At 52.0% G+C, this 57,801-nt stretch overlaps 1 protein-coding gene across 5 annotated transcripts; it reads right to left on the bottom strand.

The window, feature by feature from the left end:
• Positions 1-474: 474 nt before the first annotated feature.
• On the bottom strand, positions 475-57,205 carry LOC119929906 (maestro heat-like repeat family member 5). 5 transcript variants are annotated; one of them, XM_038748255.1, is made up of 30 exons: positions 57,164-57,205; positions 49,765-50,132; positions 49,008-49,153; positions 45,404-45,532; positions 45,138-45,297; positions 36,583-36,635; positions 31,564-31,671; positions 28,530-28,646; positions 27,218-27,340; positions 26,792-26,938; positions 26,195-26,317; positions 15,552-15,631; positions 15,287-15,422; positions 13,630-13,725; positions 12,383-12,487; positions 11,490-11,625; positions 10,885-11,009; positions 8,475-8,624; positions 7,689-7,843; positions 7,117-7,264; positions 6,275-6,549; positions 5,814-5,951; positions 5,269-5,383; positions 3,793-3,936; positions 3,530-3,706; positions 3,079-3,234; positions 2,693-2,815; positions 2,013-2,115; positions 1,691-1,765; positions 475-637 (listed from the first exon to the last, which is right to left on the bottom strand). In XM_038748255.1, the coding sequence occupies exons 1-30, from the start codon at positions 57,178-57,180 to the stop codon at positions 543-545; spliced, it is 4,023 nt and encodes a 1,340-aa protein (XP_038604183.1). In that variant the 5' UTR covers positions 57,181-57,205; the 3' UTR covers positions 475-542. The 5 variants fall into 5 exon arrangements, with proteins under 5 accessions (XP_038604183.1, XP_038604184.1, XP_038604185.1 ...); XM_038748256.1 differs by having other exon boundaries at positions 2,013-2,073; XM_038748257.1 differs by lacking the exon at positions 3,530-3,706.
• Between the last annotated feature and the right edge of the window lie 596 nt (positions 57,206-57,801).

The raw sequence follows: 57,801 nt of genomic DNA, 5'->3' as shown, positions 1-57,801 counted from the left end.
TCCTGAACGCCAGACAAATGTCACACACGTGACATCTGGAATGGAGTGGAACAAAACGAGGGCTCCATTTTGCGCACATATGCTGATTCCATGGGATCCTAGGGACTATCTAAGTCCCAGTACCCCCATCTCCATCAGATCCTCTGGATTTCCCTCCCAGGCCAGTGTGACATAAATGGGGATGTCCACACTATGAGACTCAGCAGAAGGAAGCTTGCTCCCCCCCCAACAGAAAAACAAAACTGGACATCAAAGTGCCCACTTCTGTACTGGAACCAGACAGGGGACAGGTCATCCGAAAGCCAGGCCTCAGTTCTGCCCCAGCTCTGCCCCAGCCCCAGTCTACTCTGTCCCAGAGGCTCCAGCCCCGTGCCCTCCAAGGCCCAAGTGAAATCAGGCAGCTGGCCTAGTCAAAAGCCAGGCTGCCGGCCCAAAGCTTGGAGTCCTGTCCAAGGGGAGAGACGGCGGCTCTGGGGAAGGCACACACTTTTAATCACCTCTGGGTGATGGGGGCGGGCAGAGGGCGGGGGTCTCGGCTGGCCCTACACCAGCCGAACCACCTTCTGCAGGCTGATGATGTGAGTCTTCGCCACCTGACGGATAAACTCCTCCTTGTCGTGCTGCAGCTTGTAGAACGCTGCAAGGTTTTGGGGGGCAGGGGGAGAGTCACACCCCCTTGAAGGACGAGCCAAACATTCACCGCCCTGAGTCCAGCCCCTCGGGTCTTCTCTCCCCACCCCACAGCCTCCTTCCAGTTGCCTCAGCCCCCTGCCTTGATCCCCCGACCTGGGCAGGCCTCCCTGGGTCACTCCAAGGGGAAGGGGATCTGGCCACAGCCCAGCTGACCCTGGCATCCAGGGCTTCCGGGGATGGGGGAGACTGTTGGTGTGGAGATTCAGGGAGCGAGACAGGGCAGGGGCTCTGGGGGAGATTCAGGGAGGGAGATAGACTGGTCTGGGCCAGGGGCACTGGGGGAGATTCAGGAAAAGAGACAGGCTCAGCCTGGCCAGGGGTATTGCGGGGAAGACAGGGGAAGAGTAGAGACGGGCCCACCCGTCCCTGGGATGTTGGAGGGAAACAGGGGTTGGGGAGAGACAAACCTACTCAGGTCAGGGGAGACTGAGGAAAGGGGAGAGGCAGAACAGCTCGGATGAGGGGCGTCACAGTGGGGGAGACGGATATGATAAGTGGGGGAGATGGCCGGATATAATAATAATAATGATTATTATTATCATTATGGTATTTGTTAAGTGCTTTCTTTGTGCCAAGCACTGCTGTAAGTGCTGGGGTAGATACAAGTTAATCAGGTCGGACATAGTCCCTGTCCCAAATGGGACTCCACTCATCCCCATTCTACCGATGGTGGAACTGAGGCACAGAGAAGTGAAGTGACTTGCTCAAGGCCAAACAGCAGATACGCGGTGGAGCTGGGATTAGATCCCAGGTCCTTCTGACTCCCAAGCCCATGTTCTATTCACTGAGCCACGCTGTTTCTCCTGGCACGGGAAGGGACAGACCTGCCCGGGGTGGGGAAAGATGGCTGGGTGGGGGCCTGGGACAGACCGGAGGCAACACTGATCGCTGCTGTCGCTTTGGGGTGAACCTCCTCATATCTCCCTTGCCCGGGACCCCCACCCGGCCCAATATCAACCCACCCCACCCGTGGTTTTGGGCCCAGGGGCCACCTTACCGCGCAAGAGAGCCTGTGCCCCTTTTTGGTCCAGAATCTTAGATATGGCCATGGGCAGCAAGTGGATGGTGTGTCCTGCGGAGAGGCAGGGAGGCAAGATGATGAGGGGTGCTGGGAACAGTCATTCATGCCAGCCAAGCTGATGGGGGAGTTGGGGAGGGGATGTGGGGTAGGGGAAGGCTCATTTGGCCGCAAGGCCCAGGGTTTCCCCATCGTGGTCGGCTGGGCCCAGGTCCAGACCGGGATGCATGTCTGGCTACTGAGGCCCTGGGCAAGGGGGCGAGGGAGAAAGAGGTCAGGGCATGGATGTGGGCTGGGATACCAATGTAGAGGGCAGCTGCCATGCGCAGTGTCCACTGGTTGCTCCTGACGTAGCCGAGGGCCTGGGACAGGAAGAGGTTGGTGTTGTCAAACATATTCTCCATCTGGTGAGGAGGGAGAGGGGACAACTCAGGATCCGCCCCATCCAGGGCAGCCAGCTGAAGCTCCTGCCCTCCTCAGACCACCCAGGGGCATGGACCGGCCTCCAGGGTCCTCGCCACCGACGCAGGAGGATTGGGAGTGCCAGCGGTGGGAGTCTGTAAGCTCGTTGTTCTATCGTCCTCTCCCAACCACTTAGTACAGTGCCCTGCGTCCAGTCAGCGCTCAGTAAGTACGATTGATTGAATGAATGAATGTGGCTGGGGCCAGTCCTGTGCAGAGGCAGAGGGATGGCTCTGATGAGCACCCCGCACCACTGAGGCAGATCCTCACCCATTTTGCAGATGGGGAAACGGAGGCAGTAGGCAAAGGTTAAGGTAGATTTCTGCAGGGATGCTATGGGGGAGGAGCTCCACTCCAGGTCCCAGCCTAGCTTCCAACTTCCAGCCCACCCCCACCCCCCTTCCTCACTTCAGTCCCATCTTCCAGCTCCCAGCCCTGCCCCTGCCCCTGCCCCAGACTCCAGCCCCAGGCTCAGTCCCCACCCCAGCCCCCGCCCTTGCCCCCCGACGGGCGCCTCACAAAGCACTTCCAGACGCTGTGCAGACCCCGGAGCCCGTCCTCCCAGGCAAGCCGCCGGAACAACTTCCCCAGCTCATCCCACTGCAGGAAGCTGGCGCAGCGGAAGAACGTCAGTTTGGCCTTCTGTGGAGCAACGGTGAAGCGGATGGGCTCGAGATCCCTGGACCCAGTCCCCCGCCCTGCCTCACCCAGCCCCCACTGGGGTCCAGGGGCTGGGGCAGGCCCCGGGTGACTCCGGCCTCCATCAGATCCCATCCGCCTGCACCGCTGAGGCCGAAAGGGAAGGCCAGGGATGCCAGGGATGGGCACGGGAGGACTGGACACACCGAGAGGAGGGGCCCCGGGACTGCAGACTGCAAGAGCCCCAGGTAGATGGAGGGGCTAACCTTCATCACGGTCTTGTCTTCATCCAGGAAGTGGAAGAACAAGGGAATGAGGGTTCGGCAGACCTGATCTTTCAGCACTCCGGGCTCCTTGCCCTCCAGGCAGCCCACCAGGTTGCCGAAGGCTGAGATGGCAGCTCCCCGGACTGCGTACCTCTCCTGGGAGCAGAGGGCAGAGGTCAGGCCAGAGATGCCTGCCTGAGAAGGAGGTGGGCGTGAGGGGTCTGGGTCCCATGGATGTCCAACAGAAGGAGGGCCAACTTTCTGACGCTGGCCTGTGGACACACATTTCCTAGCCAGTCACACCCCCCACCACCACACACGCGGACGTACGAACACACGTGCCCTCACTTCCCAAACTCCACCCAATAGTGTGCCAACATGGGCCCACCTCCCTCCCTCCCCACCCCGCCAGACCCACGTCCCCGGCCGCGAGCTCCCAGGGGGGCCTCACATCATCGAAGAAGGCCTGGAGGCTGAGGGCAATGTCCAGGCCGAGGGCGCCGGGCCCCTGCTTGCCCAGCTTGTACAGCACGTCCGACAAGGCGCATATGGCGCTCACCAACACCTTCTCGTTAGCATCATACAGGGCATCCAGGAATGCGGGAACCTGGGCCCGCAGGAGGTCTCCCTGAGGGAGTCAGGGTCGGCCATGCCTGGGGGGACGGGGGGCAGGGACCCCACAGCCCCCTTCCCCCACCCAGGGCCGGCCCTCACCTTCTCAGGGTTGAGGAAGACGGTGCTGAGGCCGTGGAGACTGACCACCCTCACGACCAAGTTGGGGTCCTGGATGCCCTTGGTCAGGTGTCTGAGGATGATGTGGCGGGACAGATGGTTGGCCGTGGCAGGGCTTCTCAGAAACTGGAAGCGGTTTGGATCACTGGTCAGCCTAGCCCCACCACCCCAACTCAGCAGCCAGCCTCGCGGGCCACCTCGGGATCAGGGTCCAACTCACAGGACACCTCACGGACCGACCTCCCAGTCCACCTCAGGGAATTGCCCTCAGGAAAGACTCCAGGGGCCACCCCAAAGACCGGCCTCATGGACACGTCTCCTGTCAGCTTTCTTTTAGATTGCAAGCTACTTGCTCTATTGTAGTCTCCCACGAGGCGAGTACAGCGCTCTGCAGAGTGAGTACTTAATAAATACTATTCATTAATTGGACCAAGGCTGTACGTCTGGGTTATGGGCACCTACTGTCTGTACCTCAGCCATCATTCAGTCTCCTTCACTACATTGTCCCTGCCTTTCTCCCTGAGTCCCTCCTCGGTACATATATATTCATTCATTTGTTCAATCGTATTTATTGAGCGCTTACTGTGTGCAGAGCACTGTACTAAGCGCTTGGAAAGTCCAAGCTGGCAACTTATAGAGATGGTCCCTACCCAACAGTGGGCTCACAGTCTAGAAGGGGGAGACAGACAACAAGACAGAACATATTAACAAAATAAAATAAATAGAATAAATACGTACACATAAAATGAACAAATAAATAGAGTAATAAATACGTACAAACATATGTACATATATACAGGCGCTGTGGGGAGGGGAAGGAGATAAGGCAGGGGGGATGGGGAAGGGGAGGAGGGGGAGAGGAAGGAGGAGGAAAGGATGGAGGGGATCCCATCTGAGACCGCGATTGTTGGGGATGGGGCCTGCTGGGGAAGGAGAGAGAGTGAGTGTGTGTGTGTGTGTGTGTGTGTGTGTGTGTGTGTGTGTGTGTGTGTGTGTGTGTGTGTGTGTGTGTGTGTGTGTTTGGTTTTGGGTGGCCTCCTCCCCTCATCACTAGCTTCCCCACTAGCTTCCCCACTGGTCTTCCTCACTAGCTTAGAAAAGCAGTGTGGCTCAGTGGAAAGAGCCCGGGCTTTGGACTCAGAGGTCACGGGTTCAAATCCCAGCTCTGTCAATCGTCAGCTGTGTGACCTTGGGCATGTCACTTCACTTCTCTGGGCCTCAGGGACCTCATCTGTAAAATGGGGATGAAGATTGTGAGCCCCCCGTGGGACAACCTGATCACCCTGTAACCTTCCCAGTGCTTAGAACAGTGCTTTGCACATAGTAAGCTCTTAATAAATGTTATTATTATTATTCTTATTATTCCCCTTGTCCTGAATAAAGGCAGACGGCCCTCCCCGATATATGTGGCGGGGCCAGGGAAGGGGGAGAGAGAGAGAGAGGAGTGTGAGTGTGCACCTCAGTGAAGAAAATCATGGCCACCATTCTCTGTCTGTCCTCCTCCTTCTGGATCATGGTGAGTGCCTGGAGCAGGATGCCGGGAATGCGGGGGGAGTGGTACTCCACCATAGCCCTGAGCGGAGACCCGCCCCCAGGCATCCTGAGTCTGGCACCTTGACCCCAGCACCCTGAAACCCGGGAGCGAGAGTCCCAGGGGCGTGAGCTGAGACGCGCCCCCAGCCACCCTGAACCCCAGGAGCCTGTTCCCTGGGACGGGTCGGCAGGCGGGCCAGGCCCTCTCTCTGAGCATGGGGGGCCCAGCTAGTCCACTGAGGCCTCAGACTAGTGGCTTTCTCCTCCTGCCCCTGGGCGGTGGGGTCCCCGAGGACAGAGGGGGCTCTTGTCCTGCAAACTGGCCTCTGCCCTTCCACTCTCCTTCACAGAACTGAGCCCTGACCTCTTAGCAATGGCACCCCCAGATCTCTCCCTCTCTGTGCCAGGCATAGCCCACCCCACCATCCCCCAGTCCCCGGGCCAGCTCTGGGCCAAGGCCCTGGAAGTACCTGGCCAGCAGGCAGACTCCGTTGCAGTAGGTCAACGGTCCAGCTAGCTGGTCCCAGGCCTCCTGCAGCTCCAGGAAGGCAAACTCCTGCCAGAAGCCGTTCTTGGAGAACAGACTCTTGACAGCTTCCACGGACGTGCTGGGGCCGAGCCGAACCAGGGGCAGGGGCAGAGAGAGGGCAGGAATGCCGTCGGCCCACCGGCTCCCGACACACACAGCTCCCGGCCCCTATGATTCCCACCCCCTGCTCCCCCAACTCCTGTTCCTCCCAGCTGCCAGTCCTCCCCAGCTTCCTGTCCTCCCTGGCTCCCAGTACCCCACTGCTCCCAGGCCACCTGACCCCCAAGTCCCTGGCTCCCAAGCCCCCAGGCTCCCGGTTGCCCCCCAGCTCCGTACCACCCCACCTCCCAGCCCGCCCCGAGTCCCACCCTCCCCAGCTCCGGGCCCTCCTGGCACCCATACCTCCGGCTCCTGCTCCTCCCGGCCCCCAGATCCTGGCTCCAAGCACTCTGGCTCCCGGCTCCCGACTCCTGGCCCCAAGGGCACCCACAGGCGGTGGCCACCAGGGTCTTCTGACTGGAGTAGCTCCTCCAGTGCACCTCGTCCTCATCCAGCAAGTCCAGGTCAAAGATGTAATGGATTTGGGTGACCAGCGCAAAGAAGAGGCGGGGGTAAGCGGCGTGGAGGGCCTCCTGATACTCAGGCACAAAGAGCATCTCATACAATGTGTTCATGGCCTGGGGAGAGGGCAGGGTGGAGGTTGGGTGGGGGCCACTGAGGCCTGGGGAGAGGGTGGGATGGAGGCTGGGAGGGTGCTAGCGGGGCCTGGGAGAGAGGGTGGGATGGAGGCAGGGCGAAGGCAGGTGGGGGCTGGGGGAGAGGGGGCATGGAGCCCAGGCAGAGACTGGAGGGATTGGAGGAGAGAGCAGGGTGGAGGCTGGCGGAGGCAAGCGGGGGCTGGGAGAGAGGGCGGGGTGGAGGCTGGGTGGGGGCTAACAGGGGCTGGGGGAAGAGGGAGGGATGGAGGCTGGGAAAGAGGGCAGACTGGAGGCAGGGCAGGGCCTAGCAGGGGCCGGGGTGGGAGGGAGGAAGACCAGAGACTGGCGCTCTCAGGGTTGGCGGGGATGGGACTCTCTGAGACTCTGAGACTCTCCTCCAGTCTCAGACAGAGGGTGACACGGCCATCTTCCTGCCTCCTGGCAGAAGCGTCCCCTCCCCACCCCCGACCGGCCGGTGCCCTGGGCTCTCAAGTTCCCAGAGAGGAAGCCTCCCAGCCACATTCCCGGGGATTCCCCAGGGCTCACAGCCAGAGACTCAGGGTACGTCTCTTCCTCGATCTGGCAGATCTGCTCCAGAGAGGGCCGCTCCTCCAGTTTCTCGAGCAACAGCAGAAGGATCCGCGGGGAGATGTGGGGCTCCGAGCCCACGGCCCGCCACAGTTCGATCACGTGCCTGATGGGGATGCGGGGAGCCACTCAGCCGGGAGTGGCTCCTGGAGACAGGATGCCCTTGCAGGCTACTATGGAAGTGCTGGGGAGAGACGGCTCGGAGCACAGACTGGAAGGAGCAACAGGGCCGGGGGCAATGAAGAATGTTGGGAAGAGTCCGGAGCACTGAGGGGAGATGGACAGGGCCCGGAGCACTGAGGAGAGAGGGGCAGGGGTCTCTGTAGTCCCCATCAATAAATGGGTGCTGGGTGAAACCCACAGCCCCCGTGCGGGCAGGGACTGTGTCCGATTTGTTCTGGGCCGGATCCACCCTAGCGCCCATCCCAGTGATTGGCGCATAGTAAGCACTTGCCCAATTCCACAGTGCGTGTGTTAGAGCTAATCTGAGGAGGGGGCCGGGGGCCGGGGACTGGGGAGGGGGCCAGTACCTGTCCATGGACACAGAGTACTCCAGGAAAGCGCCCACCAACTCCCGGGTGTGTTCCCGCACAAGCACGGAGATGGCTTTCAGGGCCTCCTTCTTCACTGACAACGTGCGGATGAAACACAGCTGCAGGTAAACTCTCTTCCCGATGTTGGACACCTGGGACAAGGGAGGCCTGGAAGTGGGCCCGGGGGTCGGGATCGGGGGTGGGGGGCTGTGGGACTTTATGACGCCAACCGGTCCACCGGTCTCCCGCCGTGGGGGACCCACGGATAGGGGGGACGGGTAGGGCTCCATTGGGAGAGGTCAGGTTGGAGACCCTACAGAGGAGGGTGGGGCAGATGTGGTCCACCCCCCAAATTCTGGCTGACAGGACTCTCGGGTCTCTGACTGCTCCATGCTGGGCTGGGCAAAGCGCTCGGCACAGAGCAAAGTCTCAGCACACGGTCTCCGCTGATGGACGGATTGATGGATTGACGGACTGGGCTAGGAGAGCCCTGGAGATCCACAGCAAAGCCAGATGGGTCCCTGTTCTGGAAGGGCCCCAATGCTCAGCCCCCAGGCCATCTCCCCTCTGGACCACAGGATCGCTCTCTTCTCCACTTGGAGCCCCCTCCTCTTTCAGGAAGCCTTCCGGGCTCCTGGGGATGAGTGAGCTCCCCTCTGGTTTGGCCCAGCCCCCACAGAAAGTTCCCTGATGGTCCCAGCAAGATGGGGTGGAAGCCCCCCTGCCCCAGATCCCCCAGTCCTCCCTCTCCCCTGGCCCCACCGCCGTCCCCTGGCCTCCTGCCTCCTCCAGCTGGTTTCCGAAGATCTCGAAGGTGACATAGAGCATCTGGGCCGCGGTCTGGGCCCGGAAGTGGATGGGGCCACACAGCCCGTCCAACAGGGTGCCCAGCAGGTCCCTCAGCTGCCATGGTTCAAATTTCTCCCCAAAGGCCTGCAGGGAGCAAAGTGCACAGCCACAGCAGGAGTCACCTTGGGTCTCCCCGGGCTCTCCCCGGGGACCCCCACCCCGCTGGGGCCCGGACGCTCTCCCCGAGGAGCTGGCGAGGGACATGGTCAGAGGCTTGGACGACCCCAGAGTCGGACCCACGGTCAGACACCAGAGAAGCAGCGTGGCTCAGTGGAAAGAGCCCGGGCTTTGGGTTCAAATCCCGGCTCCGCCAATTGTCAGCTGGGTGACTTTGGGCAAGCCACTTAACTTCTCTGGGCCTCAGTTACCTCATCTGTAAAATGGGGATTAAGATTGTGAGCCCCCTGTGGGACAACCTGATCACCTTGTAACCTCCCCAGCGCTTAGAGCAGTGCTTTGCACATAGTAGGCGCTTAACAAATACTATCATTAATTAATTAATTAGTGGATAGAGCATGGGCCTGGGTTCTAATCGACCACATTTCTGCTGTGTGACCTTGGGCAAGTCACTTAATTTCTCTGGGCCTCAGTTACCTCATCAGTACAACGGAGATTAAGAGTGTGAGCCCCATGTGGGACAGGGACTGTGTCCAACCAGATTAATTTGTATCTACTCCAGCGCTTAGAACAGTGCTTGGCACATAGTGAGCGCTTACAGTACCATAATTATTATCATTATTATTATGAAGCAGGGCCTAGCCTCATGGGCCCAACCAATCACCATGGATCCTTGGGGGAGCAAACAGAAATGTTTCCTCCGGGGAAGAAAGTGGACAAACTTCTGGTTTGGGGCTTGGAGCTCTCTCGGCTAAGGGACAATGTGTTCCTGGAATTTATTCTGACGGTTTTGACACCTGTCTACGTGTTTTGTTTTGTTGTCTGTCTCCCGCTTCTAGACTGTGAGCCTGTTGTTGGGTAGAGACCATCTCTATATGTTGCTGACTTGTACTTCCCAAGCGCTCAGTATAGTGCTCTGCACACAGTAAGTACTCAATAAATACGACTGAATGAATGAATGCTCAATAAATACGAGTGATCGATTGACTGATTGATTGAATTCCAGCTGCTTCCTCCAGGAAGCTTTCACAGCCACTTCCTCCCACTCTCCATCTGCTCAAACCACATTCCTCCCCTTTGACTACCATTTCTATATGGATGATTCCCAAATCTCTCTTTCCAGCCCTGACCTCTCTCCTTCTCTGCAGTCTCACGTTTCCTCCTGCCTTCAGAACATCTCTACTGGGACGACCCACTAACACCGCAATCTTAATGCATCCGAGACAGAACTCCTCATCTTAGTGCTTGGCACAGAGTGAGCACTTAACCAATACCCTGATGACTATAATCAACATTGGTAGTACATGTCACTGTTCCATCTCCCCAACTGAGCTGGGGGTTTCCTGTGGGAACCCCACCACCACCACCACCTCCTTCCCACCTCCCGTGGCCTGGGAGCTCTCTGAGAGGCCATCCTGCAGCGTGGCTCAGTGGAAAGAGCCCAGGCTTTGGAGTCAGAGGTCACGGGTTCGAATCCCAGCTCCACCACATGTCTGCTGTGTGACGTTGGGCAAGTCACTTAACTTCTCTGAGCCTCAGTTTCCTCATCTGTAAAATGGGGATGAAGACTGTGAGCCCCCCGTGGGACAACCTGATCACCTGGTATCCCCCAGCGCTTAGAACACTGCTTTGCACATAGTAAGCACTTAACAAATGCTGTCATTATCTTCTAGACTGTGAGCCCACTGTTGGGTAGGGACCGTCTCTATATGTTGCCAACTTGTATTTCCCAAGCACTTAGTACAGTGCTCTGCACACAGTAAGTGCTCAATAAATATGATTGATTCCACTGACCCACCCTAAGGGATCCCTGGAAGCCAGGGGGCCTGGATGACCCATCTCCCCCACTGGATAATGGCCGCCTTAAATAATAATAATGATGATGATGATGATGGCATTTATTAAGTGCTTACTATGTGCAAAGCACTGTTCTAAGTGCTGGGGAAGTTATAAGGTGATCAGGTTGCCCCATGGGGGGCTCACGGTCTTAATCCCCATTTTCCAGATGAGGTAACTGAAGCGCAGAGAAGTTAAGTGACTTGCCCAAAGTCACACAGCTGACAAGTGGCAGAGTCGGGATTTGAACCCATGACCTCTGACTCCAAAGCCCGGGCTCTTTCCATTGAGCCATGCTGCTTCTCTAAGACTCCCTCCTGGTCCGCGCCTATCCATTTATTACGGGCCCCCGGGGGCCGGACGAGCGCCCGGCAGCTAGCTGGGCGGTCACCTTCACGATCTGGAAGCTGCTGAGGGAGGAGAAGGACCACAATCCCAATTCCTGGTCCGGAGAACAGCCCAAGATGGAACAGTGCTTCTTCATTTTCAGATGGGCTTCCGCCTCATCCCTCAGCCCTGTGGGCACATCCAAGCAGCCAAATGGGCCGGAGGGGAGAGAGAGGGCGGGGAAGGCCCTGTGCCCCAGTCTGTATTGCGGTCCCTACGCCTCCATCCCCGCTCCTGACCCCAGTTAGGGACTCATGGATCTGTGTTCTCAAGGGGCTTAGGTGTTCCAACCCACAGAAAATTTCCACAACTCCAGGTGTGGGTTTGGCCCATCATTGCCCCGGAGGAGTACGGACTGGATGCCAGAGGAGGTAGGGGGAGAGAGGGAGGGAAGCGGAAAGGAGGGAGGGAGGGAGGGCAGGCGGGGCTACGTTCACCAAGAAAAGCTTCCTGGAGGAGCGGGATTTTGGCTGAGTCCTGCAGGCTGGGAGGGAGGTGGAAGAGCCTCATGGAGGGACCAGAAAGCCCCGTTATGAAGCAGCTTGCCCTCTTGGCCTCCTGGTGTGGCCCCCTCGGCCTCCCCCAGCCCCTGGCCTGCCCAGGCCTTACCCTTCTGGCGCAGCATGACGTTGTAGAGGTAGAACACCGCCTCTTTGGCCTGGGACCTCGTGCCCTCTTCAGGGTCCCCACACAGCATGCCCAGCATGCCCACTAGATGCCCCATTCTGCTGAACTGGATGGCCGGCTGTGGAGGGAGAAGGGGGAGACCCCAGCCCCAGCTCGGGGGCACTTCTCTGGGGAGGCAGGGGCCCAATTCCCATCATCATCCAAGAGCGTGGGTGAACAAGGCGGGAGAGGAGTAGGTGGGGGATGAGGCTTCCTGGAGATGTGATTTTAGGCGGGCTTTGAAGGTGGGGAGAGTGATGGTCTGTCGAACATGAAGGGGGAGAGGGTTCCAGGACGGAAGGAGGATGTGGGTGAGGGGTCGGCGGTGAGAAAGAAGAGGTCAAGGGATGGGAGAAGGTTGTTTTTAGAGGAGCAGAATGTGACCGATCGTAGTACTTCCACTGCTACAAGTGCCGTGGCTAATAATAATACTAATAATTATGGTACTTGTTAAGCACTTACTATGTGCCAAGCAGTGTTCTAAGCGCTGGGGTGGAAACAAGGTAATCAAGTTGTCCCATGGGGGGGCTCACAGACTTAAACCCCATTTTACAGATGAGGTAACTGAGGCCCGGAGAAGCAAAGTGACTTGCCCAAGGTCACACAGCAGACGAGCGGCCAAGCCGGGATTAGAACCCGGGTCCTTCTGATTCCTAGGCCCGGGCTCTATCCACTAAGCCACTACTACTACTAGAACGAAGTCTGGTTTTCCCATTCCTCCTCCCGCTTCCACTCCGGCGCCTTCAGGGTGAGGAACGGGGACTAGCGGGGCAAGGGGAGAGGCGATTAGATAGATGAGCCAGGGGGATGGACACGCGTAGGGCCGGTGGACTCACTGCGAGGCTGAACCGCTCCACAACGAACTTGAGGAGGATGGTGCTGGTTCTCACTGCTCGCTGGCGCTCATGCGATTTCCTTGAATTCATCCAGTGGCAGATTTGCTGAGGGCGGGGGTGAGCCCGGCCAAGAGACAGAGAGACACAGAGAGAAATGCTTACAGGGGAAGACGGAGAGAGATGTGAAGCAGAGACGGAGAAAGAGAGAGCGGTGCAGAGAGGGAGATGCAGAGAGATGTGAAGCCGAGACGGGGGGAGAGACGGACAGAGAGACGGAGCGACGCAGAGAGAAGCAGCGTGGCTCAGTGGAAAGAGCCCGGTTTCTGGAGTCAGGGGTCACGGGTTCAAATCCCAGCCCCACCAGCTGTCAGCCGTGTGACTTCGGGCAAGTCACTTCACTTCTCTGGGCCTCAGTTCCCTCATCTGGAAAATGGGGATTAAGACTCTGAGCCCCCCGTGGGACCACCTGATCTCCTTGTAACCTCCCCAGCGCTTAGAACAGTGCTTTGCACATAGTAAGCGCTTAATAAATGCCATAAAAAGGAAAAACAGGAAAAGAGGGGTACGAGAGAGAGGGAGATGCAGAGACTTGTGAAGCTGAGACAGAGGGAGAAACAGATGGAGAAGTGGAGAGATGCAAGGAATAGACAGAGACATAGAGAGGGAGATAATAATAATAATAATAATAATAATAATAATAATAATAATAATAATAATAATAATAATGGCATTTCAATGAGAGAGATAGAGAGAGCGTGGGGACACAGAAGACCTCAACCTAACCCTCTCTCACCGGGCCTGGGTATATAATAATAATAATAGCATTTATTAAGTGCTTACTATGTACAAAGCACTGTTCTAAGCACTGGGGGGGTTACAAAATGATCAGGTTGCCCCATGGGGGGGCTCACAATCTTAATCCCCATTTTCCAGATGAGGTAACTGAGGCCCAGAGAAGTGAAGTGACTTGCCCAAAGTCACACAGCTGACAAGTGGGGAGTTGGGATTTGAACCCACAACCTCTGACTCCAAAGCCCGGGCTCTTTCCACTGAGCCACGCTGCTTCAAGTGTCCACGTGCCCCCGACTCCTCCCCTCCGGGCCCCTCCAGGGGCAGCAGGGGAAGGGGGCCTGCCCAGGGCGAGAGGATTCCCTGAACCCTGAACGTAAGGAAAGCTGAGCCCCCAAGCGTCCCCCGAGTCTTCCCGCCGCTCCCACCCCAGCCCTTCCGGGCCCGATCTTTCTTACCTCCAGGATGTGTTGAGCCTCATTCGGGCTGGGACTCTCCCACAGGAGACCCTGCAACATCTGATCCAAAGCCGACATAGTGTCCCTGTACAAATCCTAGACCAGCAGAATCATCACCCGTCAATCAACTGTAGTTATTGATCAGTGACTGAGTGCTGGAACTAATCACTAATCAGGGAGATGATCCCTGCCCTCAAGGAACTTAAGGTCTGGCTGGGGAGACAGATATTAAAAGGGGAAGCGGGAGAGGATAAGGATGTTGACCTGAGGGCTGTGGGTGTGGGGTGAGTCTCTAAAGTGCTTACTGGGTCAAGGCTTAGGTACATAGGCGTGGAGCAGAAGGAAGGAAGTGCTTAGTACAGTGCTCTGCACACAGTAAGCGCTCAATAAATACGATTGAATGAATGAAAGGAAGAGGCAGTATTGCATAATGGATAGAGCAAGGGCCTGGGTGTCAGAAGGTCACGGATTCTAATCCCGGCTCCGCTTCTTGTCTGCTGTGTGACCTTGGGCAAGTCACTTTGCTCCTCTATGCCTCAGTTACCTCATCTGTAAAATGGGGATTGAAACTGTGACCCCCACATGGGACAGGGACTGTGTCCAACCTGATTTGCTCGTATCCACCCCAGCGCTTAGTACGGTGCCTGGCACATAGTGAGCATTTAACAAATACCATAATTATTATGGTTATTATTAGACCGGGGCGGGGAGATGAGAGGTTATTCAGGGAAGCCTTCCTGGAGGATTATGATTTAAGTAGAATTTGAGAATGGGGGGAGCAGTGGTCTGTCAGATATAGGGTGGGAAGTTCCAGCCAGAAGGGAGGGTGTGATCCAGAGGTGGATGGAGAGGTCAAGGTACAGTGAGTAGGTTGGTATTTAGAGGTGTGAAGTGTTCAGGCTGGGTTGGTGTGAGCCTAATAGAGGCGGTAGTTGAAACGCAAAGGTGGGAGCAGATGAGTTCTTCAAGAAAGTGGGTGTAGATGGAGAATAGAAGGGGACACCCTTGAGGGACCCCACAGTTAGGGGGTGGGAAACAGAGGAGGAGCTTGTGAAAGAGAATGAAAAGGAGTGATAGAAGGTGAACCAGGAGAGGACAGTGTCAGTGAAGCCAAAGTTAGATAACGTTTCCAGGAGAAGGGTATGGTCCACAACATCAAAGGCAGCTGAGAGGTCGAGAAAGCTCAGAGTGGAGTTGAGGCTGATGGATTTGGCAAAGAGGCCTTGGGGAGGGCAGTCTCAGTGCAAGGCGGAGAACAAGGAAAGGAAGGAACGACCAGCTGGACTCCAGTCAAGGACCAGAGCTGCAGGAGATGAGGCCTCCCACCCAGCCCGGCCTCCCCCAGCCCAATCCCCTGGGCAGGCTGAAGGTCTCTGGGTGGCCCCATCCAGCTAGGCTGGGGGTTGCATGGGGTTGCTTGGAGTAAGTGCCTAAGAATACGTTTCTTCCTCACACAAGCAATGCTCCAGTGGCTTTTTCTGGGCGGTCAGTCAGTCATCAGTTGGGGGTCAGGGCCAGAGAAATCCATTGGAGACAGTTGGGGCCCGGGTCGGAGGGGGTCCGAGGCAGTCAGTCAGTCAGTCAGATCAGACCGGGACAGGCAGAGTAGGGCAGGCCAGGGCAGGGCAGACGGGGTAGGGCCGCGGGGAGGGCCCACCTTGATGCTGGGCGGGTTGACCATGAGGCAGCTGTGCCTCTCCAGGGTCTCTAGCAGGGGCAGAGTGAAGAGGCTCTGGAAGCAGGTGTACAGCAGGTCGGACCTCTCCTTGGGCTGCAGCGGGGGCTTCAGTTTGCTGCCACAGAGACAAGCCGCTGGGGAGGGGGCTCCTGAGTGGGAAACTCCCCTCCCAGAGGGGAAGCACCACCCCACCCCGGGGATAGGGGAATGGGGGAGCGGGGTCGGAGGTTGCCGGAGAGGATACCTGAGACCTGCCACAGCGACCAGAGCTTTCTGACGGTCCAGGGTACAGAGAGTGTCCCGTGGCTCCTTCTCGATCAGCTTCTGCGGGAGCCAAGCCAGAGTGAACAGGGGAGCTGGTCTGCCGACCAGCTAGTGAGAGAGTGAGTCGGCCTGGTCCGGCTGGAGGCCGGGGACTGGACTAGATGACCCCTCAAAAGTCTCGTCCCGTGTGAGTCCCGGCTGTGGGAAACGATCATTCCAAGCCTTCTCCTCTTCTCCCACTGTGGAGGGCTGAGGTGATTGAGCGCGGGGAAGAAGGAGGACAGGTTTGCTCCATCCACCTCAGAGCCTGTTTTTGGGTAGGGACCATCTCTATATGTTGCTGATTTGTACTGCCCAAGCGCTTAGTACAGTGCTCTGCACACAGTAAGCGCTCAATAAATACGATTGAATGAATGAATGAAATCCAGGAGTCCTGAGTAAGGAGATGGAGCGGGAAGCTGGGAGGGAAGCCGAGAGGGAATGCAGGGGAATAGAAAAGAACAGCAAGGAGGGGAAAGAGGGAGGAGTTAGAATGGAAGGGATTTCTGGAAGACTTTTCTGCATCATCCTTGTACGTGGATCTGGTCCCTTTAAGTACTTGATATTCATAATAACAATAATAATGATTTGATTGTGGTATTTTTTAAGCGCCTACTAAGTACCAAGCACTGTTCTAAGTGCCGGGGGAGATACAAGGTAATCAGGTTGTCCCACATGGGGCTCAGTCTTAATCCCCATTTTCCAGATGAGGTAACTGAGGCCAAGAGAAGTTACGTGACTTGCCCAAAGTCACACAGCTGATAAGTGGCAGAGCTAGGATTAGAACCCATGACCATGCTCTTTCCACTGAGCCACGCCACCTCTCTTTCCCACGCTCATTCATCCCACCCTCAGCCCCACAGCACTTATGTGCACATCGCTAATTTATTCTACTGCCTGTCTCCCCCTCTAGACTGTAAGCTTCTTGTGAATGGGAAACGTGACTACCGGCTCTGTTAGATTGTGCACTTAGTACAGTGCTCTGTACACAATTAAATGCTCAGTAAGTGCTTAAAGGAGAAGCAGCAAGGCCTGGTGGATAGAACACAGGACTGGGAGTCGGAAGACCTGGTTTCTATCCTGGCCCTGTCATTTGTCTGCTGTGTGACCTTGAGCCAGTCACTTCACTTCTCTGTGTCTCAGTTACCTCAACTGTGGGAGTCCCTCGGGGCTCAGTTCTGAGTCCCCTTCTGTTCTCCATCTACACCCACTCACTTGGAGAATTTGTTCACTCCCTTGGCTTCAGCTACCACCTCTATGAGGATGATTCATTCATTCATTTCATTCAATTGTATTTATTGAGCGCTTACTGTATGCAGAGCACTGAACTAAGCACTTGGGAAGTAAAAGTTGGCAACATATAGAGACAGTCCCTACCCAGCAGCGGGCTCACAGTCTAGAAATTCCCAAATTTACAGCTCCAGCTCTGATTCCGCTCCCTCTCTACAGTCTCACAGGGGGAGAATACAAATCCATGTGGATCTCTAGCCCCTTCAATGATGATGATGGCATTTGTTAAGTGCTTACAATGTGCCAAGCACTGTTCTAAGCACTGGGGTAGATACAAGGTAATCAGGTTGTCCCATGTGGGGCTCACAATCATAATCCCCATTTTCCAGATGAGGTAACTGAGGCACAGAGAAGTTAAGTAACTTGCCCAAAGTCACACAGCTGATTGGTGGCGGAGCCAGGATTAGAACCCATGACCTCTGACTCCCAAGCCCGGGCTCTTTCCACTGAGCCACGCTGCTTCTGTATGACCTTGCCACAATGACTTCATTGGCGAAATTGAAACTATCAGTTGAATTCGCCCCCCAAATCTCCCCTTCACCTTCCCAGTCCTCTTAATCCCCCTCTTCAATCTCTCGTCCTTCCCACCCATCTCTCGAGAGATCTCCTGACTCCTTTCAAAATCATTTCCCTCCACCTGCACCTCCAACCCCATCCTTTCGCCCCTTATTAAAGCACATACCTCCCACTTTCTTCCCTCCCTGACCACCATCTTTAACTTCTCCTTCTCCAATGACTTCCCCCCTCAGCTTTCGAACAGAAGCAGCGTGGCTCAGTGGAAAGAGCCCGGGCTTTGGAGTCAGAGGTCATGGTTTCAATTTCCGGCTCCACCAACTGTCAGCTGTGTGACTTTGGGCAAATCGCTTCACTTCTCTGTGCCTCAGTGACCTCATCTGTAAAATGGGGATTAAGACTGTGAGCCCCCCGTGGGACAACCTGATCACCTTGTAACCTCCCCAGCGCTTAGAACAGTGCTTTGCACATAGTATGCGCTTAACAAATGTCATCATAACAGACCCCACTGCCTCTTCTCGACAATCTCTCCATCTCCCTGCTGTCGTTCCCATCCAAACTCCTTGAGCAAGTCTCCTATATTTTCCATCCTCACTTCTTCTCCTTCGACTCCCTTTCCAGCTGGCTCCCACCTCCTCCACCCCATGGAGACTCCCTCTCTTAGACTGTGAGCTTGATGAGTTTGTTGCCAACTTGTACTTCCCAAGTGCTTAGTACAGTGCTCTGCACACAGTAAGTGCTCAATAAATACGATTGAATGAATGAATGAGAGACAGGGCCAGTGCCCAACCTACTTAATTTGTATCTCCCCAGCCAGAGCTTTGAACAGTGCTTGACACAAGTGCTTGACCTCTTAACAAATACCATAATTATTATGAATTATTAAGTTCCCCAATGACCTCCTACCTGCCAGATCCAATGGTCTCTATTTCATTCTAATCCTCAACCTCTCAGATGCCTTCGATACTACGGCCCACCACTTTCTCATGGAAACATTTTCTAATCTTGGCTTCCCTGACAGTGTCCCATCCTGGTTCTCCTATCTCTCCGGCCACTTAGTCTTTCACGGGCTCCTTCCACCTCTCCAACTGTGGGATTCTCTCAAAGTTCAGTTCTATTCTCCAGTTATACCTTCTAGACTGTGACCCCACTGTTGGGTAGGGACCGTCTGTATATGTTGCCAACTTGTACTTCCCAAGCGCCTAGTACAATGCTCTGCACACAGTAAGAGCTCAATAAATACAATTGATTGATTGATACCTACTTTGTCAGAGAACTCACGCGCCCCAATGGCTTCAACTGTGTCTCACTCTCCTAACTCCAACCTTCTCACTGTATCTCAGTCTCATCTCTTCGGACTTCGACCCCCTTGCTCCTTCCTGCCATTCATTCATTCATTCAATGGTATTTATTGAGCGCTTACTGTGTGCAGAGCACTGTCTTAAGCACTTGGGAAGTACAAGTTGGCAACAACTTGACCTCTGACTCCCAAGCCCGGGCTCTTTCCACTAAGCCACGCTGCTTCTCTATGACCTTGCCACAGTGACTTCATTGGCAACATTGAAACTATCAGTTGAATCCCAGTTCCTCTCCTTAATCCCCCTCTCCAATCTCTCGTCCTTCCCACCCATTTTATTTGTACGTATTTATTCTATTTATTTTATTTTGTTAATATGTTTTGTTTTGTTCTCTGTTTCCCCCTTCTAGACTGTGAGCCCGTAGTTGGGTAGGGACCGTCTCTATGTGTTGCCAACTTGTACTTCCCAAGCGCTTAGTACAGTGCTCTGCACACAGTAAGTGCTCAATAAATACGATTGAATGAATGAATGAATGAATCTCTTGAGAGATTTCCTGACTCCAATCTCCAATCTCCTTCCTTCCTGCCTGGAATTCCCTCCCCTTTCATAGCCGACAGACCACCACACCCTCCACCTTCAAAGCCCTCCAAAAAACAATAGGTCCTCCAGGACGCCTTCGGTGACTAACTTTTCATCTCCCCTTATTAATAGTAATAATACTAATGATAGTAAGTGCTATTTGTTAAATTCATTCATTCAATCGTATTTATTGAGCACTGTGTGCAGAGCACTGTACTAAGCGCTTGGGAAGTACAAGTCAGCAAAATATAGAGACAGTCCCTACCCAACAATGGGCTCACAGGCTAGAAGGGGGAGAAGGACAACAAAACAAAACATGTAGACAGGGGTCAAAATGGCCAGAACAAATAGAATTAAAGCTATATGCACATCATTAACAAAACAAAAAGAATAGCAAATATGTACTAAACGTTTTCCAATAGATGTTAACACTGTCCAAATATTTCCTAACATAGTGTTGTGATGACCCAGCCAAGAGGAAAGAGTCTCAATTATATTTTCAACACAGTCTTATAGATGTCTTTTAAGTATCTGATGCTTTACCCTGTGCCAAGCACTGTACTAAGAGCTAGGAAAAATACATGATAAACAGGTCAGATCATCAGGTCCCTGTCCCTATTATAATAATGATAATAATGATGGCATTTATCAAGCGCTTATTATGCGCAAAGAACTGTTCTGAGCACTGGGGAGGTTACAAGGTGATCAGGTCGTCCCACGGGGGGCTCACAGTCTTCATCCCCATTTTACAGATGCGGTAACTGAGGCCCAGAGGAGTGAAGTGACTTACCCAAAGTTACACAGCTGACAAGTGGCGGAGCCGGGAATTTGAACCCATGACCTCTGACTCTGTGCTCTTTCCACTGAGCCACGCTGCTTGCCTATTCTCCCTCCTTTTTCTGTCACCTATACATTTGGCCTGTCCCGGGGTTCACAATCTAAGAAGCAGTGTGGCCTAGTGCGTCAGGACTGGGGGGTCAGAGGTCCTGGGTTCTAATCCCGGCCCTGTCATTTCTCTACCGTGTGACCGAGGGCAAGTCACTTAACGTATCTGGGCCTCAGTTCCCTCATCTGCAAAATGGGGATTAAGACTGTGAGTGTCACATGGGACGAGGGACTGCGTCCAACACAGTTAGCTTGTATCTGCCCCAGTGCCTGGCACATAGTAAACACTTAAATAACACAACTATTATTAAGTAGGAGGGAGAACAGGTGTTTAAGCCCCATTTTACTAATGAGGAAACAGGCACAGAGAAGTGAAGTGACTTGTCCAAGGTCACAAGGTTTGAAAAGAGATTGGGCCAGGATTGAAATCCAGGTTTCCTGACTCCCAGTCTTTACACTGGGTCGCGCTGCTCCTCTCTTGAGGAGGCCGGAGGCGGTGGCGGATGTGACCTGATGACCTCTCCGGGGAAGGCAGAAGAAAGAGGGTTATAGGTCAGGTGGTTCAGTGGAAAGAGCACGGGCTTGGGAGTCAGAGGTCATGGGTTCAAATCCCGGTCCTGCTGTGTGACTTTGGGCTAGTGACTTAACTTCTCTGGGCCCCAGACTGAGACCCCTCTTTTCTCTCCTCCTCCTCCCCCTCTCTATCCCCGCCTTACCTCCTTCACTTCCCCACAGCACCTGTATATATGTATATATGTTTGTATGGATTTATTACTCTATTTATTTATTTTACTTGTACATATCTATTCTATTTATTTTATTTTGTTAATATGTTTTGTTTTGTTCTCTGTCTCCCCCTCCTAGACTGTGAGCCCACTGTTGGGTAGGGACCATCTCTATATGTTGCCAACTTGTACTTCCCAAGCACTTAGAACGTACTAAGTGCTCTGCACACAGTAAGCGCTCAATAAATATGAATGATTGAATGATTGATTGGTCCTCAGTTACCTCATCTGTAAAATGGGGATTAAGACTGTGAGCCCCCTGCGGGACAACCCGATCACCTTGTAACCTCTCCAGTGCTTAGAGCAGTGCTTTGCACATAGTAAGCACTTAATAAATCTCATCTGTAAAATGGGGATTAAGACTGTGAACCCCTTGCGGGACAACCTGATCACCTTGTAACCTCCCCAGTGCTAAGAGCAGCGCTTTGCACATAGTAAGCGCTTCATAAATGCCGTCATTATTATTATTATTATTGTTATAAGAGAGATCTTGGCCCACTCTGAGGAAGGACTGGGAGTTGGGAGACCTGTGTTCTCCTTCTGTGGGACCCTGGGCAAGGCACTTTACTGTTCTATGCTCAGTTTCCTCGTCTGTAAAATGGGGATGAGATATGATAATAAAGATGGTGATAGTGACATTTGTTGAGCTCTTACTATGTGCCAAGCACTGTATTCATTCATTCAATTGTATTTATTGAGTGCTTACTGTGTGCAGAACACTGCACTAAGTGTTTGAGAGAGTACAATATAGCAATACACAAACACATTCCCTGCCCACAAGAAGTTTACTATCTAGAGGGGGAGACTGTACTGAGCGTTGGGGAGCCCTAATGTGAAACTGAGACCGTGTCTGATCTGAATATATTGTATCCACCCAGGAGCAGTGCTTAGCACATACTAAGAATTGAACAAATACCACCCTTATTATCATTAATTACTAGGGGCAGCATGGAGTAGTGGAAAGAGCATGGGCCTGGGAATCAGAAGGTCATGGGTTCTAATCCTGCTCCGCCACTTGTCTGCTTTGGCAAGTCACACCTTGGGCCTTGGGCCTCCGTTACCTCATCTGTAAAATGGGGATTGTAACTGTGAGCCTCACGTGGGATAGGGACTGAGTCTAACCTAATTTGCTTGTATCCACTCCAGCGCTTAGGACAGTACCTGGCACATAGTAAGTGCTTAACAAATACCAAAATTAGAGAAGCAGCGTGGCTCAGTGGAAAGAGCACGGGCTTGGGAGCCAGAGGTCATGGATTCTAATCCCACCTCCGCCACTTAGCTGTGTGACTTTGGGCAAGTCACTTCACTTCTCTGGGCCTCGGTTACCTCATCCGGAAAATGGAGATTAAGATGGTGAGCCGCTTGCGGGACAACCTGATCACCTTGTATCCCCCTCCAGTGCTTAGAACAGTGCTTCATATATAGTAAGCGCTTAACAAATGTCATTATTATTATTATTATTATTGTTATTAGGGGGAGTGGATACTACATTGGCCCGGACCAAGAGTGGGTTTAGATTAGGTGAGCTGTGGGGTTTTGCTTAGGGTAGTGGAGGACCAGGTGAAGGATCCACTGGTGACCCCAATTAACCAGGACACATCAATGTTGGGCAGGGGGGTCCCTGGGGCCCCCCGCCACATGCCCTGAATGCTTGTCTACCTCTTCATGGGCCCAGGGCCAGAAGAGCCCAGTCCTGTGGAGAAAGGAGGATGACTGAATGCCCACTGGACCTGATCCCAGGTGCCACATTGCCCACGGAGGAGCTGGAAGAGAAGCATTCCTGTTTCTGGGACTAGGACGACTCTGTGAATGTTTCAGGAGCAAACAAGACTGTGAGCCCACTGTTGGGTAGGGACTGTCTCTATATGTTGCCAACTTGTACTTCCCAAGCTCTTAGTACAGTGCTCTGCACACAGTAAGCGCTCAATAAATACGATTGATTGATTGATGTCAGAACGCTCAGTTGGGGAAAGAGAGCAAAGGGCTCAGAACCGGAGGAGGGGCCGGCTCAGATTTTAGGGCTGGCTTTCGGCAGGGATGAGCAGATGGGGGGCTGGAAGAGGCCCCGGCCCCTGGGCTGGGGGGGCTATGTAGTAGGGCCCCAGAGTGAGGTTATGGAAGCAGTCTTTCATACACATGTTTTACTCCAGAGTCAGATCTGGGGGACTTCCAGAAACCTCTGAATGCAACCGTGTCTTCGAGCTCTCTGCGGACAAACCCTATAAATGATCATTTTTTTAGACACTGTGTGTCAAGCACAAAGTGCTGGGGTAATAATAATAGAGAAGCAGTGTGGCTCAGTGGAAACAGCACAGGCTTTGGAATCCGAGATCAGGAGTTCAAATCCCAGCTCTGCCAATTGCCAGGTGTGTGACTTTGGGCAAGTCACTTCACTTCTCTGAGCCTCAGTTCCCTCATCTGGAAAATGGGGATGAAGACTGGGAGCCCCCCGTGGGACAACCTGATCACCTTGTAACCTCTCCAGAGCTTAGAACAGTGCTTGGCACACAATGAGCACTTAATAAATGCTATCATTATTATTATTATTATTATTAATAATAATTATGGCATTTGTTAAGCGCTTGCTATGTGCCAGGTATTGTACTAAGTGCTGGGGTGAACACAAGATAATCAGGCCAGACATAGTCACGACCTACATGGGACTCACAGTTTAAATAGGGGGGAGAACAGGTAGTGATTCCCCATTTTACAAATGAGAAACTGAGACCCAGAGAAGTGAAGTGACTAGTCCAAGGTCATGCAGCAGGCAAGCAGCAGAGCTGGGATTAGAACTCAAATCCTCTGACTCCTGAGCCCAGGCTCTTTCCCCTAGGCTGAGAGCTCAACTCCTCCAGGAGGCCTTCCCAGACTGAGCCCCCCTTTTCCTCTCCCCCTTCCCCACCCCACAACGCTTGTATATATTTGTACAGATTTATTACTCTATTTATTTTACTTGTACATGTTTGCTACTCTATTTTGTTAATCACGTGCATATAGCTGTAATTCTATTTATTCTGCCAGTTTTAACACCTGTCTACATGTTTTGTTTTGTTGTCTGTCTCCCCCTTCTAGACTGCGAGCCCGTTGTTGGGTAGGGACCGTCTCTTATGTTGCCGACTTGTACTTCCCAAGCGCTTAGTACAGTGCTCTGCACACAGTAAGCGCTCAATAAATACAACTGAATGAATGAATGCTGCTTCAACTAGGCATCACATTTCTGGAGGTCAGGATGTTTTTTATGGATTCATTTTTGTGCATTTTAATGTGCAGAAGGGGTGGGGAGAGAGGTGAATGGGGTGAGGTCTGAAAAGGCCTCTCCCTTCGCTGGAGAGACTGAGGCGCAGAGTGGAGAAGAGAGCTTGGAGGGAGATTCCTGATTCATAACTGGGAAATGGCGGCTCTCCGGGGCTGACTTGGCATGAAAAGAAAGGATTTAATAATTATGGTATCTGTTAAGCGCTTACTATGTGCGAGGCCCTGTACTACGAATTGGGATGGATAATAATAATAATAATAATGATGATGGCATTTATTAAGCACTTACTATGTGCAAAGCACTGTTCTAAGCACTGGGGAGGTTACAAGGTGATCAGGTTGTCCCACGGGGGCTCACAGTCTTCATCCCCATTTTACAGATGAGGTAACTGAGGCACAGAGAAGTTAAGGGACTTGCCCAAAGTCACACAGCTGAGAATTGATGGAGCCAGGATTTGAACCCATGATCTTTGACTCCAAAGTCCGGGCTCTTTCCATTGAGCCACATGGATGCAAGTAAATCGGGTTGGACCCAGTCTCTGTCCCCCATGGGGCTCATGGCCTCAGTCCCTATTTTACAGATGAGGTAACTGAGGCACAGAGAAGTTAAGTGACTTGCCCAAGGTCACACAGCAGACTCCCAAGCCCAAGTTCTATCCACTATACCATGCGGCTTCTGCCTCCTGGGAGATCTTAAATAAATGGCAGATGTGGAAATGGTTAAGGGAGACAGGGGAAGCACTGGGGATTAAGATTGTGAGCCCCACGTGGGACAACCTGATTACCTTGTATCTCCCCCAGTGCTTAGAACAGTGCTTGGCACATAGTAAATGCTTAACAAATACCACCGCCATCATCACTGGAAAAGCGATGAGAGAATCCTTCCACAAACTGAACAAGTCGAGCCGAGGCAGGAGGCGAAAGGTCAGCATTCAAAAAAATAAGAAGGCGGGGGAGAGGAGCGAGATCTCTCCAAAGAACTTGCCGGCTGTGTGACCTTGGACAAGTCACTTAACTTCTCTGAGTTTCAGTTTCCTCAACTGCCAAGTGGGGATTCAATATCTGTTCTCCCCTCTACTTAGATTGTGAACCTGGGTGGGACAGGAACTGTATCAGGCCTGATTAACGGGTTCTAATAGTGTTTGACTCTTAGTAAGCGCCTAACAAATACTATAGGAAAAATTGTGTGGGGTTTGAGGCTTAAGAGATCCGCTTACCCAGATGCCACCTGTTCGGAGAGTTTGGGAGGCTGTGGGATGGTGAAGGGTGGTTCTGGACCAGAGAACTGGAGGACCAAACTCTATCGCGAGAAGCAGTGTGGCTAAGTGGTTAGAGCCCGGGCCTGGAATCCCGAAGGTCCCGGCTCCACCGCTTGTCTGCTATGTGACCTTGGGCAAGTCACTTCACCTCTCTGGGCCTCAGTTCCCTCATCTGGAAAATGGGGATTGAGACTGTGAGCCACACGTGGGACAGGGACTGTGTCCAGCCTGATTTACTTGCATTAGCACATAGTAAGCGCTTAATAAATACCGTAATTATTATTGTACTGCACAGTCCTCTCCCAAGAGCTCTGCACACAATAAGCGTTCAAAAATTACCACTGATTGATTGATTGATTGGCCAGAGTTGGGGTCATTAACTAAAAGGACTCTGCATAGGGCAGGGGCCAGTTGAGATGAGGGAGTGATCAATGCCTGGGGGAGCTGGACTCAGGAAGTTTACGGGGGCAAACCCGAGCCGGCCGCCGAGGTAGTGAAGAAAGCACTGGCAAACTGGATTTGGGGGGCGGTGGGAGTGGAGAAATGGTGAATTAATCGTTGGGAAATGGTGCAACTGGGCCGTGATGTGATTATGTGTGAATTAATCATTTTTAATGGAGGGATTTTGTAGTCTCCTCCATCTGGGTGATCCCACCCACTGCAGCCCGGGCTTGAGGTTGGTAGCCCCCTGGCCCGGACGCCAGGTAAGCGCCGGCTCACCATTAGACAGAGGATCAGCTGCGACTTCTGGAAGAACATGTAGCTGTTGGCCTCCTTGTTGCTTGCTATGGCCCGCACAAGCATCAGGATGGAGGTCAGGAAGCTCTTCTTTAAGGGACCGTCCTGAGGCCGCCCGGGTGGGAGGAGCAGAAAGTGCCCATCTGTGGGCGTGCTGAGGGCGACGGGGGGCTCTCTCTCCCACAGCCCCACTGCGACATGCCCGCCCAGGCTGAGAGATGGGCCCCCACCCTTAGCCGCCCACAAGCCCTTGTGTCTCTTGCCCGGAGGATTCAGGGGGTGAGCAAGCGGCCAGGCATGGTGGTGGGGAACTGGGAATTGACCCTGGGACAGGATGGTCTCTTGAAAAGTGCCCGGAACCCGCCCCCAGGGAGGGAGGTGGGGGCAGAACCCAACAACCCCTGCGCCCCCTGACCTGGGGCCGACCTAAAGTCTCCATGCCTCCCCCAGCCCCCATGATAGAAGAGAGGAAACCGGAACCTTGGAATCCATTCTGAACCGGTCAGACCGGGATGGGAAAGGGGATGAGGGGCAGGGTCGGGAGGGGGATGGATGGAGGGCGGCATGGGGTCTTCGTACCCAGTGGCTGCACTGGAAGTAGCCCACCATGCGGGAGGCGAAGCCGTCGGCCAGGGCCAGGATGATGTCCTTACTGCGGCACGCCATGTGACCGTAGCAGAGCAGGACGGTGCTGCTGGCCCATTTCCAGTGGATGTCCTCTAGGCACTGTGGGAGGGGCGACCAGCACTCTCCCCTGGGGGATGAGACCCCCACCCTCATCCTTCTCCTGGGGGACGGCTCCCGGCCCCCCCAGGTGCCCTGGACCCCCCACCCCCCCGGTGGGATTTCGAGGCCGTTCCCACTCCCCTCTATGGGCCGGTACCCAGAGGCTGGGAGCTATGGAGGATCTCGGGGGGCCTCAGGCGCCCTGGGGCCGGAGGGGGGATGGGGCTGGGCCGGATGAATAATCAGGACCGGTTGACCCACGTGATGGGGCTGTCTCACCTGGTCCATCCTGGAGACGGGCGTCTTCTCTCCGGTGACCACAGCCTTGCCGAAGTCCTCCAGCACGGCGCAGGTGATGGTGAGGTGGCGGGTGGCCGTTAGCCCGATGGTCAGGGCTATGCCCTAGGTAGGGAGGACCAGCCCCTGACCTCTGCCCTGCCCTCTCTCCCCGGAGGGGTGAGGGTTGGGGGGAAAACCGAGGCGGGGAGTCAGCAGGGGACAAGGGACACAGCCCAGGGAATTGGTGATGGAATCCTGGAGCGGTACCCAGCTTGGCTACTGTCTATATCCCCAGCACCGGTCCTGATTCACCCAGTAGCACCACCAGGCTGCCCGAAATGGGTGGGCAGGGTCTCTGTGGCAGCAGGGCAGAGTAGGGGAACACCAGGCTGGAAGGCAGACAACTCGAATTGGAGCCCAAGCTCTGCCTCTGGTCTGCTGTGGGACTGAAGGCAAGTCGCTTAGCCTTTCCGTGCCTCAGTTTCCTCATCAGCAAAAGGGGATGATAATATCTGCCTTTCTACCGCTCTCTCGGGATGGTTGGGTGGGCAAATATAAGTAATCTGAGAGAGCTATACGAAAACCAAGGTCCCGTTATCACCCAGTCTGAAGAAGAAACATGGTATAATAATAATAATAATGGCAATTATTAAGCACTTACTATGTGCAAAGCACTGTTCTAAGCGCTGGGGAGGTTGAAAGGTGATCAGGTTGTCCCACAGGGGGCTCACAGTCTTAACCCCCATTTTACAGATGAGGTAACTGAGGCCCAGAGAAATTAAGTGACTTGTCCCAAGTCACACAGCTGACAATCAGAGGAGCAGGGATTTGAACCCATGGACTCTGACTCCAAAACCCGTGCTCTTTCCACTGAGCCAGTCCTGAGAGTCAGAAGGACCTGGGTTCTAATCCCAGCTCCACCACGTGTCTGCTGTGTGACCTTGGTCAAGTCAATTAATTTCTCTGGGCCTCCGTTACCTCATCTATAAAATGGGGAATAAGAGTGTGAGTCCCATGTGGGATGGGGATTATGTCCAACCTGAATAAATTGTGTCTACCCCAGGGCTTAGAACAGGGCTTTGCACACAGTAAGCACTTAACATGTACCATAATTATTATTATTATTCTGGAGGCGGTTCAGAGCACTTGGGTTGGGACGTGACTGGCCCTCAGGCCCGTGACGGCCCCTCAGAACTGGTGCAACTGAGCTGGGGCTAGGCTGGCCAGGGTGGTCCCTCTGGCTAGAGGGGTCTCGGGCTGGCTGGGGTCCCGGGAACTGCGGCAGGGCAGTGGGATGAAGGGCACCACTCACCTCCCTCTGGAACAGACGTTGGTGGGAAGTGCCCAGCAGGGCACTGAGTCTTTCCCTCACCACGTGCCCGTTGTTGGAGGCTCTGAGCACGACCCCATAGTATGCGTAGAGGGAGGCCTGCACGGACAGAGGACGAACCATGGGGTGGGAAGAGCAGGCAGCTGGGGTCAGTGGTGTGCCCGGCCAGTGGGCCCGGAGGAGGAAGAGCAGGAGGGGTATGGGCTCCCGCTCCAGAGGGACATCCAATAGTGTGGCAGTCGCTCTAAGTTTCCCAAACATTCTCACTACAGGAAGTCCTTCCTTGGGTCTGACCTAAATCTCCGCCTGCGGTTCCCACCCTGTTTTCAGTGAACACAGAGACCAAAAGCCTAGAGGCCTGCTGGTGGTGATTAAATTGCCCCTTCTGCCCACTGGACTCTCTCAGGTCCTTTGGCCTCCAGGACTCCTCCAGAGGGGTGAATCAGGGAAGGCTTCCTGGAGAAGGAGGAAGAGGAGGAAGGGAAGGAGAAGGAAGATGAGGAGAATGGGGAAGAGGAGGAAGGGGAGGAGAAGGAAGATGAGGAGGATGGGGAAGAGGAGGAAGGGAAGGAGAAGGAAGATGAGGAGGATGGGGAAGAGGAGGGGGAAGAAGAAAGAGGGGGTTGGGAAGGAGAAGAGGGAGGAAGAGGAGGAAGCAGCATGGCCTAGTGAGATAAAGTACTGGCCTGAGAGCCAGAGGACATGGGTTCTAATCCCAGTTCTCCCACTTAATAATAATAACAGTAATAATAATGATGGTATTTGTTAGGTGCTTACTGTGTGCTGAGCACTGTTCTAAGTGCTGGGGTAGATACAAGGTTATCAGGTTGTCCCACGTGAGGCTCACAGTCTTCATCCCCATTTTACAGATGAGGTAACTGAGGCACAGAGGAGTGACTTGCCCAAAGTCACACAGCTGACAAGTGGTGGAGCCGCGATTAGAACCCACGACCTCTGACTCCCAAGCCCGGGCTCTTTACACTAAGCCACACTACTTCCCTGCTTATCTGCTGTGTGACCTTGGGGCAAGTAATTTAACTTCTCTGTGGCCCAGCTTCCTCAACTGCAAAATGGGGATTCATTCATTCGTTCAATCATATTCACTGAGCGCTTATGGTGTGCAGAGCACTGTACTAAGCGCCTGGAAAGTACAATTTGGCAACAGATAGAGACAATCCCTACCCAACAATGGGCTCACAGTCTAGAAGGGGGGAGACAGACAACAAAACAAAGCAAAACAAGTAGACAGTCATCAATAGTTTCAATATAAATAGAATTATAGATATATACACATATTAATAAAATAAATAGAATAATAAAATAATAAATATGTACATACATACACAAGAGCTGTGGGGCAGGAAGAGGTGTAGAGCAGATGGGGAGGGGAGGATGAACAGAGGAAAAGGGGAGCTCAGTCTGGGAAGGCCTCCTGGAGGAGGTGAGCCTTCAGTAGGGCTTTGAAGGGGGGAAGTGTGCTAGTTTGGCGGATGTGAGGAGAGAGGGAATTCCAGGCCAGAGGAAGGACGTGGGCCGGGAGTCGACGGTGGGACAGGCAAGAATGAGGCATAGTGAGAAAGTTAGTGCCAGAAGGGCAGAGTGTGCAGGCTGGGCAGGAGGAGAGAAGGGAGGTGAGGTAAGAAGGGGCAAGGTGATGGAGAGGAAGCCAATAGTGAGGAGTTTTTGCTTGGTATGGCGAATGATAGGCAACCACTGGAGATTATTGAGGAAGGGGGTGACACACCCAGAGCGTTTCTGTAGAAAGATAATCCGGACAGCACAGGGAAGTATAGATTGAAGTGGGGAGAGACAAGAGGTTGGGAGGTCAGAAAGAAGGCTGATACAGTAATCCAGTTGGAACATGAAGAGTGATTGTACTAACAAGGTAGCATTTTAGATGGAGAGGAAAGGGTGGATCTTGGCGATGCTGTGAAAGTGAGACCAGCGGGTTTTGGTGACGGATTGAATGTGTGGGGTGAATAAGAGAACAGAGTCAAGGTTGCGGGCTTGTGAGACGGAAAGGATGGTAGTGCCGTCCACAATGATGGGAAAGTCAGGGAGAGGACAGGGCTTGGGAGGGAAGATAAGGAGCCCAGTCTTGGAAATGTTGAGTTTCACATGGTGGGAGGACATCCAGGTGGAGATGTCCTGAGGGCAGGAGGAGATACGAGCCTGGAGGGAGGGAGAGAGAACAGGGGAGGGGACGTAGATTTGGGTGTCATCCGCGTAGAGATGATAGTTGAAGCCGTGGGAGCGAATGAGTTCACCAAAGGAGTGAGCATAAGTGGAGAACAGAAGGGGACCAAGAACTGACCCTTGAGGAACTCCTACAGTTAGCGGATGGGAGGGGGAGGAGGAGCCCACAAAGGAGACTAAGAATGAACAGTCAGAGAGACAAGAGGAAAACCAGGAGGGGATGGAGTCTGTGAAGCCGAGGTCGGATAACGCGTTGAGGAGAAGGGGATGGTTGACAGTATCAAAGGCAGCTGAGAGGTCGGGGGGATTAGGATAGAGTAAGAGCATTGGATTTGACAAGAAGAAGGTCACTGGTGATCTTTGAGAGGGCAGTTTCGGTGGAGTGGAGGGGACGGAAGCCAGATGGGAGGGGGTCCAGGAGAGTGTTGGAGGAGAGGAATTCGAGGCAGCGAGTGTAGACGACTTGCTCTAGGAGTGAGGGATTCAATATCTGTTCTCCCTCCTACTTAGACTGTGATCCCCATATGGGACAGGGACTGTATTTGGCCTCATTATCTATTCCACCACTTTCAACGGTGCCTGACACATAGCAGGCACTTTAACAGTTATCAAGGAGGTGGTGAGGAGGAGGAAAAGGAGCAGGAGGAGTAGAGGGAGAGGAGGAGGAGGAGAAGTGGCGGAGGCTTCTCCTGCTGCGATTTCCCAGGAAAAGGAGAAAAGGCAAGCAGGGGCTGGAAGGTTCAGACGGCACTGATGGGAGGCCGGCGGGGCCACGGCTCGGGGGCAGAAACGGGGGGCGTGGAGAGGCATGCGGACTCACCTTCTCCAGGGACTGCCCGAGGATGCTCCAGTCACACTTAGTGATGGCTCGGTCCAATTCGGCCATCCAAGCCTTCTCCGTCAGCAAGTGGACAGACATCTCTCCCACCTGGGAATCGTCCCCCAAACCAGATGTCAGTCCAGGACCCCACAGCTCTGCCACCCCAGGAAAGCAGTGCGGCCTAGCGGAAAAAGCCCGGGCCCAGGAGACGGGGGGCCTGGGTTCTAATTCCAGCTTCACACTGTGTCTGCTGGGCCAAGTTACTTCGTTTTTTCTGGGCCTCAGTTTTCTCGCCTTTAAAATGGGGACCTATTTCCTTACCTCTTGCGAGCCCCCTGAGGGAAAGGGATTGGGCCTGATTCGATTGGCTCAGTGGAAAGAACATGGGCTTGGGAGTTAGAGGTCACGGGTTCTAATCCCGGCTCCGCCACTTGTCAGCTGTGTGACCTTGGGCAAGTTACTTAACTTCCCCGGGCCTCAGTTACCTCATCTGTCAAATGGGGATTAATCAATCAATCAATCAATCAATCGTATTTATTGAGCGCTTACTATGTGCAGAGCACTGTACTAAGCGCTTGGGAAGTACAAATTGGCAACACATAGAGACAGTCCCTACCCAACAGTGGGCTCACAGTCTAAAAGGGGGAGACAGAGAACAGAACCAAACATACCAACAAAATAAAATAAATAGGATAGATATGTACAAGTAAAATAAATAAATAAATAGAGTAATAAATATGTACAACCATATATACATATATACAGGTGCTGTGGGGAAGGGAAGGAGGTAAGATGGGGGGATGGAGAGGGGGACGAGGGGGGGAGAAGGGAAGGGGCTCAGTCTGGGAAGGCCTCCTGGAGGAGGTGAGCTCTCAGCAGGGCCTTGAAGGGAGGAAGAGAGCTAGTTTGGCGGAGGGGCAGAGGGAGGGCATTCCAGGCCCGGGGGATGACGTGGGCCGGGGGTCGACGGCGGGACAGGCGAGAACGAGGTACGGTGAGGAGATTAGCGGTGGAGGAACGGAGGGAGCGGGCTGGGCAGTAGAAGGAGAGAAGGGAGGTGAGGTAGGAGGGGGCGAGGTGATGGAGAGCCTTGAAGCCCAGGGTGAGGAGTTTCTGCCTGATGCGCAGATTGATTGGTAGCCACTGGAGATTTTTGAGGAGGGGAGTAATATGCCCAGAGCGTTTCTGGACAAAGATAATCCGGGCAGCAGCATGAAGTATGGATTGAAGTGGAGAGAGACACGAGGATGGGAGATCAGAGAGAAGGCTGGTGCAGTAGTCCAGACGGGATAGGATGAGAGCTTGAATGAGCAGGGTAGCAGTTTGGATGGAGAGAAAAGGGCGGATCTTGGCAATGTTGCGGAGCTGAGACCGGCAGGTTTTGGTGACGGCTTGGATGTGAGGGGTGAATGAGAGAGCGGAGTCGAGGATGACACCAAGGTTGCGGGCTTGTGAGACGGGAAGGATGGTAGTGCCGTCAACAGAGATGGGAAAGTCAGGGAGAGGACAAGGTTTGGGAGGGAAGACAAGGAGCTCCGCCACTTCCGCAAATTCCGGCTCCGCCACTTGTCAGCTGTGTGACTTTGGGCAAGTCACTTCACTTCTCTGGGCCTCAGTTCCCTCATCTGTAAAATGGGGATTAAGACTGTGAGCCCCACGTGGGACAACCTGATTACCTTGTATCTACCCTTGCGCTTATCACAGTTCTTGGCTTAACAAATACCAACATTATTAACATTATTATTAATCGGATTCATTGAGTGCTTATTGTGTGCAGAGCACTGTACTAAGCGCTAGGAAAGTACAGTTCAGCAATAATAATAATAATGATGACATTTGTTAAGTGCTTAATATGTTCAAAGCACTGTTCTAAGCGCTGGGGAGGATACAAGGTGATCAGGTTGTCCCATGTGGGGCTCACAATCTTAATCCCCATTTTACAGATGAGGGAACTGAGGCCCAGAGAAGTGAAGTGACTTGCCCAAAGTCACACAGCTGACAAGTGGCGGAGCCGGAATTTGAACCCACGACCTCTGACTCCACTGAGCCACGCTGCTTCTTGGCAATAAAGAGAGACGATCCCCACCCACACTGGGCTTACAGTCTAGAAGGGGGAAGGCAGACATCAAAACAAGTAAACGGGCATCAAAATAAATAAATAGAATTATAGATATATGCACAACAAAAACAAGTAAACAGGCATTAATACGAAGATATAGAATTATAGCTATATACATATATTCATAAGTGCTGTGAGGCAAGGAGAGGGGGAAGAGAAAAGGGAGTGAGTTGAGGTGACGTGGAAGGGAGCGGAAGCTGAGGAAAAGGGGGCTTAGTCTGGGAGGGCCTCTTGGAGGAGGTGTGCGTTCAGTAGGCAGCTTTGAAGGGGGGAAGAGTGATTGCTTGGCCGATTTAAGGAGGGAGGTGTTTCCAAGCTGGAGGTAGGACGTGGGCCAGCGGTCGACGGCGGGACAGGAGAGGTGGAGGCCCAGTGAGAAGGTTAGCCCGAGAGGAGTGCAGGCGGGAATGTAAAAGTAGAGAAGGGAGGTGAGGTGGGAGGGGGCGAGGTGATGGAGAGCTTTGAAGCCAACAGTGAGGAGTTTTTCTTCGATATGGAGGTTGATAGGCCACCACTGGAGATTTCTGAGGAAGGGGGTAGCAATCAATCAATCAATCAATCAATCGTATTTATTGAGTGCTTACTATGTGCAGAGCACTGTACTAAGCGCTTGGGAAGTACAAATTGGCATCACAAAGAGACAGTCCCTACCCAACAGTGGGCTCACAGTCTAAAAGGGGGAGACAGAGAACAGAACCAAACATACCAACAAAATAAAATAAGTAGGATAGAAATGTACAAGTAAAATAAATAAATAAATAAATAAATAAATAAATAAATAAATAAATAGAGTAATAAATATGTGCAACCGTATATACATATATACAGGTGCTGTGGGGAAGGGAAGGAGGTAAGACGGGGGGATGGAGAGGGGGACAAGGGGGAGAGGAAAGAAGGGGCTCAGTCTGGGAAGGCCTCCTGGAGGAGGTGAGCTCTCAGCAGGGCCTTGAAGGGAGGAAGAGAGCTAGCTTGGCGGATGGGCAGAGGGAGGGCATTCCAGGCCCGGGGGATGACGTGGGCCGGGGGTCGATGGCGGGACAGGCGAGAGCGAGGTACAGTGAGGAGATTAGTGGTGGAGGAGCGGAGGGTGCGGGCTGGGCAGTAGAAGGAGAGAAGGGAGGTGAGGTAGGAGGGGGCGAGGTGATGGACAGCCTTGAAGCCCAGGGTGAGGAGTTTCTGCCTGATGCGCAGATTGATCGGTAGCCATTGGAGGTTTTTGAGGAGGGGAGTAATATATCCAGAGCGTTTCTGGACAAAGATAATCCGGGCAGCAGCATGAAGTATGGATTGAAGTGGAGAGACACACGAGGATGGGAGATCAGAGAGAAGGCTAGTGTAGTAGTCCAGACGGGATAGGATGAGAGCTTGAATTAGCAGGGTAGCGGTTTGGATGGAGAGGAAAGGGCAGATCTTGGCAATGTTGCGGAGCTGAGACCGGCAGGTTTTGGTGACGGCTTGGATGTGAGGGGTGAATGAGAGAGCGGAGTCGAGGATGACACCAAGGTTGCGGGCTTGTGAGATGGGAAGGATGGTAGTGCCGTCAACAGAGATGGGAAAGTCAGGGAGAGGACAAGGTTTGGGAGGGAAGACAAGGAGCTCAGTCTTCGACATGTTGAGCTTTAGGTGGCGGGCGGACATCCAGATGGAGATGTCCTGAAGGCAGGAGGAGATGCGAGCCTGGAGGGAGGGGGAGAGAGCAGGGGCAGAGATGTAGATCTGGGTGTCATCAGCGTAGAGATGATAGTTGAAGCTGTGGGAGCGAATGAGGTCACCAAGGGAGTGAGTGTATATTGAGAACAGAAGGGGACCAAGCACTGAACCTTGGGGAACCCCCACAGTAAGAGGATGGGAGGGGGAGGAGGAGCCTGCAAAAGAGACTGAGAAAGAACGACCGGAGAGATAAGAGGAGAACCAGGAGAGGACGGAGTCTGTGAAGCCAAGGTCAGATAACGTGTTGAGGAGAAGGGGGTGGTCCACAGTGTCAAAGGCAGCTGAGAGGTCGAGGAGGATTAAGACAGAGTATGAGCCGTTGGATTTGGCAAGCAGGAGGTCATTGGTGACCTTTGAGAGCGCAGTTTCCGTGGAATGAAGGGGACGGAAGCCAGACTGGAGGGGGTCGAGGAGAGAGTTGGTGTTGAGGAATTCTAGGCAGCGCGTGTAGACAACTCGTTCAACTCGTAGCAAGACTGTGAGCCCACTGTTGGGTAGGGACCGTCTCTATATGTTGCCAGCTTGGACTTCCCAAGCGCTTAGTACAGTGCTCTGCACACAGTAAGCGCTCAATAAATACGATTGAATGAATGAATGCCCTGAATGTTTCTGTAGAAAGGATGAGACAAATAGGTGCAGTTTGATGTAGTCATTTGCTGGGGGGAAGGGGAGGTGAATTGTAATAATAATAATAATAATGGCATTTATTAAGCGCTTACTATGTGCAAAGCACTGTTCTAAGCACTGGGGAGTTTACAAGGTGATCCAGTTGTCCCACGTGGGGCTGACAGTCTTAATCCCCATTTTCCAGATGAGGGAACTGAGGCCCAGAGAAGTGAAGTGACTTGCCCAAAGTCACCCAGCTGACAAGTGGCGGAGCCGGGATTTGAACCGATGACCTCTGACTCCTAAGCCCGGGCTGTTTCCACTTAGCCACACAAGTGCTCACTACAGTGCTCTGCACACAGTAAGCACTCAGTAAATGCGATTGAATGAATGAGGTGGAGCGCGGGAGAATGGGTGAAGTGAGTAGGGGTTGGCTCCCTGGAGGAGGTGGCCTTTCAGGAGTTAACGTGTGGGAGGGGAGGTGGGTATGAGGAGGTCGTCCCTGGCCAGGGGACTTGGCGGTGGAAGACGCTGGGAGGGAGGCACGGCCGAAAGAGACTCCCCAGAGACATTTTGGCTCTCACCTGGAAGAGTTGGCGCTCCCACTCCTTGCGTTCTGGAGAATCGGGCGCCCAATCTGGGAAGAAAAGCATATGGCGGCTCTCTCTGAGGCTGGCTATTGTGCCTCCACCCCTCCCCGAAGAACCCGGCCAGCTGATGCCTGGGGGCAGTGCGGGCAGTCCCGGAGGACCATGGGTGGCTAAGGTGGGGTCTCCTTCCTGCCCCTTCCTCCCACCCCAGAACAAAGGACAGTGAAGGGGTCAGAAGCAGACCCCACAGCCTCGCTCCCTTTCAACCCCCACATTCAGTTTCTCACCACATCCTGGTGTGGCTCTTCTTCCACCACATTTCCAGAATGCTCCCCTCTCCTCTCTCCAAACAGCCACTCTGCTGGTCCAGAACCTATCCCATCGCATCTCAACTACTACATATCATTTCCATCTCTCTCTCGCTCTCTTTCTCTCTCTCTTATGGCATTTGTTACTTCTTATCTTCCCACCCAAACCCTTTCCTCCCCCTCACTTTTCCATCAATGTAGATGACACCACTAGCCTTCCTGCCTCACAAGCTCCGTACCTTTGGTGTTATCCTTGACTTCTCACATATTCAATCCATCACTAAATCCTGTCCATCCCACCTTCACAACATCACTAAAATCCATCCCTTCCTCTCCATCCAAACTGCTACCATGTTAATAAAATCACTTATCTTACCCCAGCTTGATTACTGCATCAGGTTCCTGGCCTACCTTCCTACTTTCTGTGTCTCCCAACTCCAGTCCATACTTCACTGTGCTTTCCAGGTCATTTTCCTACAAAAACTTTCAGACCATGTTTCCCCACTCCTCGAAAACCTCCGGTGGTTACCCATCCACTTCCACACCAAACAGAAACTCCTCACCATGCACACTTCGTTCCTCCAACAATAAACGCACTGTACTTCAATCTCATCTATTTCACCACCAACCACTCACCTATGTCCTGCCTCTGGCCTGGAATGCCCTCCCACCTCACATGTTACCAACTTGTACTTCCCAAACACTTAGTAAAGTGCTCTGCACACAGGAAGCGCTCAATAAATACGATTGAATGAATCTGACAATTATTCCCCCCCACATCAAAGCCTTATTGAAAACACATCTCCTGCAAAAGGCCTTGTCTGACTAAGCCCTCCTTTCCTCTTCTCCCACTCCTTTCTGTGTCGCCCTGACTTGTCCCAAAGCACTTATTCATCCCCCACTCCCAGCCCCAAGCACTTATGTACATATCTGTAACTTATTTATTCATTTGGTTTACATTAATGTCTGTCTCCTCCTCTAGACTGTATGATCTCTGTGGGCTGGGAATGTGTCAGTTTATTCATTCATTCATTCCATCGTATTTATTGAGCACTTACTGTGTGCAGAGCACTGTACTAAGCGTTTGGGAAGTACAAGTTGGATATTGTTATACTGTACTCTCCCAAGCGCTCAATACAGTGCTTTGCACGTAGTAAGTGCTCAATAAATATGATTGAATAAATGAATGAATGGGTAAGGGGTGAATATCAAAAGTCGAAAGGTCACGGATCCAAATGCAGATGTCACAGAAGGTAGAGTGAGCCAGGTCAAGAGAGAGGCCTCTTGGAGAAGATATATTTTATTTATTTTTTATTTGAATTTAATGGCATCTGTTAAGTGCTTACTATGTGCCAGGCACTGTTCTAAGCACAGGGGGAGATACAAGGTCATCAGGTTGGACATAGTCTCCGTCCCACATGGGTCCCACAGACTTAATCCCCATTTTACAGATGAGGTAACTGTGGCCCAGAGAGGCGAAGTGCCTTGTCCAAGGTCACCCAGCAGACAAGTGGCAGAGCTGGGATTAGAACCCAGGTCCTTCTGACTCCGAGGGCCACGCTCTATCTTCAAGGCCATGCTGCTTCTTACTGCCCGGCTGGGGGACGGGTATACCGAGAGCGATAGAGCGGGGGCCTCCCAGGGGGCTTTGGAGAGAAGGAGACAGGAAGAGAAGCAGCATGGCTCAGTGGAAAGAGCCCGGGCTTTGAAATCCCAGAGTGAAAGAATTATTGTTCTGACGGTAAAGCTAAGTGCATAGAGGCACAATTCGGAAGTACCCGAAACACGATTCCTGTCACACAACTGTGGATAAACGGTGGGGATGTAGATGCTTTGTAACCTGATGCAGTGGGATTTTCTCTGACTGAAACAGTAAGTTTTCCTTCTGGGGAAGGGTTACTGTGGGGACCGCGTCGGGTGTGGGCTGTGGAGGGGAAGGTGGGGAGGAAGGTCCTGCCTCATTCTGGGGGCTCCCGCTCCGCTTCCTACTGCCATCGCAGAGGCACCGGGGAAACAACTGGATCCAGCAGCTTCCAAAGATAGCTGCTGAATCTTTAATTAAAAAAAAAATTAAAACACGGCCCATGGAGATAAGTCTTCCCTCTTCAACCTCACGGTTTGTGAGTCTCGTCTCCCAGAGAGCAGTGCAGTCAATTTATGGTAGTGATAATAATGTATTTGTTAAGTGCTTTCTATGGGCCAGGCACTGTTCTAAGAAGTGGGGTGGTTACAAGCAAATCCAGTTGGACACAGACCCTGTCCCATGTGGGGCTCACAATCTTAATCTTCATTTTACAGATGAAGCAACTGAGGCACAGGGAACTGAAGTGACTTGTCCAACGTCAAACAGAAGACAAGAGGCAGAGCTGGGGTTAGAACCTAGGTCCTTCAGATTCTTAAGCCTGTGCTCTATAAACTAGACCATGCCGAGTGCTTACTGTATACAGAGCACTGTACTAAGCACTTGGGAGAATACATTGCAACAGAGTTGATAAATGTGTTCCCTGCTTACAACTCCTAATATGAGCCAAAGAGCACTTGCTATTACAATCCCATCATCCTGCTGGGGGAAGTGGTGGGTCAGTATACATTTTCTAGCTGTCATCATCATCATCATCATCACTCGTATTTATTGAGCGCTTACTGTGTGCAGAGCACTGTACTAAGCGCTTGGGAAGTACAAGTTGGCAACATATAGAGACAGTCCCTACCCAACAGTGGGCTCACAGTCTAAAAGGGGGAGACAGAGAACAAAACCATATTAACAAAATAAAATAAATAGAATAGATATGTACAAGTAAAATAAATAAATAGAGTAACAAATATGTACAAACATATATACAGGTGCTGTGGGGAAGGGAAGGAGGTAAGATGGGGGGATGGAGAGGGGGACGAGGGGGAGAGGAAGGAATGGGCTCAGTCTGGGAAGGCCTCCTGGAGGAGGTGAGCTCTCAGTAGGGCCTTGAAGGGAGGAAGAGAGTTAGCTTGGCGGATGGGCAGAGGGAGGGCATTCCAGGCCCGGGGGATGACGTGGGCTGGGGGTCGATGGCGGGACAGGCGAGAACGAGGCCTAACGGTGAGGAGATTAGTGGCAGAGGAGCGGAGGGTGCGGGCTGGGCTGGAGAAGGAAAGAAGGGAGGTGAGGTAGGAGGGGGCGAGGTGATGGACAGCCTTGAAGCCCAGGGTGAGGAGTTTCTGCCTGATGCGCCGATTGATTGGTAGCCACTGGAGATTTTTGAGGAGGGGAGTAACATGCCCAGAGCGTTTCTGGACAAAGACAATCCGGGCAGCAGCATGAAGTATGGATTGAAGTGGGGAGAGACATGAGGATGGGAGATGAGAGAGAAGGCTGATGCAGTAGTCCAGACGGAATAGGATGAGAGCTTGAACGAGCAGGGTAGCGGTTTGGATGGAGAGGAAAGGGCGGATCTTGGCGATGTTGCAGAGCTGAGACCGGCAGGTTTTGGTGACGGCTTGGATGTGAGGGGTGACGAGAGAGCGGAGTCGAGGATGACACCAAGGTTGTTGGCTTGTGAGACCGGAAGGATGGTAGTGCCGTCAACAGTGATGGGAAAGTCAGGGAGAGGGCAGGGTTTGGGAGGGAAGACAAGGAGTTCAGTCTTGGACATCCTGCTCCCACCCTCAGCCCCTCCAGACCCACTAGAAGTGGATGGGTGCCTTGATGTTCACAGCCTGGTTTGGAGGTGCAGACCAGGAGGCCCAGTTTAAGATCTTTTTAAGCCTGGGATGGGCAGGGGAGGGGGTGTGCGTTGAGAGCTGGAAGGAGACCCTATGGTGGCAACATCAGGGCTCAGACTGGGGCTCCTGGGGACTGGGGTTCAAGGAGTTGCCAGAACTGGGTTCGACTGACACATACCAGCTCGTCATGAGTCACCACAATTCCTATCACTCATCTTTGAAATCTAACTCTGACCACAACTTCCTTTACCTTCCTTCTCTACAAAAACATCCTCTCCCCTAACAGAGCCCGGTGACCCGCGGTCCCCCTCAGCCTCTCCTCTCGATGCACTCCCCGAACCCCAAGCCCACCTCTCCCGTAACTTCCCGGACTAGGGGAAGAGCGCACCGTTGGCAGCAATCCAGCCTCTAGTTATCCATCTCACGTTCTTCAGCTCCTGCTATAACTGCCCTCTAGTCTGTTCAGAAACCCCCGCCTCCCTTAATGCCTCCCATGCCCACTGCCCAGAGCAAACATTCCAGACTTAATGCCCTCCTCAAACCCCCAGTGATGCCCCACCTTCCCACCTTCTCAGCCTGATGCCCTTGCCAACTAATTTCTTGACTGAATTGAAATCTTTAAGCGTGAACTCCCCAAGATCTCACTTGGTTAGCTCCCTCTTCCACCGTTTCAACTCTCCTTCTCAGCCATCTTAAGAAGGCATTTTCTGCCTGCTTTTGAAATTTTATCATTTCTACCTGGGCCTCACCCTTGGCTTCAAGGCTCTCCATCACCTCGCCCCCCTCCTACCTCACCTCCCTTCTTTCCTTCTACAGCCCAGCCCGCACCCTCCCGCTCCTCTGCCGCTAATCTCACCGTACCTCGTTCTCGCCTGTCCCGCCATCGACCCCCGGCCCACATCATCCCCCTGGCCTGGAATGCCCTCCCTCTGCCCATCCGCCAAGCTAGCTCTCTTTCTCCCTTCAAGGCCCTACTGAGAGCTCACCTCCAGGAGGCCTTCCCAGACTGAGCCCCCTCCTTCCTCTCCCCCTCCTCCCCCTCCCCATCCCCCCACCCTACCTCCTTCCCCTCCCCACAGCACCTGTATATATGTTTGTACGTATTTATTACTCGATTTATTTATTTATTTTATTTGTACATATTTATTCTATTTATTTTATTTTGTTAATATGTTTTGTTTTGTTCTCTATCTCCCCCTTCTAGACTGTGAGCCCATTGTTGGGTAGGGACTGTCTCTATATGTTGCCAACTTGTACTTCCCAAGCGCTTAGTACAGTGCTCTGCAAACAGTAAGCGCTCAATAAATACGAGTGAATTAATGAATGAATGAGTCAGAGGTCATGGGTTCAAATCCCTGCTCCGCCAATTGTCAGCTGTGTGACTTTGGGCACCTCACTTAACTTCTCTGGGCCTCAGTTCCCTCATCTGTAAAATGGGGATGAAGACTGTGAGCCCCCCATGGGATAACCTGATCACTTTGTAACCTCCCCAGTGCTTAGAACAGTGCTTTGCACATAGTAAGTGCTTAATAAATGCCATTATAAATGCCATTATAAGAGCCCCCCCGCTTTGTGGGTGTCCCCACAACCCTAAAGCTCTGCTTCCTTTTCACTAGGTCCTGCACCACCCAGGGAAGCAACATCGACAGTAATGGAGATGGAGTTTGGCCCCAACACAAAGCGCAGGCCAATTAACGCCGGGCAGTGAGATGGGGGAGTCCCTTCAATCTTCTCCCCCACAACACACAGTCTCCCTGTCCCTCCCCTGCTTTGGCAGGAGACACGGGACAACCTACACGGAAACCTTCCCAGCAACTGAGCCTGGAGAGGATGGGGTCAGGTTGTCATTCATTTATTCATTCAATCGTATTTATTGAGCGCTTATTGTATGGAGGGCAGTACACTAAGCGCTTGGGAAGTACAAGTCGGCAACATATGGAGACGGTCCCTACCCATCAGCGGGCTCACAGTCTAGAAGGGGGAGATAGACAACAAAACAAAACAAGTAGACGGGTGTCAATCCCATCAGAATTAAAAGAGCTACAGCTATATAACTCAAAGAAGCAGCATGGCTCAGTGGAAACTTGTTGCCAACTTCTACTTCCCAAGCGCTTAGTACAGTGCTCTGCACACAGTAAGAGCTCCATAAATACGATTGAATGAATGAATGAATGAATGAATGAAAGAGCCCGGGCTTTGGAATCAGAGGTCATGGGTTCAGATCGCGACTCCACCACTTGTCAGCTGTGTGACTTTGGACAAGTTGCTGCACTTCTCTGTGCCTCGGTTACCTCATCTGTAAAATGGGGATGAAGACTGTGAGCCCCACGTGGGACATCCGGATCACCTTGTAACCTCCCCATCGCTTAGAACAGTGATTTGCACAAAGTAAGCGCTTAATAAATGCCGTCATTATTATTATGATTATATACACATCATTAATAAAATAAATATAGTAAATATGTACAAATAAAATAGAGTAATAAATATGTACAAATAAAATAGAGTAATAAATATGTACAAATAAAATAGAGTAATAAATATGTACAAATATATACAAATGCTGTGTGGAGGGGAAGGGGGCAGGGCAGAGGGAGGGAGGGGGCGATGGGGAGGGGAGGAGGAGGAGGAGAGGAAAAAGTGGGGGTTCAGTCTGGGAAGGGTTGTCCCATGTGGGGCTCACATTCTTCATCCCCATTTCACAGATGAGGTAACTGAGGCACAGAGAAGCAAAGTGGCTTGCCCAAGGTCACACAGCAGACAAGTGGCAGAGCCAGAATTAGAACCCACGTCCTCTGACTCCCAAGCCTGGGCTCTTTCCACTGTGAGCCCTGGGTGGGACAGACAGGGATCAGTACTTTGTATCAATCAATCAATCAGTTGTATTTATTGAGCGCTTACTGTGTGCTTGGGAGAGTACAACACAACAATATGACAGACACATTCCCCACCCACAATGAGCTTACAGTCTAGTACAGTGCTTTCCAACAAATACCACAACAAGCACACAGCAAACTTTAGCGAGACCCAGCGCCTTTAAAATACACAGCTCAGACAGTGCCCCAAGGCCAGTGGATCGCCTGGAACCTCCCCCGGACCTACAATAATAATAATAATGGCATTTATTAAGCGCTTACTATGTGCAAAGCACTGTTCTAAGCGCTGGGGAGGTTACAAGGTGATCAGGTTGTCCCAGGGGGGACTCACAGTCTTCATCCCCATTTTACAGATGAGGGAACTGAGGCCCAGAGAAGTGAAGTAACTTGCCCAAAGTCACACAGCTGACAAGTGGCAGAGCCGGGATTCGAACCCATGACCTCTGACTCCAAAGCCCATGCTCTTTCCACTGAGCCACGCTGCCTATGCTGGTAGAACATCCAGACCAGAAGCCCCTTGAGGGTAAGGATCGGATCATGTCCACCTGTTTTATTGTGGTGTATTCCCTCAAGCATACTGCGTGTGGTAAGCGCTCAATAAGTAGCACTCAATGAAGCAGCGTGGCTTAGTGAAAGAGCAAGGGCTTGGAAGTCAGAGGACATGGGTTCTAATGATAATAATAATGATGGCATTTGTTAAATGCTTACCACGTGCAAAGCACTGTTCTAAGCCCTGGGGGGGATACAAGGTGATCAGGTTGTCCCATGTGGAACTCACGGTCTTACTCCCCATTTTACAGATGAGGGAACTGAGGCCCAGAGAAGTGAAGTGACTTGCCCAAAGTCACCCAGCTGACAAGTGGTGGAGCCGGGATTCAAACCCACGACCTCTGACTCCCAAGCCCGGGCTCTTTCCACTGAGCCACGCTGCTTCCCTAATCCCGGCTCCACCACTTCTCTGCTGTGTGACCTTGAGCATTGGGTAGGGACCGTCTCTATATGTTGCCAACTTGTACTTCCCAAGCGCTTAGTACAGTGCTCTGCACACAATAAGCGCTCAAGAAATACAATTGAATGAATGAATGAATGACTATTATTATTATTACTATTCCACCCGACCTCCCACAGCACCTGCATATGTTTGTACATATTTATTACTCTATTTATTTATTTTACTTGTACATGTTTATTCTATTAATTTTATTTTGATAATATCTTTGGTTTTGTTGTCTGTCTCCCCCTTCTAGACTGTGAGCCCGCTGTTGGGTCTCTAGATGTTGCCAACTTGGACTTCCCAAGCGTGTGTGCTCTGCACACAGTAAGCGCTCAATAACTACGATTGAATGAATGAATGAAAGTCGCTTCACTTCTCTGTGCCTCATTTGTAAAATGGGGATTAAAAGCGTGAGCCCTCCGTGGGACAACCTGATTACCCTATATTTACCCCAGCGCTTAGAACGGTGCTTGGCACATAGTAAGCGCATAACAGGTACCATAATTATTAGTCTGAATAAGGAAATGCTAGCGGGACATGGGGATGGGAGAGCGTGAGCCTCTCCCAGTCAGGGCCATAGCTCTCCCCATCCTCCTTCCTGCCAGTCCCCCGGGAATCCCGCTCTCCTGCTTGCCAGCCCTCTGGCCCTCCCACTTGCCCCAGGCCCCTCACCTTTGGAGATGATCTTGCCCAGGGTGTAAAAAGCGCTGCGGTGAGGAAACTCCCTTTTCCAGAACATCTTGAGCAGCTGGGGCGTGACGTGCTGCGAAGCATGTCTCCACACGGCCACCAGCAGGTCACCGGCCGCGTTCTGGTACACTTCCTCCAAATCCTGGCCCGGGAGCCGAGGGTGGGCCCGGTCCGGCCCGAGTCCCGGAGCAGCCCCCCGCCCCCAGCCCTCCGGGGATGGAGCCCACCCAGCCCGTGGTCCCACCTACAGTGATCAGGACCATGTTCTCCAGGGCCAGGCTGGTACAGGCCTGGGCCCAGTGCTGGCTGAGGACGCCGTGCGTGGTGACGATCATCTCGAGCACCCGGAGGATGCGGAACCGGTGCCGGACGGCCAGCTGTGGCGGGAGGGAAAGACAGGCCTGGGGCACGGGGAAGGATGGAGAGCTGGGGGCGAGGGAAGGACAGAGGGTGGGGAGAGACGGAAGACAGAGAGCTGCAGCAGGAGGGAAGACAGAGAGCTCCAGGATACCTGCTTCCATGTGAGGGACGGCCAACGTCTCCACTGAGACTATAAATCCCAACATGGCTCAGACAGACCATTCATTCATTCATTCAATCGTATTTATTGAGCGCTTACTGTGTGCAGAACACTGTACTCGGCGCTTGGGAAGTACGAGTCGGCAACGAATAGAGACGATCCCTACCCAACAACGGGCTCACAGTCTAGAAGGGGGAGACAGACAATAAAACACGTAGACAGGTGTTGAAATCACCAGAATAGAATTATAGCTATATGTACATCATTAACAAAATAAACAGAGTAGTAAATATGTACAAGTAAAATAAATAGAGTAATAAATCTGTACATATACAAGTGCTGTGGGGAGGGGAAGGCGTGCCCCTCACTCTTCCCTCTCCTCCAGTGACCAGCATGGACCATCTAATCCCCCTTGTTCTCCCCTCTCCATCATTCATTCATTCATTCAATCCTATTTATTGAGCGCTTACTGTCTGCAGAGCACCATGCTAAGCACTTGGCAGGGGAAGCGGTGTAGTGAAGCAGCAGGGCGCCGGTCTAGAAGCTGGAGGACCCGCGTTTGAGTCCAAGCTGTGCTGTTTGCTTGCCGTGTGACCGTGGGTGAGTCATTCATTCATTCAATCGTATTTATTGAGCGCTTACTGTGTGCAGAGCACTGTACTAAGTGCTTGAGAAGTACAAGTTGGCAACATATAGAGACGGTCCCAACCCAACAATGGGCTCACAGTCTAGAAGGGGGAGACAGACAATGCTGTGAGTGACTTAACTTCCCTGGACCTAGGTTTCTCCATCTGTAAAATGGGGATAATAATACCTGCCTTGTGTCCCTCCCCACAGTGAGCTTAAAGTCTAGAGTTGGGGAGACAGACATTAATATAAATAAACAAATAATAAGTGTTGTTGGGTTGGGAGAGAGGATGAACAATCGGAGCAAGTCAGGGCAACATAGAAGGGAGGGGGAGAAGAGGAAAGCGGGGGGTCTCAGTCAGGGAAGTCCCCTTGGAAGAGATGTGCCTTGAATAAGGCTTTGAAGGGGAGGAGAACAATATTCTGTTGGATTTGAGTTGGGAGGGCAACCACTGGAGTTTTTTGAGGAGTAGGGAAACATGATCTGAACGTGTCTGTAGAAAAATAATTCAGGCAGCAGGGTGAAGTATGGACCGGAGTCAGGAGAGGCGGGAGCTAGGAGTTCAGCAAGGAGGCTGATGCAATAATCCAGGCGGGATAGGATGAGTGATTGCATTAATGTGGTCGCTGTTCGGATGGAGGGTAAAGGGAAGATTTTAGCGATGTTGTGAAGGTGGGACCGACAGATTGACTATGTGGGTTGAATGAGAGAGAAGAGTCAAGGATAACGCCAAGGTTACGGGTTTGTGAGACAGGAAGGATGGTGGTACCATCTACAGTGATGGGAAAGCAAGGGGGAGGACAGAGTTTGGGTGGGAAGAGAAGGATTTCTGTTGTGGACATGTCAAGCTTGAGGTGACGGGAGGACAACCAAGGAGAGATGTCTTGAAGGCAGGAGGAAATGCGAAGCTGGACGGAGGGAGAGTCCATCCCTGACTCTCTCCCTAAGGACCCAGCACGGATCATCCAACCCCCTTACCCTGCCCTCTCCAACCCCGACTCTCCTCTCAGTGACCCAAAATGTATCATCGAACCCCTCTCACTCTCCCCTCCCCATTCCAATGACCCAGAACAGATGCTTGACCACAGATCTTCCCAAAAACCTGTGGCCCCTACCATTTTTTCCAGCTACAACGTGTGTCATTCCCCTCCAACGCCCATCCCGGTGGGGCAAAGACCTGTTTCCTGGTATTATTTCACCACTTCCTGCTCCAGTGGGTGCCCCTTGTCTCGGTAGGGTGAGATGTGGGGAACAACAATTTTCTGTTTATCCTGGTCACCCCCTCCTGATTCTGTAAACTGCCATCCCCTCAGAATAATAATAATTATGATATTTATTAAGCACTTACTATGTGCTTACTATGTGCCAGGCACTGTACTAAGCTCTGGGGGTTGGACACAGTCCCCGTCCCACGTGGGGCTCACCGTCCCATTTTAGAGATGAGGTAACTGAGGCACAGAGAAGTAAAGTGACTTGCCCAAGGTCACCCAGCAGACAGAGCTGGGATTAGAACCCCTGACCTTCTGAATCCCAGAACCATGCTCTAACCACTACATCACACTGCTCTCTGGCCACACTGCTGAGTTGTGGCCCTTCAACTGCCCCATCTCCATGAACATCCTGGATGCCCTTTTCTTCTACGATTTCCACCCAAACCAAATTCTACTGAAGAATATGATTGAATGAATGAATGAATGAATGAATGAATGAAAGAGTTGAAGATGGCTTCTGCATTCATTCATTCATTCATTCATTCATTCAATCGCATTTACTGAGTGCTTACTGTGTGCAGAGCACTGTGCTAAGTGCTTGGGAAGGATAAGTCAATGACATATAGAGACGGTCCCTACCCAACAACGGGCTCACAGTCTAGAAGGGGGAGACAGACAACAAAACAAAACATGTGGATGGGTGTCAAGTCGTTAGAATAAATAGAATTAAAGCTAAATGCACATCATTAACAAAATAAATAGAATAGTAAATATGCATGCACCACCCCCTCATTCCTTTCCCATCACGTTGGGCTCCTTCTGCTGTAATGCTCTTAGTTCTTCCCTAGCATTACAGCATTCATATCTATACTTCCCAAGCAGTAAGCGCTCAATAAATATGATTGAATGAATGAATGAATGAATTCATAGCTATACCCATAATTAATTTATATCAATGTCTGTCACCCGCTCTAGACTGAATGCTCCTTGTGGGAGCTGTTGTATTGTACTCTCTCAGAGCTTAGTACGGTGCTTTGCATGCAGTCAGTCAGTAGGACGGATGGATCAATTGATGGGTTGATTCTGATGATCCCAGCTCGCTTGTTCTCTCTACGATTCCCAACCTGCCTAGCGGATAGTGTCCGGGCCTGGGAGCCCGAGGACCTTGATTCCAATCCCGGTGCCACCACGTGCCCGCCGGGTGACCTTGGACGAGTCACTTAACTTCTCTGTGCTCCAGTTTCCTCATCTGTAAAATGGGGATTAAATACTCGTTCTCCCTCCTACTTAGATGTGGGACGGGGACTGGGCCCAATCTGACATACTTGTGTCTAACCCAGGGCTTAGAACAGCACTTGATACATAGTAAGTACCTAATAGATACCATTTAAAGGAAGAGAGAGAGAGAAACAGAGACAGAGAGAGAATTGAGAAGACCAGGAAGCTGTGGTGGGTGGGAGAGGGCAAGATGTGGCGTCCAGAGCAGTGGGTACCTGGGTATTTTGGTGGAAATATTTCAAAATGGTTTCTAGTACCACCTCCTGGTGCTTCTTGGCGATATCTCCCAACTTCTTGGCCACCAGGGCTAACTGGGGCAAGTCTTCCATCCCCAGGGATTTGATGATCTTGATGCAAATGGCTGAGGGCCGGAGAAGAAGTGATAAGTTGTCCCGGTGGGGCAAAGAGGGCCTGGAATCAGGCTGCCATTTGCCCTTCCTCCCAGTCAGACTTCCTGTGAGAAAATGGTGGGGCCGCCCAGCCCGCCACCCCCGCCGCAACCGCGGCGGCTCAATCCTCCTGGCTGCCGCTGCCCGGATGGGTCTTACGCAGCCTAGGAGCGAGGCCTCAGGAGGTCAGAGGAGGTCAAGAACCCCGGGCCTACGAGTCGGAGGTCCTGGCTTGTAATTCTGAATCTGCCGCTTGCCTGCCGTGTGTGAATTTAGGCAAGTGGCTTCACTTCCTCATCTGCGAAAGGGGGATGAAGCATCCATCCTCCTTCACCCTTAGACGGGGAGCCCCATGGGGGACAGGACTGAGTCTGACCCGATTATCTCGTGTCAGCCTCAAGGGTGGGCAGATAGTAAACGCTTAACGAAAACCGCTAGTAAAGAGAGACAGCAGAAGAGGGTGGGAAGAGAGACATGAGAGGCGTCTCTTGAGGCCCGATTTTGGAGTGCAGGCCATAGTCTCCCCGCCCGCGCCGCGACCCCCTCGGCCGACAATCCCCCCGGCCAGCTTCCAGCTCCTCACCCGCGGTCCGGGCCGCTTCGGTGAAGACGCTCTCCTTCTTCCTTCTCGGGCTGTCCGGAGTGACCTTTGACTTGTGAGGCCGGAGTTTCCAGGAGGGGGGGCCTCTGGAAGTGTTCCGCTCTCTCCGCCTGAGCTTCTTCACGTTACTCTTCTTCCAGAACGGGAAGTTCCCGGTGAGCCAGTTCGGGGAAGAGGCTGGCCGCTCCGAGGCTGACGCCCTCTCTATCTCCTCGCCCTGCTGGGCCCCCTTGGTTCTCTTCAGCCTTTCCGGCCCCTCCAGCCCCTCTGCTGCCTCTGCCCCCTTGGCAGCCATTCCTTTGGGGGGCTTCTGGGAACTGAGAAGGGGCTTCTGGAAAAACGAGGACAACCTGCGACAAAGCCCAGGGGGAGAGGGGAGCCGGGGAGAATCAGCCTGGATCCACTTGGACCACTGAACTCAACCTCCTCATTCATTCATTCATTTTATTCAATCGTACTTATTGAGCACTTACTGAGTGCAGAGCACTGGATTAAGCGCTTGGGAAGTACAAGTTGGCAACATATAGAACCTCAACCTCAGAGGTTACAGGGGCTCTGAAGACCAGGTTTCTGGCCAGGCTGGACCCAGGGGGGACACAAGTCTCCCCTGACCCCGATTCTGGGCTCATTCCCAGCTCGCCTGGGGCTGGGACTCTCAGGTAGCGTCAGGGAATGAGGACAACTGGGATTCTGGGACCTTCCCCTAAAGGTTCATTCCCAGTGGAGCTTTTTGAGAATCCGAGCATCGGGAATCCAGCCCCGGTCTCTGTCGGCACCCGGGGAAGGGAATCTCTTCACATTTCAAGTGGGAAGCCCGGAGGAGCTAGGTGACTTCCTCCCGTTCACCTGCATCAAGCGCTGTTCTCAGTCTACACTCACTCCCTTGGTGACCTCATTCGCTCCCACGGCTTTAACTATCATCTCTACGCTGATGACACCCAGATCTACATCTCTGCCCCTGCTCTCTCCCCCTCCCTCCAGGCTCGCATCTCCTCCTGCCTTCAGGACATCTCCATCTGGATGTCCGCCCGCCACCTAAAGCTCAACATGTCGAAGACTGAGCTCCTTGTCTTCCCTCCCAAACCTTGTCCTCTCCCTGACTTTCCCATCTCTGTTGACGGCACTACCATCCTTCCCGTCTCACAAGCCCGCAACCTTGGTGTCATCCTCGACTCCGCTCTCTCATTCACCCCTCACATCCAAGCCGTCACCAAAACCTGCCGGTGTCAGCTCCGCAACATTGCCAAGATCCGCCCTTTCCTCTCCATCCAAACCGCTACCCTGCTCATTCAAGCTCTAATCCTATCCCGTCTGGACTACTGCACCAGCCTTCTCTCTGATCTCCCATCCTCGTGTCTCTCTCCACTTCAATCCATACTTCATGCTGCTGCCCGGATTATCTTTGTCCAGAAACGCTCTGGACATATTACTCCCCTCCTCAAAAACCTCCAATGGCTACCGATCAATCTGCGCATCAGGCAGAAACTCCTCACCCTGGGCTTCAAGGCTCTCCATCACCTCGCCCCCTCCTACCTCACCTCCCTTCTCTCCTTCTACTGCCCAGCCCGCACCCTCTGCTCCTCCACCGCTAATCTCCTCACCATACCTCGCTCTCGCCTGTCCCGCCATCGACCCCCGGCCCACGTCATCCCCCGGGCCTGGAATGCCCTCCCTCTGCCCATCCGCCAAGCTAGCTCTCTTCCTCCCTTCAAGGCCCTGCTGAGAGCTCACCTCCTCCAGGAGGCCTTCCCAGACTGAGCCCCTTCTTTCCTCTCCCCCTCGTCCCCCTCTCCATCCCCCCGTCTTACCTCCTTCCCTTCCCCACAGCACCTGTATATATGTATATATGGTTGTACATATTTATTACTCTATTTATTTATTTATTTATTTATTTTACTTGTACATTTCTATCCTACTTATTTTATTTTGTTGGTATGTTTGGTTCTGTTCTCTGTCTCCCCCTTTTAGACTGTGAGCCCACTGTTGGGTAGGGACTGTCTCTATGTGATGCCAATTTGTACTTCCCAAGCGCTTAGTACAGTGCTCTGCACATAGTAAGCGCTCAATAAATACGATTGATTGATTGATTGATTGTTCTAAGCGCTGGGATAGATACAGGGTTATCAGGTTGTCCCACGTACGGCTCACAGTCTTCATCCCCATTTTCCAGAGGAGGGAACTGAGGCCCAGAGAAGTGAAGTGACTTGCCCAAAGTCAAACAGCTGACAGGTGGCAGAGCCGGGATTAGAACCCATGACCTCGGGCTCTCAAGCCAGTGCTCTTTCCACTGAGCTACTCTGTAGTAGAAATAGTAGTAGTTGTTGTAAGAGCAGTAGTAATTCTAGTAGTGGTGGTAGCAGGAGTAACGATAAGAAGCAGCATGGCTCAGTGGAAAAGAGCCCGGGCTTTGGAGTCAGAGGTCATGGGTTCAAATCCCGGCTCTGCCACTTGTCAGCTGTGTGACTTTGGGCAAGTCACTTCACTTCTCTGGGCCTCAGTTACCTCATCTGGAAAATGGGGATTAAGACTGTGAGCCCCCCGTGGGACAACCTGATCACCTTGTAACCTCCCCAGCACTTAGAACAGTGCTTTGCACATAGTAAGTGCTTAATAAATGCCATTATTATTACTAATAGTAATAACAGAATTAGCACTAGAAGAAAAAGAAGTAGTAGCAGTAATTGTAATTACTATTATTATTATTATTATTATTATGTGCCGTCGAGTCATTTCCAATTCATAGCGATTCCGTGGATATACTTTCTCCAGAATATCCAGTCCTCTGCCCTAATCTGCAACCATTCTAATGGTTCTTCCGTAATCGCTGTTGCGGTCTCTATCCATGTAGATGCTGGCCAGCCTCCTCCATGATTTCCCTGGACTTTTCCTATTCATTCATTCATTCATTCAATCATATTTATTGAGCACTTACTGTGTGCAGAGCACTGTACCAAGCACTTGGGAAGTACAAGTTGGCAACATATAGAGACGGTCCCTACCCAACAGCGGGCTCACAGTCTAGAAGGGGGCGATAGACAACAAAACAACATATATTAACAAAATAAAATAAATAGAATATGTACAAGTAAAATAAATAGAGTAATAAATCTGTACAAATATATATACATATATACAGGTGCTGTGGGGAGGGGAAGGAGGTAAGGCGGGGGGGATGGGGAGAGGGAAATGTGCAATGAGTCGTTTCCGATTCATAGCGACTCTGTGGATATACTTTCTCCAGAACATCCTGTCCTCTGCCCTAATGCACAACCTTTCTAATGGTTCTTCCGTAATCATTGTTGCGGTCTCTATCCATCTAGGTGCCGGTCAGCCTCCTCCATGATTTCCCTGGACTTTTCCTAGCATTAGTGTCTTCTCCAGAGAATTAGTCCTGATTACGTGTCCAAAATCTGCTAATCTAAGTCGAGTCATTCGGCCGGAAGAAACAACCCGGAGGCAGCGGAAGGATGCCCCTTCTAATTCAGAAACACCATCCGCCTGAACTCAATAGCAGGGAGACCGGCCGGTCCATAAAAATGGCAACACGGAGCTCTGAGGGGCTCTGAGGGGCTGCGCTACTCAGAAACATATGGTTTGGGTTGCCGACTGTGAATTTTTATGATCCTCAAAAGGGCCTTTTTGGGGTCCAGGCAGGCACAGTGAGTGACTGACATTTGGTCTTCAGGAAAGGTTTTTTTTTGCCTTCCCGATAGCAGGGACTTATTAGAGACAGCACCCAGGCCTGGTCTTTGTGGGCCTGTTCTCCCCGGGCCTGGTATATCCCGATTGCAGCCGGGGCCGCTTCCCTAGGGCTCAAAAGAAAGGCCCGATAGAGCCCTGAATCATTAACTAGTTATTTCATCCAGCAGCCTAGGTGGAAACTGGTGACAGGCCTGCAGATTATATTTATTTACTATTTATTAAGCATTTACTATGTGTCTAGCACTGTTCTAAGCGCTGGGGAAGATACAAGTTAATCAGGTCAGACCCACTTGGGGCTCACAGTCTAAATATTATTATTATGGTACTTGTCAGGTGTTCAGTACATGCCAAGCACTGTTCTAAGCAATGGGGTAGATACAAGGTAATCAGGTTGTCCCACATGGGGCTCACAATCTTAATTCCCATTTTACAGATGAGGTAGCTGAGGCACAGAGAAGTTAAGTGATTTGCCCAAAGTCACACAGCAGAGCTGGAATTAGAACACAAGTCCTCTGACTCCCAAGCTCATGCTCATTCCACTAAACCACCCTCTAAATAGGAGGGAGAAGAGGTGTTGAATCCCCATATTACTGATGAGGTAACTGAGGCACAGGGAATTGAAGTGACTTGACCAAGGTCACAGAGCAGACAGGTGGTGGAGCCGGGATTAGAACCCAGGTCCTTCTGATTCCCAGGCCCGGGCTTTATCCTCTAGGCCATGCTAGTTCTACTTAAACTATGAGCTCCACATTGGACGGTTGACGGTGTTTGACTTCATTCTCTGCTTAATACAGTGCTTAGGTGTAGTGAGCGTTTAACAAATGCCACAATTCTGCTTCTTAGTAGTAGTGATAGTAGCAGTGGCATTTATTAAATGTCGACTAGGTGCCACATCCTGTACTAATCGTTTGGAAAAGTAGAAAAGAACCATAAATCACATTCCCTGCCCTCAAGGAGCTCACACTCTGTAAGGGGAGACAGACATAGAACAGTTCACAAGAATACTAACAATGGAATCAGAATAAATAATTGAATGGGTAGTTGAAGATACATATATGCCCAAGTACTAAGGAAGTGTATAAATAACCACATCTCCCTCTGCAGGGAGCTCACACTCTATAAGGGGAGACAGACATAGATCAGCTCACAAGAATTATGAACTTAATAATTAATTAATTAATAATTATAATTAAAATTAATTATGGGAAGCAGCGTGGTTCAGTGGAAAGAGCCCGGGCTTTGGAGTCAGAGGTCAGGGGTTCAAATCCCAGCTCCGCCACTTGTCATCTGTGTGACTTTGGGCAAGTCACTTAACTTCTCTGGGCCTCAGTTCCCTCATCTGTAAAATGGGTATTAAGACTGTGAGCACCCCGTGGGACAACCTGATCACCTTGTAACCTCCCCAGTGCTTCGAACAGTGCTTTGCACATAGTAAGCGCTTAATAAATGCCATCAAAAAAAGAGTACTCACAATGGAATCAGAATAAATAATTGAATGTGTAGTTGAAGATACGTATATGCCCAAGTACTAAGGAAGTGTATAAATAACCACATCTCCCTCTGCAGGGAGCTCACACTCTATAAGGGGAGACAGACATAGAACAGTTCACAAGAATACTCACAATGGGATCAGAATAAATAATTGAATGCGTAGTTGAAGATACGTATATGCCCAAGTACTAAGGAAGTGTATAAATAACCACATCTCCCTCTGCAGGGAGCTCACACTCTATAAGGGGAGACAGACATAAGAACAGTCCACAAGAATACTCACAATGGGATCAGAATAAATAATTGAATGTGTAGTTGAAGATACATATACGCCCAAGTACTAAGGATGTGTATAAATAACCACATCTCCCTCTGCAGGGAGCTCACACTCTATAAGGGGAGACAGACATAGAACAGTTCACAAGAATACTCACAATGGAATCAGAATAAATAATTGAATGTGTAGTTGAAGATACGTATATGCCCAAGTACTAAGGAAATGTGTAAATAACCACATCTCCCTCTGCAGGGAGCTCACACTCTATAAGGAGAGACAGACATAAGAACAGTCCACAAGAATACTCACAATGGGATCAGAATAAATAATTGAATGTGTAGTTGAAGATACATATATGCTCAAGTACTAAGGATGTGTATAAATAACCACATCTCCCTCTGCAGGGAGCTAACACTCTATAAGGGGAGACAGACATAGAACAGTTCACAAGAATACTCACAATGGAATCAGAATAAATAATTGAATGTGTAGTTGAAGATATGTATATGCCCAAGTACTAAGGAAGTGTATAAATAACGATATCTCCCTCTGCAGGGAGCTCACACTCTATAAGGGGAGACAGACAAAGATCAGTTCACAAGAATTATGAACTTATTAATTAATTAATTAATTATTATAATTATAATTAATTATGGGAAGCAGCGTGGCTCAGTGGAAAGAGCCTGGGCTTTGGAGTCAGAGGTCAGGGGTTCAAATCCCAGCTCCGCCACTTGTCATCTGTGTGACTTTGGGCAAGTCACTTAACTTCTCTGGGCCTCAGTTCCCTCATCTGTAAAATGGGTATTAAGACTGTGAGCACCCCGTGGGACAACCTGATCACCTTGTAACCTCCCCAGTGCTTACAACAGTGCTTTGCACATAGTAAGCGCTTAATAAATGCCATCAAAAAAAGAGTACTCACAATGGAATCAGAATAAATAATTGAATGTGTAGTTGAAGATACGTATATGCCCAAGTACTAAGGAAGTGTATAAATAACCACATCTCCCTCTGCAGGGAGCTCACACTCTATAAGGGGAGACAGACATAGAACAGTTCACAAGAATACTCACAATGGGATCAGAATAAATAATTGAATGCGTAGTTGAAGATACGTATATGCCCAAGTACTAAGGAAGTGTATAAATAACCACATCTCCCTCTGCAGGGAGCTCACACTCTATAAGGGGAGACAGACATAAGAACAGTTCACAAGAATACTCACAATGGGATCAGAATAAATAACTGAATGTGCAGTTGAAGATACGTATATGCCCAAGTACTAAGGAAGCGTATAAATAACCACATCTCCCTCTGAAGCCTGGAAGTTCCTTGTGGGCAGGAAATGTGTCTAACAACTCTGTTGTGCTCTCCCAAGAGCTTAGTACAGTGCTCCGCACACAGTAAGCACTCCATAAATCGGTTGATTTGATTGTTTTAGGTAAACAAAACCCCGGATTTGGGGAAACTCATCTGGGAAGGCTTCACGGAGGAGGTGGGATTTCAGGAGGGCTTTGAAGATGGGGAAATCAGTGGATTGGCAGGGTAGAGGGGCGTTCCAAGTTGGAGTACCTCAGGAGCGAGGGGACGAAGGCAGGAGGGTCAAGTGCGAGGTACAGCTGGAAAGCAAGTTTGGGAAGGCAAGGGATGGATTAGAACCCAGGCCCTGTGACTCTGAGACCTGTGCTTTTTCCAGGTTGCTAGTGTTCATCTTTTTCCGGGAAGGGCCATCGGACCAGGATTTCACGTTGCCTGGTGTGGACTGTCGGAACAGCCCAAGTGATTTAGGAATTGGCTAAGGGGCCCAGAGAGGAGAGGAGGGTCTTGAGGGGTGGGACTGGAAGCTGCGGAGGGGGACGCCTCGGGGTTCTCGGGCAGTGGGGCGAGCCCACCTCTCCCGGGGGGACACACCAGTTGTGATGAGCCATGAGGGCGCCGAGTCCAGCCTCTTGGGACGGAGCAAAGAGAGGGGATACCTTGTTGCCGCCGCCGCCACCGCCTCCGTCTTCCTGTCCCTGGGCCCTAGTTGGGCGCCTTGATTCTTACTTCACCTGTGAGGTCACAGTTGGTTTGGAGGGGTCAGAGGGCAAGGGGTACCCAGGCCTTGGGGGTGGGGTGCCACGCAGCCGGTGACCTCTTCGGGTTTCCTCAGGGGCTGGTCTGGTTTTCGGATCACCAATCCATCAATCCATCCATCAACGGCTCTGGGCCGCCCTGGCCTCCGACAAGCACGCCACTCAGGGACGGTGCGCCCACCTAATCAATCATTGGTATTAGTTGAACGCTTATTACAGGCGGAGCGTCGTACTGAGGGCTTGGAAAGTAAAATGCAACAGCGAGTAGACAAAATCCCTGCTCACAAGTGCTTAAGGTTTAGAAAAGGAGGCAGAAGTTAAATAAATCGCAGCTATGGACATTTGGAGTTTCTGTTTGATGCAGAGGTGGATGGGCAACCACTGGTAAGCGTGGTGGAGTGGGTAGGCAAGGACTGAACTTTTTTTTAGAAAAATGATCCGGCAGCAGAGTGAAGTAGGGACTGGAGTGGGGAG

This window comes from Tachyglossus aculeatus, chromosome 6 (assembly GCF_015852505.1).
Source record: "Tachyglossus aculeatus isolate mTacAcu1 chromosome 6, mTacAcu1.pri, whole genome shotgun sequence".
Lineage (NCBI taxonomy): Eukaryota > Metazoa > Chordata > Mammalia > Monotremata > Tachyglossidae > Tachyglossus > Tachyglossus aculeatus.
This window is presented reverse-complemented; position numbering and strand designations above follow the sequence as displayed.

Bases quoted from the DNA above. Each gene is read 5' to 3' on its own strand.
- LOC119929906 (XM_038748255.1), bottom strand. The intron at 27,341-28,529 runs GTGAGTGGTGCC...CTCCCTACCTAG, and splicing joins AACGTCTGTTCCAGAGGGAG to GGCATAGCCCTGACCATCGG. The intron at 2,816-3,078 runs GTTAGCCCCTCC...GTTGCTCCACAG, and splicing joins AAGACAAGACCGTGATGAAG to AAGGCCAAACTGACGTTCTT.